Here is a 72,089-nt window from a genome sequence, read left to right on the forward strand (position 1 = left end):
CTAACCCTAACCCTAACCCTAAACCCCTAACCACCCTAATTAACCCTAACCCTACCCTAACCCCCTTCTAACCCTAACCCTAACCCTTACCCTACCCTTAACCTAACTCATAACCCTAACAGCCTACCTAACCAACCTAACCCTAACCCTAACCCTAACCCTAACCCTAACCCTAACCCTAACCCTAACCCTAACCCTAACCCTAACCCCTAACCCTAACCCTAACCCTAACCCTAACCTAACCCTAACCCTAACCCTAACCCTAACCCTAACCCTAACCCTAACCCTAACCCTAACCCTAACCCTAACCCTAACCCTAACCCTAACCCTAACCCTAACCCTAACCCTAACCCTAACCCTAACCCTAACCCTAACCCTAACCCTAACCCTAACCCTAACCCTAACCCTAACCCTAACCCTAACCCTAACCCTAACCCTAACCCTAACCCTAACCCTAACCCTAACCCTAACCCTAACCCTAACCCTAACCCTAACCCTAACCCTAACCCTAACCCTAACCCTAACCCTAACCCTAACCCTAACCCTAACCCTAACCCTAACCCTAACCCTAACCCTAACCCTAACCCTAACCCTAACCCTAACCCTAACCCTAACCCTAACCCTAACCCTAACCCTAACCCTAACCCTAACCCTAACCCTAACCCTAACCCTAACCCTAACCCTAACCCTAACCCTAACCCTAACCCTAACCCTAACCCTAACCCTAACCCTAACCCTAACCCTAACCCTAACCCTAACCCTAACCCTAACCCTAACCCTAACCCTAACCCTAACCCTAACCCTAACCCTAACCCTAACCCTAACCCTAACCCTAACCCTAACCCTAACCCTAACCCTAACCCTAACCCTAACCCTAACCCTAACCCTAACCCTAACCCTAACCCTAACCCTAACCCTAACCCTAACCCTAACCCTAACCCTAACCCTAACCCTAACCCTAACCCTAACCCTAACCCTAACCCTAACCCTAACCCTAACCCTAACCCTAACCCTAACCCTAACCCTAACCCTAACCCTAACCCTAACCCTAACCCTAACCCTAACCCTAACCCTAACCCTAACCCTAACCCTAACCCTAACCCTAACCCTAACCCTAACCCTAACCCTAACCCTAACCCTAACCCTAACCCTAACCCTAACCCTAACCCTAACCCTAACCCTAACCCTAACCCTAACCCTAACCCTAACCCTAACCCTAACCCTAACCCTAACCCTAACCCTAACCCTAACCCTAACCCTAACCCTAACCCTAACCCTAACCCTAACCCTAACCCTAACCCTAACCCTAACCCTAACCCTAACCCTAACCCTAACCCTAACCCTAACCCTAACCCTAACCCTAACCCTAACCCTAACCCTAACCCTAACCCTAACCCTAACCCTAACCCTAACCCTAACCCTAACCCTAACCCTAACCCTAACCCTAACCCTAACCCTAACCCTAACCCTAACCCTAACCCTAACCCTAACCCTAACCCTAACCCTAACCCTAACCCTAACCCTAACCCTAACCCTAACCCTAACCCTAACCCTAACCCTAACCCTAACCCTAACCCTAACCCTAACCCTAACCCTAACCCTAACCCTAACCCTAACCCTAACCCTAACCCTAACCCTAACCCTAACCCTAACCCTAACCCTAACCCTAACCCTAACCCTAACCCTAACCCTAACCCTAACCCTAACCCTAACCCTAACCCTAACCCTAACCCTAACCCTAACCCTAACCCTAACCCTAACCCTAACCCTAACCCTAACCCTAACCCTAACCCTAACCCTAACCCTAACCCTAACCCTAACCCTAACCCTAACCCTAACCCTAACCCTAACCCTAACCCTAACCCTAACCCTAACCCTAACCCTAACCCTAACCCTAACCCTAACCCTAACCCTAACCCTAACCCTAACCCTAACCCTAACCCTAACCCTAACCCTAACCCTAACCCTAACCCTAACCCTAACCCTAACCCTAACCCTAACCCTAACCCTAACCCTAACCCTAACCCTAACCCTAACCCTAACCCTAACCCTAACCCTAACCCTAACCCTAACCCTAACCCTAACCCTAACCCTAACCCTAACCCTAACCCTAACCCTAACCCTAACCCTAACCCTAACCCTAACCCTAACCCTAACCCTAACCCTAACCCTAACCCTAACCCTAACCCTAACCCTAACCCTAACCCTAACCCTAACCCTAACCCTAACCCTAACCCTAACCCTAACCCTAACCCTAACCCTAACCCTAACCCTAACCCTAACCCTAACCCTAACCCTAACCCTAACCCTAACCCTAACCCTAACCCTAACCCTAACCCTAACCCTAACCCTAACCCTAACCCTAACCCTAACCCTAACCCTAACCCTAACCCTAACCCTAACCCTAACCCTAACCCTAACCCTAACCCTAACCCTAACCCTAACCCTAACCCTAACCCTAACCCTAACCCTAACCCTAACCCTAACCCTAACCCTAACCCTAACCCTAACCCTAACCCTAACCCTAACCCTAACCCTAACCCTAACCCTAACCCTAACCCTAACCCTAACCCTAACCCTAACCCTAACCCTAACCCTAACCCTAACCCTAACCCTAACCCTAACCCTAACCCTAACCCTAACCCTAACCCTAACCCTAACCCTAACCCTAACCCTAACCCTAACCCTAACCCTAACCCTAACCCTAACCCTAACCCTAACCCTAACCCTAACCCTAACCCTAACCCTAACCCTAACCCTAACCCTAACCCTAACCCTAACCCTAACCCTAACCCTAACCCTAACCCTAACCCTAACCCTAACCCTAACCCTAACCCTAACCCTAACCCTAACCCTAACCCTAACCCTAACCCTAACCCTAACCCTAACCCTAACCCTAACCCTAACCCTAACCCTAACCCTAACCCTAACCCTAACCCTAACCCTAACCCTAACCCTAACCCTAACCCTAACCCTAACCCTAACCCTAACCCTAACCCTAACCCTAACCCTAACCCTAACCCTAACCCTAACCCTAACCCTAACCCTAACCCTAACCCTAACCCTAACCCTAACCCTAACCCTAACCCTAACCCTAACCCTAACCCTAACCCTAACCCTAACCCTAACCCTAACCCTAACCCTAACCCTAACCCTAACCCTAACCCTAACCCTAACCCTAACCCTAACCCTAACCCTAACCCTAACCCTAACCCTAACCCTAACCCTAACCCTAACCCTAACCCTAACCCTAACCCTAACCCTAACCCTAACCCTAACCCTAACCCTAACCCTAACCCTAACCCTAACCCTAACCCTAACCCTAACCCTAACCCTAACCCTAACCCTAACCCTAACCCTAACCCTAACCCTAACCCTAACCCTAACCCTAACCCTAACCCTAACCCTAACCCTAACCCTAACCCTAACCCTAACCCTAACCCTAACCCTAACCCTAACGAGGGATCAAAGACCTCACACCCAGCCATTGACAATTGTCAGCAAGCTGGGGTCCCTCAGAATGTTTTTGGAGTTCGTTTTAACCAGGAGGATCTACGCGGGGATGAAAAACTCTGACATCGACGTAATTAAAGGCAAAATTGGTGAAATTATCTCGATGCTGAAACCCTTGATTAAGCAAAGGGAAATGGACCTTAAGACTTTTAAAAGATCGAACGTCCTTACTGAAGCAGTCATGCAGAAGTATTTCAACAGTAAGCATGTTAAGGACGTTCGGAAAAAATTGCTTCATCTTGACTACTTGCCGACCAAACTTGATGTCGTCGATGCCAGGGACTACCTGTTGATTATGATTTGCATGTTCAACGCTACAAGAGCATCAAATCTCATAAACATGATGTGTAGCGATGTGGAGTCCATGGTGCAGGATGAAACGTTCCCTGACGCATGGTGCTTCAAGTCTGATCGTTACAAAACCTCCCTGCTCTACGGCACCAAAGTGATTATTGTGGATGAGCCGTTAAAGCACGAGTTGGAAAAATTCGTGATGGACTACGTGCCGGTTCTGAGTCCTTTTTCTGACTCCACCAAACAGCCACTCTTTGGAACGGTGCGGAAGTCTAAGATTTCTCATTCCGCGATTTCAAACGGAATGACGAAATCTTTCTGTAAGGCTCAGGTGTTTACCGCGGCTACCGACTTTGATCGCGTCTGTCCCACACGAATCAGAGTGTCCATCGCTACAGAGATGTGTGGGATTGGCGAGGAAAACTTGGCAGAGTTTGCAACAGTAAGCTTGTATTTCGTAGTTTTCTTACACACTGTTGCTTATGTCTATAAACTAATTTATAATTGTGTTTTTTTTTTTTTACATTTAGACATTTATGAAGAACAAACCATCTACAACCGAAAAGTTCTATGTTGCTCACTTTGCCAATCGAGCTGCTGCTTCCATCAGTTTGAGAGTGGGTGAGAAGTTCAACATCCGCAGAAAAACCGAGAACCCCTCAACAAAAGATCTGAGAGCTTGGATAGCACAAACCTCCAAGCACATTGAAGAAGAGTTCTCGGTTAAGTATGAGGATGATGAACTTACTCAGTATCTTGAGGCAAACGTGAATGCCCCAATTCAACTTCCTGAAGAAGTGGAAGGTATAGTTCATTACTATTCTTTAACTGAACACCATTTAAACGTCAATTTAAAAACGTTAGTATGTTTTAGAAACAGATTTGGTGATGAAGAGAAATGCCATCGTGGAAGAAGAAACTGTTCCAGAGGCTGACCCAACAGGTAACACATTATTTAAACTTTTAATTCAGATGTACAAACTTTTTTATTTAATTAACATTGAAACATTTACCTTCAACTTAATCTGCTTACGATTTAGAAATTGATTTCGTGATAAGTGAAAGTGATAATAACCCGACGGTCCCGTCTGAAGAGTGCGCAGGTAAAGCATTTACAAATCACAATTTTTTGTTTACATTCATTTTTGTTTATTCATTTTTGTTTATTCATTTTTCTTTCGCCCAACTATGTTTATCTAAAACTCTTTTAGTTGTAACAGATAAGTTTGAGAAAGATTCGGGAGAAAGTGAAGTGGGCTCTACGACAAGCAAGTCAACAGGTAATTTTTTTAAGTAAAAAAACATTTGGAAATGTAATGCAATTTTAAGTAATGCATATTAATAACTTAGTCTTTCTGGTTAATAGTTTGTTCAGAAGTGAAACCCCAACCGAAGAGAGCCAGGGTGAGCAACGAAGTTGCCACAGTTGGTAAGTTAAAATGTGGTGTTTTTAAAATGAAAAAACATTTTTTATGAGTTTAAAAGCTTGTTAAACTAAGCATGTTTTTATTGTTTAGATGAGTTAAATGTACCAAACGAAAATGATTGGTACAAACCAAGGGGTTCGAAATACAAAAGGACTACGTTCCTGGCGATAGCTCTTACTGCCCAAAGAATGCTTATATCGGATTCCATAATTAAAAAAGAATGGGAAACTGCCATGACAGAAACTGAGGGACTTCATCAGTTTTATGCAAACATTCCGTGGCAAGAGTTACGCTGCATACTGCGTAACATGGCAGCAAAATATAAGACTGAAGTCTGCCACGAAAGCTTTCGAAAGTACATTGCCTACGGGCAATCTTTATGGAACATATCCAATAGTTCTTGAAAAAATAAAAGACTAAAATTAAATAATGTCGTTTTTAATACATTTGTAATCCCTAAAACCTTTGAAAACTTACAATATTTACACACACAAAAAAAAACCTACCTTAATAACCAAAATAACACTCAAAAGAACCAACAAAAAGTAAAAAATCCACAAAGCAAAACAATATATGTTAGGTTTAGCGTAAGGGTGAAACCGAACCCCTACTTTTTTGTTCAAAACCTCTAAAAAACAACCCTTACACCACGTTAAACCACTTATATTCATTATCACCTACTAAAAAACACCTAAACAATACTCAAAACGTCCAACAAAAAGTTAAAAACCACAAACTAATACAATAAAAGTAAGGTTTAGAACAAGGGTTAAACCGAACCCTAACGTTTTTGTTCAAAACCCCATAAAAACAAACCCTTAGACTTTGTTAAACCACTTATATTCATTATCACCTACTAAAAAACAACTAAGTCAAAATTTGGCATCTTAGGTGATAAAGCGTACCTCCGGTGCACAAAACACCTAGGATGCCAATTTTTGTACCTAGGGTGCCAAGTTTGCAATCACCTACCCTAGGATGCCAAATTCATCACCTACGATGCCAAAAAAAAATCTAGAAATATAACCCTAACCCTAACCCTAACCCTAACCCTAACCCTAACCCTAACCCTAACCCTAACCCTAACCCTAACCCTAACCCTAACCCTAACCCTAACCCTAACCCTAACCCTAACCCTAACCCTAACCCTAACCCTAACCCTAACCCTAACCCTAACCCTAACCCTAACCCTAACCCTAACCCTAACCCTAACCCTAACCCTAACCCTAACCCTAACCCTAACCCTAACCCTAACCCTAACCCTAACCCTAACCCTAACCCTAACCCTAACCCTAACCCTAACCCTAACCCTAACGTTAACATATTAGGCAAAGGAGAAAGTTAGCTTTATTTGTCGTGCAGATTGTCCGCTTTGACGTAAAATGCGACAAATTTGCTGAACGCTCGGTTTGCGCCGCCCAAGAGTCATTCTGTTTCTGCGTTGCCAGCGTCTGTCGGCTAAATACAACTGTAGACTCCGCGCAAGCTTTTTCACCGCAAAAGTTGTACAGAGCCACACCGAAGGCTAAAATCGACTTTAAGGTCGAAGGTTAAAATCGACCCTAGAGGTTTGAAAACGACGTCACGAAATTTTCAAGACATCATCGAAGAAAATTACGGCGGCTAGATGCAACTCTTAGTACTAACTCTACTAATCTTAGTACGTTAAGCATTCCAGTCGAGAGATCAGACGTTTTTTCGTCACCTAAGAGACCGGCCGATGCGTTTGCGACGCTGCGGAAAGAAAGAAGATGGCAAACCACAGGGTTGTTACCGTAACAAACCTCCGTGAGTACCTCCATCTCGAGTGGCTTTTGAAGAAACGTTCGTTTTAAACTCAAAGGGATGGTTGTTAAAGCTCACAAACGCCTGGTTAACGATTTTCTAACGGCAGACACCGTGTTTACAATGGATACAGACCGATTAACTGAGCCCAAAGCGCAAGATCTATCAGAAAACTCCTCTAGGTCGATGCAACGAAACTACTAGACGCGTGCACCTAGCGGCACGTTACAACCGAAGGACGCCCCTCGTGGACACTAAACTCCTGCTTGTTATCCTCGTCCCCAGGTTTCCAAACCGTAACCCCAACCTCCTCTAATCCTAACCCCCTAACCCTCTAACTCTCCCCCCTCAAAAAAACAAAAAACATAAAAAAGCAAACAAAACGAAAAAAAAACTTGCTTCCCTCCTCACTTTTAGCTCTAGGATGCAACACCTTTTTGCCGCCCTCCGCTAGAAGGGAGTAGGGAGTAACGAAAGCTTGACATCAAAGTAGCGTTTCGTATGAGATTTGTTTGCCAAAATTTGAGCGTTTTTAAAAAAGCCAAGACTTCGTCAGAGGGGTTTCTTCTTTTCTCCTAAAGCTTTCGATCGATTAAAAAGCTCAAAGCAAAGAAATTCAAAACAAAATACAAAAACGGGAAGTTTTAGTTTCTGCACCACAAGCCAAGCACTAGTTCAAACTGGAGATAATAAAAGGAAATCGAATGATCTCATTTCTCAAACCACTGAGCTGCCATTGGTCGGCAGTCTCTTGTTTGGAGACCATTGAGCTGCCATTGGTTGGCTGTTTAATCGTTGCGATTGGTCGGCAGTTTTATCTTTGGAGACCATTGAGAGATATAAAAAGAATTTTTTTTTTGAGCACAACATTAAACGTTAAATCGTTAGATGTTGTTATAAAGGCACCATTAGAATGCGATGTCCTCAAATATTTTCCTCGATATTTTAATAAGTAAACAAAAACAAAACTAAGTCTTGCAACTGGCGAAAACTTTCAATAAGCAAACAAAGCAACAACTTTCCTTTCGAGTTTTTTACATTTTAAACAAAAGACAAACAAAGAAAAAAAAACAAACAAAAAACAAAAACAAAAACAAAAAAACAAAACAAAAACAAAACAGAAAAGGGAGAATGAGTGAGTCGACTGATTTCGCTCAACTGTCTTAAACGAGAAGTCATAAACGTTTGCTTGTGCCAGCAAGTTGCAAATTAAGTTGTAAATGAACTGCACCGCAAAAGCTTAACCACAGTTTATTAAGCATATTAAGCCTTTGCTGACATGTTAAGACATTTTAAGCCTTTGCTATTATCATGAGGCTTTTGCTCCACGAGCCAAAAAAGTGCGCTAGAGTTGACAAACTGCATCGCGGTCGAAAAGTGTAATTACGCCAACACTTTTATCCGTTTTAAGCATTTCGTTTTCGCACGAACAACAATTAAAGCAGCTCGTTGAGCTTAACGACGTTCGTATTTTTTTTCGAAGCCAAAACTTCGGCTATAAGTAGAATGAAGAGGCACTTCGAAAAACAACAAAGCTGTTCGCAGTCGATAGCAACGAGCGACAACATCTCTGAGAGTCTGGCATCAAGGTAAACATTTTTTTTTACATTTTCATTTGTTAGTGCCACTTTTGTGTACATTATGTATTCAAAAATTTCTTGCTGACGCTAGATTTTTCGTTTTCAATGAACAACAGTTGCAACCTCTAGCCGTTTGCTAAAACAGCTTGCTAGGACAACCAAATCAATCATATGTTGTGAAAATTTCTTTTTGTTCAACTGACTAAGGAAGATCGAGCGAACGCTTTTTTTTTTTATAACTTGTTTGTTTCATATTGCTATTAAGAAAACAGCGTTGTGTATACTAAACGTGACATAATTGGCAATTATCCGTAACTAAAAATAAGATAGAAATTACAAACTTGATACCATATTTTAATTACTCTAACAAAACTAGACGTCATCGCGTGAGAAAATAAATGTTTATGACACATAACCTATTTTTTTGTTTTTTGTTTTTTTTGTTTTGTTTTCTTCTCTTTTTTCCTTTTAATCTCTTTTCTTTCGTCTAAAGAGCGTTTTGATTTTGCCTCGCCACAAGCGATGAAATCGATAAAAAAACCTGCTCGGACATTCTCAATTCTCAACATCAAAAGCAATCAAAGTTCTAGCTCTAGAACACGTGCGCCAACAGGTTGATGAAACCGTTCAAATATGCTCGATCGCTAGAATTTAAAAAAAGAAATCAACCAAAATAAAAAAAAAACAAAGACAAAAATGGACATCTTTAGAACGCTTAAATTTTATAAAATATTTTCCTCTGCGTTTTTAACCAGCTAAACTGTCGTAAAGTTTTTTCGGTGCAGTTCATTTAAAAAACTTAGTTTTCAACTTTTAAACGTTTTAGACTTCTCGTTTAAGGCAGTCGAAAGAAATGAGTCGACTTGCTCTCTCTCTCTCCCTTTTCGGTTTTGTTTTTGTTTATTTGTTTTTGTTTTTTCTTCGTTTGCCTTCGTTTGAAATGCAAGGGATTCGAAAGGAAGGTCGTTGCTTTGTTTGCTTTTCGAAAAGTTGTCGCCATGCGAGACTTAGTTTTTTTTTTTTTTTGCTCAAATTGAGCACAAGTGAGTTTCTAGTCTTGAAAGTGTGCAAAGTGTGGGCCAATCTGGTGGCTGGAGTGATGACACGTGAATGCTGGAAATTCCAGACTTTGAGCGGATCCAGCTAGCATAGAAAGAAAATGTAGCATTCACGTGGGTCTCTCCTAAGCTTGCCATTGGTCGGTCTGCTGGCGTTAAGTACCCCCACCCCCCCCCACCCCCCTAAACGTCACGCTTGCGCAGCTTTCTCGGTCTTTGGCGCCCAAAGAAAGCTTGAGGAAGGATAAAAAATGGCGAGGTTTCGGTACTGCGTTTTCTGTTTTTCTTATTTGTTTTTGTTTGTTTGCTTGTTTGTTTGTTTGTTAATTTATTTAATTTTTTTTTTTTGTTTGTTTCGTTCGTTTGTTTGTTTGTTTGTTTCGTTTGCTTGGTTTGTTTCGTGATGTTTTGTTTTCCCTTCTTGATGGCACAAAACAGAAGCAAACAAGACTTTCGGTGATGTTCGGTTATATTCGGTTCAATAAAAGTTTGTTGGTTTCTGCACAACAGCAACAACAAAAGTCCCTCTGTCCCTCAAAAGCAGTTTCTCCTCTGTCTTAAAGAAGAGCCTCTTTGTAATCGATCTTGTCTGAATGCAGCTCTCCTTTTGCCTACAGGTTTTTATTCCAACCCTGTTGTTGTTGTTAGTGCCATTGACACTTGTGTCAGCCATGTTGTTGTTATTGTTATACTCTGTAAAAGCAGTTGTTGCTGTTGTACTTGTTTGTTGTTTCTAAAGACACTGTTGTTGCTGCTGTTAGCGCTGTTAGTAATCACCTACTTGGCTTGTATTTTTGTTTTTTGTTTTTGTTTTTTGTTTTATTTATAAACACTCTCTGAGTATGTGATGCTGTTGCTGTTGTTGTTGTTATAGTTGCAATGAGTGTTTGTTAATGTTCCCCCACTTGGCTTGTATTTTTGTTTTCTGTTTTGTTTGTTTTTTTTTTTGTTTTTTTTTTTTTCTCAACACTCTCTGAGTAAGTGATGCTGTTGCTGTAGTCGTTGTTATAGTTGCAATGAGTGTTTGTTAATGTTCACCAACTTGGCATGTTTATAATCTATTTTATTTTATCAACACTCTCTGAGTCAGTGATGGTGTTGCTGTTGCTGTTGTTCTTATTCTTATTATAGCTGCAATGAGTGTTTGTTAATGTTCACCAACTTGGCTTGTTTATAAATTATTTTATTTTATCAACACTCTCTGAGTCAGTGATGCTGATGGTGTTGTTGTTATTATGCTTGCAATAAGTGTTGTTAATGTTCACCCACTTTGCTTGTTTTGTTTGTGCTTTTGTTTTTGTTTATCAACACCCTTTGAGTCACTGATGCTGTTGCTGTTGGTGTTATTATAGTTGCAATGAGTGTTAATGTTCACCCACTTTGCTTGCTTTATTTGTTTGTTGTTGTTTTTTTATCAACACCCTGCGAGTTAGTGATGCTGTTGCTGCTTTTGTTATTTTACTTGTAGTTATAGTTGTTACTGTTTAGCCACTTTGCTTGTTTTTTAATCTGTTTTATTTTATCACCACTCTCTGAGTCAGTGATGATGTTGCTGATGCTGTTGTTGTTATTTTACTTGCAATGATAGCTGTTACTGTTCAGCCACTTTGCTTGTTTTTTTTTTTTGTTTGTTTGTTTGTTTGTTTGTTTGTTTTTTTATATATCCTCTGAGTTAGTGATGCTGTTGCTGATGCTGTTGTTGTTATTATGCTTTCAATGAGAGCTGTTACTGTTCACCCACTTTGTTTGTTTATAGTCTGTTTTATTTTATCAACACTCTCTGAGTCAGTGATGCTGATGCTGTTGTTGTTATTATGCTTGCAGTGAGAGTTGTTACTGTTCACCCACTTTGCTTGTTTACTATCTATTTTATTTTGTCAACACTCTCTGAGTCAGTGATGCTGATGCTGTTGTTGTTATTATGCTTGCAATGAGAGTTGTTACTGTTCACCCAATTTGCTTGTTTTGTTTTTTTATTTGTTTTGTTTTTTTTTGTTTGTTTTTGTTTTGCTTGTTTTTTTTATCAATACCCTCTGAGTCAGTGATGCTGTTGCTGTTGTTGTTGTTGTTGTTGTTGTTGTTGTTATACATGCAATGATTGTTGTTACGGTTCAGCCACATTGCTTGTTTTTTTAATCTGTTTTGTTTTGTCAACACTCTCTGAGTCAGTGATGCTGATGCTGTTGTTATTATGCTTGCAATGAGAGTTGTTACTGTTGTAGTTATGTCTGTCATTTGTCCTTGTTAGCAAGTTCTATTTGCCCTCTCTTGCCTTTTTTTCAACACAGTTTCTTTCTTTGAGTCATATGGTTGCGAGATCCTCTCAAACTCCATCTCTTTATTTATTTGTTTCTTTTTTTTTTTTTTTCTCATTCTCCTTCTCATAATAGCAATCACTGCTGCCACCATGCATGTAATGCTAGTTGCTCTCATTCTTTTTCATTTGCTAGTGGAAACTTTGTTTCTTCTTGTTGCTCTCTTTTCTTTCTTTTTTCTCTTTTGCAGAGGATTCGAAAAAACACAGCTCTTCCCTGCAGTTGTAAACATTCCAGGATTGGATGCAGGCAGAAGAAAAACACTCTCACTAACTGTTTTCTTTTTTTTTAGCATAAACCGTTGCAAACAAACACCTGAACATGTCTTCTTCACAAGAAAACAACACTGTTGTTGCCCCTTCTCCGAACTCTAAAGCGAAAAAAAAGAAAAGAAGGCAGTCACAAGAACAGAGAGACTTAAAGCTCAAAAACAAAGTCAGGGCCGCATTAGTTGCAGCGTGTGGCTCCGTAAACAGGGTTGTACCTTTCTATGGTACCAAGAAGAGGTACGCTGTTAGCTGTCCGATGCCTTTGTGCAAACATTCCTCCACAAGCATTAAAAGACACTTGACTAAAAAAGATCATTCTTGGACTTTGGATGAAGCTTCCATCTTTTACTCTGCAATGGTCAGGAAGTTTCAGCATGCTCGTCTCGAACGCAAGTCCGGCTGTCCAAAACCTTACCCCTGTTTGCAATGTTGGAAATATTACGACCGACTGGACATACACTTGAAAGAGACTCATTTCTACGATTCCAAGGTGATCAAACAAAAGATTGCAGAGGCAAAGCGATACGACAACGAGAAGCTCTATGTCCCTCAATTTATTCGACCTGCCTTCTTTGGTATTAAGCCAGTAGCTGAACAAGCGTCTGCATCAGGCTCTGCATCCTCTGCTCCTGGGCCTTCCTCCTCTTTTTCTTCTCCGGTTCTTTCCTCTGATCCTCTTTTAAGCTTGCCCTCATCAGTTGCTGGTTCGTCCGAGGCTCCTTCTGCAAACCACTGCACCTCTGTAGAAAACAAAGAGCTGAACACCGAATCCGTCCTAGACTCTGATTTTAATTCCTTAAAGCACTTGGTTTCCAACTCCTCCGTCTTGACAGAAGATAAGAGACTCTTGTTTCAGCTGGACAAAGATGCTTTTCACTTTTATTACCAGTCAGCAGATGAGCTCTTCAGAGATTTTGGAAAGTGGCTTGTGGTAGCCAACAACAACACTTTGTCACAAGCAAAGATCTACAAAAATGCAGTTGTTGAAATATTGACATGTTGTGACAGCACGCTGACGCTGCACCCGAAGGTTCTCACCAATTCCAACGTTTTGGAGGATAGATACTTTTCCATGCACTTTAAAAACATTCAGCTCAATTCCAAGCTGAGTGAACTTGACCAAACAAAAGCCATGTCTTGTCACACGTTGTACAACCGCCTTGTCTACCTTTGTCTCCTGTTTCGTTTCAGTGAAGCCAGGAATGTCTATTTCGGACTTTCTCATGAGGCCATCCGACGTTTGCGCTGCAAGGTGGAGGAGTTACAAAAAGTGCTGAGGCCCTTTCGTTCTTTGAGGAGGAGCCTTGTGAAAAGCAAAAAATGCATCAACATCATCAATGTCAGTTTGCTGACCGAATATGGCAAGTCTGCATACGTAAGAGAGTTAGTGGAATCGATTAGAAAGCCGTCTCTTACACCGACTAGAGACAATGCTGTGTCTCTACGAAACCATCTTCTGCTCTCTGTCACTGTAATTAACAGTTTAAGAAAATCTAACATTGCTCTTTTAAACATTAGAGACTACATGGCTGCTGAGAAGAGTGAGTGTGGATATTGCATTGTGCAAGAGCGCTACAAAACAGCATACAAGTACGGAGCCAAAAACATTCTAGTGCCGAACGACTTGAAAGTGTTGATCGATATTTATTTGCTGAGATACAGAGACCTTCTTGTCAACGACTCACTACATGGCTGCAGACACCAAGACTGTTTTGGAGTTGAGCGACTGCTACAGGCCCCTTTTTCCATCGATGAGACCCAACAAAGACGAAGGTATGACACTAGGTGCAACTAGAGTGCCTGTTTACCAGATGGGTTCCTCTGCTATCTCCTCTTGCCTGACGTCCTGCTTCAGAAAAAGCCAAGTAAACATTCCCATGAAGCGTCTTACTCCCACTTGCATTCGCGGTTCGATAGCCACTTACTTTGCCAACAACAGCAAAGAAGATCGCGAGCGGTTTGCTACACTCTACATGAAGCACAGCAGGAACACAATGGATAGCTTTTATGTGTCCCAGTGGAACGCTGCAGAGGAGTTGCGCTTTGCCCTGGGCATCGGACAGTCCTTCGGAGTCATAGAGTCTTTGACTGTTGAAAAGTCTGAGAGACCACCAAAGAAGGAGAAGGATGTGATGGACTGGCTCCAAACTAATGCAGAGGAGTACGGTTTTCATGAGGTTGAGGACATCTTTGAGGAAGATTTAGACTCCGGTTCTGACTCTGAAGAATGTGCTGCTACTTTCAGCTGTACCACAGTGGTTCCGTTTGCTCCAGCTGTAGAAAACAATGTTCCTTTAGAGGACAGCAACGACCATGCTGTAGATTTCTTGTGTGAACCTACCTCAACTCCTGTTTCGTCTGTTCCATCTGAACAAACAATCGCTGGTCCAGTTCTTGAACTATCCCCTGCTCTTGCACAACTAGTTCCTAATGAACAAGCTGTTTGTATGGATGTAGATCAGACTCTAGCTGTTCCTGTTGGCACAGCTTGTTCTCCTCTTGCATTAACATTATTTCCTGATGAACCGGATTTTATTGAACACCATGCAAATCTTTCTCCAGTTTACTTTAGTGAGCAAGTGGTTGCCAAACCTGTTTCTGCTTCTCCTTCTCAGCAAGTCGCTTTCTGTCCTTCAAAAGAGGTCTTTTCTGTTCCTCTGACTCCTAGCCTTATTGCTTTTCAGCAAACATTGGCCAAACCCAGTTTGTTTCTTTCATCTGATCCAGTTTCAGCTGTTCCAGTCCAACAGGCTGGTTCTGTTCTTGCAAAGCAGCTCTCACCTTATGCTGTTCAATCTGTTGGTAGCCTATTTAGCCAAAGTCTTGACTCTACATCCAGAGGTAAATTCTTTTTGATTTTTGATTTTTGATTTTTATGCAAATCTCAACACGCTTTCAAAAAATGAAAATGCCCAAATCAACTCCTTGCCCTATTGTTATTGTTAAAGCTGTAAAAAAAACAAAACAAAACAAAAAAACATCACAGAAGTGTGTATGTATTTGTTGCAGGACTAATTCTGTGATTGCTTAAATGTTTATACAAGTGAATGATACTTAAACTGATTATGTTTTAGAAGTAAAAGATCCAAGAAGAAAAAAAATCAAGTTGGAAATGCCATCTTTCACTCAAGAACTCATCGGTAATGTAAAACCTAATTTATACAAAGATACATAAACACAAACCTCTTCTTGCACAATTTCAGATGGTTAACTGTTAACAAAAACTAGCCATCATTGCTAAGTGCACTTTTAGATTTCTAATGATGAAGTTAGAAACATCACCGTTAGAAATCATGCACAGCTTGTTATCATCTCTAACACTTAGAAACTGTTGATGGTTTTTATGAATTAGAAAAATGAACATGGTTTTATTTTATTTCAGGATCAACTCAGCCAAGAACAAAGGAAAACAAAGCAGAAGTTAGCCAATGCCATTTAGGTAATCTTTCAAAAACCAGTTATTGCTATCAGTGCAAACAATAAGGTCAACAAAAAAAAAATAAATAAAAAAAAAACAGAATAAATCTTGTCTTACTTCAGAACCAAATGAATATTTGATTTAATCACTTTGTGTTATGACTTGAGTTTGTAAAATTTTAGATGAAATAGTTGAAAAGCTGAATGCTTGCCCTGGCCACAACGAATGGTTCAACACCAGAAGTTTTCCACGATGTGCAGCTTTGGTGTTGGCATACATCTTGCAAGACGTGTTTACAGATGTAAGGTCAAGTTGCTCGTACAAAGATTACCTTGGCATCTTGGCAAATCATAGCAGTGACAAGCTCATTCATGTCTTGCAAAAGTACTCCTACCAAAGCCATATTAAAGACAAAATTAAAAACATGAAGCTAAAAATTCAAAAAGAGGGTAGTTTAGAAAAGTTTGTTCAATATGGCAATATCGTGAGACCATTTATGTAGTTTAGATAAGTTTGTTCAGTTTGGCAATAAAGATGGGCCTTTTGTGTAGTTTGTTTTATCTATGCTTTTGCAAATATTTTTATCTGTTTCGCTAAAGACATAATAAACAAGAAGTTCTGTTAAACTGTTCTCACATTTCTTATTTAAAGATAGTTCAAACTTTTTTTTATCTTTAAAAAAAAAAGAAGTCGTTTTGTTATTCTGTGAAAACTTTTAATAGAGTTGCATTTAGAATTACTTCTGATGTTTTTAAGAGTTTGTTAAAAAGCAAAATAATATTTCCTGTGATGTTAAACTGCATAAGTGAAATTTAAAAAAGGAAAACTGTTCCAAACATTTTTCGGGAAAAGAAATCAAAACGTTCCTTATTTTAAAAGATCTAGACATCCATTTCTTCTTCAGCAAAATAGCGAGGCTTTTTTATGAACTCTTACTCTCTATTTTCTCATATATTTACACAAAGGATTTTATTTAGTTCAATGTAAACATACATAGAAGTATATTATGTTTTTTGTTTGTTTGTTTTTTTTTATGCAGTCTAACTTTTGTTTCACTTCTATTTTATTTTACGTTTATCTTGTATTTTATCATGCCTTATTGGTTTTTGCGTTTTGTGATGTCAAGCTGCGTAAGCTAAACTTAAAAGAGGAAAACTACGCTAACTTTTCTTTGAAAAAATATTCAAAAAGTACCTTAAACGAAAGAGAAAGCACACGAATCTTGCCATCCAATTCTTCTTCTGCAAAGTAGCGAGGCTTTTTATGTACTTTTGCTCTCTAATTTATCTCTATTTACGCAAAGGGTTTTATTTCAATGTAAACACGTATAAAAGAACACTTTGTTAAAAATAATGTTAAAAGAGTTGCGTAAAAAAAACGTCTGAATAAAGTTTCTTTACAAAAAAAAAACAACTAAGAAGCAAGCGCGCCTAAGAAAAACCAGATCGCGATTCACTAAGTCAATAGACGAAAGAAACAAACTTTAAAAGGTCTTTCTAGACAACAAATTCTATTTTTGGCAATGCAGTTTTTGTATTTATGCAACCTAACTTTTGTTTGACTTCTATTTTATTTTACGCTTACCTTGTATTTTATCTTGCCTTTTTGTGTTTTGTGATGTCAAGCTACATAATCTAAACTTAAAAGAAGGAAACTAGGCTAACTTTTCTAGTAGAATATTATGTTGTTGGTTTTGTATGCAGCCTAACTTTAGTTTCATCTATATTTTATTTTGCGTTTATCTTATATTTTCTCTTGTCTTTTTGAGTTTTGTATTTTGTGATGTCAAGCTACATAATTTAAACTTAAAAGAAGAAAACTAGGCTAACTTTTCTTTGAAAAATTGTTCAAAAACTACCTTACACCGATAGAGATCGCTCACGAATTTAAAAAGTTGCATCTATTCATCTTCTTCTTCAGCAAAGTAAAGCTTTTTATGCACTTTTACTCTCTAACTTACCTATATTTGCGTAAAGGATTTTACTCAATTCAATTTAAACATAACTAGTAGAATATTATGTTGTTGGTTTTGTATGCAGCCTAACTTTAGTTTCATCTATATTTTATTTTGCGTTTATCTTATATTTTATCTTGTCTTTTTGAGTTTTATATTTTGTGATGTCAAGCTACATAAGCTAAACTTTAAAGAGGAAATTTACGCTAACCTGTCTTTGAAAAACTATTCAAAAACTACCTTTAACAAAGTAGCGAGGCTTTTTATGCGTTTTTACTCTCTAACATACCTATTTTTGCGCAAAGGATTTTATTTAATTCAATTTAAACATGCCTAGTAGATTATTATGTTGTTGGTTTTTTATGCAGCCTAACTTTAGCTACATCTATTTTTCATTTTACGTTTGTCTTATATTTTATTTTATCTTTTTGTGTTCTGTGATGTCAAGCTACATAAGCTAATGTTAAAAGAGGAAAGCTGCGCTAACCTTTCTTTGAAAAACTATTCGAAATCTATTTTTGAGATAATCTAGATTTAAAAGAGGAACACTACGCTAATTTTGCTTTGAAAAATCTCTCGAAAACTAACTTATTCGATAGAGATAGCACACTAATTTAAAAAATTGTATCTACTCATCCACTTCTTCTACAGCAAAGTACTGAGGCTTTTTATGCACTTTTATTCTCTAACATACCTATATTTGCGCAAAGGATTTTATTTAACTCAATGTAAACATACATAGAAGAGTATTATTACCCGTTTATTTTATGCAGCCTAACTTTAGTTTCATCTATGCTTTATATTGCGTTTACCTTATATTTTATCTTGCCTTTGTTAGTTTTGTGTTTTGTTATGTCAAGCTTCATAATCTAATCTTAAAAGGGGAAAACTGCGCTAACTTTTCTTTGAAAAAGTACTCAAAAAGGACCTAAATCGATATAGATAGCTCACAATTTTAAAAAGTTGCATATAGTCATATTCTTCTTCAGCAAAGTATCGAGGCTTTTTATGGATTTTTACTCTAACTTTCCTGCGCAAAGGACCTTATTTAATTCAACTTAAACATGCCTAGTAGATTATTATGTTGTTGGTTTTTTATGCAGTCTAAACTTTGTTTCATCTATATTTTACGATTAACTTATATTTTATCTTGCCTTTTTGAGCTTTGTGTTTTGTGATGTCAAGCTACATAGTCTAAACATAAAAGAGGAAAACTACGCTAAACTTGCTTTGAAAAACTATTCAAAAACTACCTTTAACAAAGTAGCGAGGCTTTTCATGCACTTTTACTCTCTAACATACCTACATTTGCGCAAAGGATTTTATTTAATTCAATTTAAACATGCCTAGTAGATTATTATGTTGTTGGTTTTTTATGCAGCCAAACTTTAGTTTCATCTATATTATGTTTTAGGTTTATCATATATTTTATCTTTTCTTTTTGAGTTTTGAGTTTTGTGATGCCAAGCAACTTAAGCTAAACTTAAAAGTGGAATGCTACGCTAACCTTTCTTTGAAAATCTATTCATAAACTACCCTAGGCAAAAGCTAGATTTAAAAGAGGAAGACTACGCTATTTTTGCTTTGAAAAAACTTTCGAAAACTACCTTAATCGATAGAGATAACACACGATTTTAAAAAATTGCATATAGTCATCCACTTCTTCTGCAGCAAAGTAGCGAGGCTCTTTATGCACTTTTTCTCACTAGTTTGCTTATATTTACGCAAAAGAATTCATTTAATTCAATCCAAACATATATAGAAGATTATTATTTCACCTACATTTTATTTTACGATTAACTTTTATATTACCTTTCCTTTTAGTGTTTTGTGTTTTGTGATGTCAAGCTACATAAGCTAAACTTTAAAGAGGAAAACTACGCTAAGCTTTCTTTGAAAAACTATTCAAAAACTACCTTAAACAAAGTAGCGAGGCTTTTTATGCACTTTTACTCTCTAACATACCTACATTTGCGCATAGGGTTTTATTAGATTCTAGTAGATTATTACGTTGTTGTTTTTTTATGCAGTCTAACTTTAGCTTCATCTATATTTTATTTTACGTTTATCTTATATTTTATTTTGTCTTTTTGAGTTTTGTGTTTTGTGATGTCAAGCTACATAAGCTAAACTTAAAAGAGGAAAGCTATGCTAACCTTTCTTTAAAAAGCTGTTCAAAAACTACCTTAGACATAATCTAGATTTAAAAGAGAAAGACTACGCTATTTTTGCTTTGAAAAAACTTTCGAAAACTACCTTAATCGATAGAGATAGCACAGGATTTTAAAAAGTTGTATCTAGTCATCCACTTCTTTCACAGCAAAGTAGCGAGGCTTTCTATGCACTTTTACTCTCTACATACCTATTTTTGCGCAAAGGATTTTATTTAATTCAATTTAAACATGCCTAGTAGATTATTATGTTGTTGGTTTTTAATGCTGCCTAACTTTAGCTACATCTATTTTTCATTTTACGTTTGTCTTATATTTTATTTTATCTTTTTGTGTTCTGTGATGTCAAGCTACATAAGCTAAACTTTAAAGAGGAAAACTAACGCTAACCTTTCTTTGGAAAACCATTCAAAAACTACCTTAAACAAAGTAGCGAGGCTTTTTATGCGCTTTTACTCTCTAACATACCTATTTTTGCAAAAAGGATTTTATTTAATTCAATTTAAACATGCCTAGTAGATTATTATGTTGTTGGTTTTTTATGCAGCCTAACTTTAGCTACATCTATTTTTCATTTTACGTTTGTCTTATACTTTATTTTATCTTTTTGTGTTCTGTGATGTCAAGCTACATAAGCTAATGTTAAAAGAGGAAAGCTGCGCTAACCTTTCTTTGAAAAACTATTCGAAATCTATTTTTGAGATAATCTAGATTTAAAAGAGGAAACATTACGCTAGTTTTGCTTTGAAAAAACTCTCGAAAAATACCTTAATCCATTGAGATAGTGCACGAATTTACAAAGTTTTATCTAGTCATCCACTTCTTCTATAGCAAAGTAGCGAGGCTTTTTATGCACTTTTGCGTTCTAATTTATCTCTGTTTACGCATATGGTTTTTGTTTATTTCTATGTAATGATATACAAAAGAGTATTTTGTTAAAGATTATGCTGCAGGAGCTGCGTAAAAAAACTCTGGCGACCTTTCCTTCAGAAAAAAGCAACTGAAAGACATGTGCGCCTTAGAAATTTCAAATCGCGATTCACCAAATTAAAAGACGAAAAGAACGAACTTTAAAAGCTCTCACTAGACATTTGTGTTTATGATAGGCAATGCAGTTTTTGATTTTATGCAGCCTAACATTTGTTTCATCTATATCTTATTTTACGTTTATCTTATACTTTATCTTGCCTTTTTGAGTTTAGTATTTTGTGATGTCATGCTAAATAAACTATACTTTGCTAATTTTTATTTGAAAAAATATTCAAAAACTACCTGAATTATAAGCTAGATCTAAAGGAGGAAAACTACGCTAACTTTTCTTTGAAAAAATACTCAAAAACTACCTTAAGCATAAGCTAGATCTAAAAGAGGAAAACTACGCTAACTTTTCTTTGAAAAAATACTCAAAAACTACCTTAAACATAAGCTAGATCTAAAAGAGGAAAACTACGCTAACTTTTCTTTGAAAAAATACTCAAAAACTACCTTAAACATAAGCTAGATCTAAAAGAGGAAAACTACGCTAACATTTCTTTGAAAAAATATTCAAAAAGTACCTTAATCGAAAGAGATTGCACACGAAATTAAAAAGTTGCATCTAGTCATCCGTTTCTTCTTCATCAAAGTAGCGAGGCGTTTATGCACTTTTTATTCTCTAATTTATCTCTATTTACCCAAATGGCTTTTGTTTATTTCAATGTAAAACTTTTCAAAAGAGTATTTTGTTAAAGATTATGCTGCAGGAGCTGTGTTAAGAAAACTCTGGTGATCTTTCTTTAAGAAAAAGCAACTAAAGTAGATGTGCGCCTAAAAAAATCCAAATTGCGATTCACTAAATTAAAAGACATATACAACAAACTTTAAAAGTGAAACTATTCTTACAAGCGTATTTGGTAAAGATGAAATGTTCTTATGACATTTTAACGTTACGAAAAGGATTTTCTTCTGTTCAAATATTTATTACAATTTAAAGTGTTAAATAATGTTACAGAAACGACCTAAAACGCCTGTTGTATTAATTTAAACGAACAAAATAGATAAAAAAAAAAAGAAAAACTATCATTAAAAAAAAAAAAAAGAAAAAAAAGAAAAGAAATAGAAGTTGAGGAAAAATAAAAATAAGAACTTCTAACAAAGAGCTCTTCTTTTTATTTTTCAGATTTTAGATGCTTAATTCCTTGGAATGAAAAGTTCAACTGATGACCCACTACTAAGGTTGTTCCTAGCCTTCCGTTCTCAAACTAGGCCATTCTGAGAGGCTGTTTGATTAAGTACCGTTGATAGTAGTATCGCACGTAAGAGACTTCTAAAACTCTGATTATTAATACCTTGAATGAAGAGATGACTTCATACTCACTAACGAGGTTGTTCTTAGCCATCCGTTCTTAAACTAAGCAAAACAGTGAAGTTGTTTGATTAAGTATCACAGTTTGCTGATTTGCACATGCACCATTGCCGAAACTGTGATGCTTGGTTCCTTGATTGGATTGAAGAAGCTCATCACCATGCTTTTTACAAGCTGTCCGTTGTTATGTTTTGCAATTCAGTGGTTCTGTTTTGCAATTCATTTTCTGTTTGTTTAAGTATCATCGATGGTGGTGTCGTGCATGCAAACTTTCCGAAAAACTCTGATGCTTGTTTTTCTTGAATGGAGAGATGAGCTTATACTTTAGGTGACTTTTAAAACTGCAGTAATTAGTGCCTCGAATGGAAAAACGAACTCATTCATTACAGACCAAGGTTGTTCCTGGCCATCCGTTAACATATTAGGCAACAGTACAGCGAAGCTGTTTGTTTTACAAGCTTTTGTCGTTTCGAGAAATCACTACATTAAGCATTCGATGGTGATACACGACTGATGGCCAGGTTCTGATTTTCGAATGAAAAGAAGAGTCGCATCCGACCACCGGTCGGCTTTCGACGCAAAACAGCTGTACACACTCGTCCAACGTCCAGTGACTAACTGTTGCAACGAGAAAGTTAGCTTTATTTGTCGTGCAGATTGTCCGCTTTGACGTAAAATGCTAGAAATTTGCTGAACGCTCGGTTTGCGCCGCCCAAGAGTCATTCTGTTTCTGCGTTGCCAGCGTCTGTCGGCTAAATACAACTGTAGACTCCGCGCAAGCTTTTTCACCGCAAAAGTTGTACAGAGCCACACCGAAGGCTAAAATCGACTTTAAGGTCGAAGGTTAAAATCGACCCTAGAGGTTTGAAAACGACGTCACGAAATTTTCAAGACATCATCGAAGAAAATTACGGCGGCTAGATGCAACTCTTAGTACTAACTCTACTAATCTTAGTACGTTAAGCATTCCAGTCGAGAGATCAGACGTTTTTTCGTCACCTAAGAGACCGGCCGATGCGTTTGCGACGCTGCGGAAAGAGAGAAGATGGCAAACCACAGGGTTGTTACCGTAACAAACCTCCGTGAGTACCTCCATCTCGAGTGGCTTTTGAAGAAACGTTCGTTTTAAACTCAAAGGGATGGTTGTTAAAGCTCACAAACGCCTGGTTAACGATTTTCTAACGGCAGACACCGTGTTTACAATGGATACAGACCGATTAACTGAGCCCAAAGCGCAAGATCTATCAGAAAACTCCTCTAGGTCGATGCAACGAGACGACTAGACACGTGCGTCTAAAGGCATTTTACAATTGAAGGACGCCCCTCGTGGGCCCTAACCCTAACCCTAACCCTAACCCTAGCCCTAACCCTAACCCTAACCCTAACCCTAACCCTAACCCTAACCCTAACCCTAACCCTTTAACCCTAACCCTAACCCTAACCCTAACTCTCTAACTTATCTCTATTTACGCAAAGGGTTTGCTTTATTTCAATGTAAACATGTATAAAATATAGTTTTTTAAAGATAATGTTAAAGGAGTTGCGTAAAAAAACGTCTGATAAACATTCTTTAAAAAAAAAAAAAAAAAAGCAACTAAGAGACAAGTGCGCCCAAGGAAAACCAGATCGCGATTCACTAAGAAAACGAACTTTAAAAGCGCTTTCTAGACAATAAGTTTTTTGTTTGGCAATGCAGTTTTTGTATTTATTCAGCCTAACTTTTGTTTCACTTATATTTTATTTTACCCTTATCTTGTATTTTGTCTTGCCTTTTTTTTTTTTGTGTTTTGTGATGTCAAGCTACATTATCTAAACATAAAAGAGGAAAACTACGCTAACTTTTCTTTGAAAAAATAGGCTTTTTATGCACTTTTACTCTCTAACTTACCTATATTTGCGCAAACAATTTTGTTTCATTCAATGTAAACAGAAATAATGAAGATAATTATGTTACCTATTTTTTAGTTTATGCAGCCTAACTTTATTTTCATCTATATTTTATTTTGCGTTTACCTTACATTTTACCTCGCCTTTGTTAGTTTTGTGTTATGTGATGTCAAGCTACGTAATCTAAACATAAAAGAGGAAAACTACGACAACTTTTCTTTGAAAAGGTCTTTATATTTATTTTAAGACTAACTTGTAGTTTATGTTCCCCTTTTGAGTTTTATTTTGTCAAGCTACATAATCTAATCTTAAACGATGAAAACTGCGCTGTCTCTTCTTTGAAAAAATATTTGAAAAGTACCTCAACCGATAAAGATAGCCATCCTTTTCTTCTTCAGCAAAGTAGCGAGGCTTTTTATGCACTTTTTCCCACTAGTTTGTTTATATTTACGCAAAGGTATTTATTTAAATTAATAGAAACATATCAAAGAATATTATGCTATAATATTTTTTTCTTTTATGCAGCCTAGCATTTATTTTGTCTATATTTTATTTAACGATTAACTTCTATTTTATGTTGCCTTTTTGAGTTTTGCGTTGTCATGCTACATAATATAATCTTAAAAGAGAAAAACTGCGCTAACTTCACTTTGAAAAGGTCTTCAAAACCTACCTTAAACATAAGCTAGATTTTAAAGAAGAAAGCTACGCTAACTTTTCTTTGAAAAATTATTCAAAAAGTACCTAAATCGATAGAGATAGCTCACGAATTTAAAAAGTTGCATCTAGTCATCTTCTCCTTCAGCAAGGTAGCGAGGCTTTTTTTTGCACTTTTTCTCACTAGTTTGTTTATATTTACGCAAAGATATTCATTTAATTCAATCCAAACATATAGAAGAATATTATGCCATGTTTTTTTTTTTTTTTTTTTTTTTTTTTTATGCAGCCTAGCATTTATTTCGTCTATATTTTATTTTACGATTAACTTATATTTTATTGTTGCCTTTCTGAGTTTTGTGTTGTCATGCTACATAATCTAGTCTTAAATGAGGAAAAGTGCGCTAACTTTTCTTTGAAAAGGTCTTCAAAAACTACCTTAAACATGAGATAGCACACGAATTTAAAAAGTTGTACCTAGCCATCCTTTTCTTCTTCAACAAAGTAGCGAGGCTTTTTATACACTTTTACTCTCTAACTTACCTAAATTTGCGTCTTAAGTTTAGTTTAGATCTAGTTTAGTTCAATGTAAACATACATAGAAGGATATTATACTACCATTTTATTTTATGCAGCCTAACTTTAGTTTTACTCTATATTTTGCGTTTATCTTATATTTGATGTTAGTTTAGTGTTTTGTGATGTCAAGCTATATAATCTAAACATAAAGGAGAAAAACTACGTTAACTTTTCTTTGAAAAGGTCTTCAAAAGCTACCTTAAACAAAAGCTAGATTTTAAAGAGGAAAACTACGCTGAGTATTCTTTGAAAAGCTATTCGAAAAGTACCTAAATCTATAGAGATGTCTCACGTATTTAAAAAGATGCGTCTAATCATCTTCAGCAAAGTAGCGAAGTTTTTTATGCACTTTTTCTCACTAGTTTGTTTATATTTGCGCAAAGGTAACCATTAAATTCAATCCAAATATATAGAAGAATATTATGCTATGTTTTTTTTTTTTTTCGTTTATGCAGTCTAGCATTAATTTCGTCTACATTTTATTTTACGATTAACTTATATTTTATGTTGCCTTTTTGTGTTTTGTGTTGTCAAGCTACATAATCTAATCTTAAATGAGGAAAACTACGCTAACTTTTCTTCGAAAAGGTCTTCAAAAAGTACCTAAATCGATAGAGATAGCTCACGAATTTAAAAAGTTGCATCGAGTCATCTTCTCCTTCAGCAAAGTAGCGAGGCTTTTTATGCACTTTTTCTCACTAGTTTGTTTATATTTGCGCAAAGGTAATCATTTTATTCAATCCAAACTTATAGAAGAATATTATGCTATGTTTTTTTTTTTTTGTTTTTTTTTTTATGCAGCCTTGCATTTATTTCGTCTATATTTTATTTTATTTTACGATTAACTTATATTTTATGTTGCCTTTATGAGTTTTGTGTTGTCATGCTACATAATCTAATCATAAAAGAGGAAAACTGCGCTAACTTTTCTTTGAGAAGATCTAAAAAAACTACCTTAAACAAGCTAGATTTTAAAGAGGAAAACTGCGCTAACTGTTCTTTGAAAAGTTATTCGAAAAGTTCCTTAATCAATAGCACAAGAATTTAAAAAGTTGTATCTAGCCATCCTTGTCTTCTTCAGCAAAGTTGCCAGGCTTTTTATGAACTTTTATCTCATACCTACCTACATTTGCTCAAAGGATTTAACTTAATTCAATGAAAACATACGTAGAAGGATATAATACTACCATTTTATTTTATGCAGCCTAACTTGAGTTACATCTATATTTTACTTTTCGTTTTACTTACGTTTGATGTTAGTCTTGTGTTTTGTAATGTCTAGCTACATAATCTAAACTTAAAAAACGAAATTTACCCTAGTTTTTCTTTGAAAAGGTCTACAAAACTACCTTAAACATAAGCTAGATTTTAAAGAGGAAAACTACGCTAACTATTCTTTGAAAAGCTATTCGAAAAGTACCTAAATCTATAGAGATATCTCACGGTTTTAAAATGATGAATCTTATCGTCTTCTTCAGCAAAGTAGCGTAGTTTTTTATGCACTTTTTCTCACTAGTTTGTTTATATTTGCGCAAAGGTAATCATTTAATTCAATCCAAACTTGTAAAAGAATATTATGGTTTTTTTTGTTTTTTTTTTTTTTGTTTTTTTTTTTTTTTATGCAGCCTAGCATTTATTTCGTCTATATTTTATTTTACGATTAACTTATATTTTATGTTGCCTTTTTGAGTTTTGTGTTGTCATGCTACATAATCTAATCTTAAAAGAGGAAAACTGCGCTAACTTTTCTTTGAAAAGGTCTACAAAAACTACCTTAAACATAAGCTAGGTTTTAAAGAAGAAAGCTACGCTAACTTTTCCCTGAACAAATTCCTCAAAACCGATCTAGATAGCATACGAATTTAAAAAGTTTTATCTTGCCATCCTTTTCTTCTTCAACAAAGTAGCAAGGCTTTTTTTGCACTTTTTCTCACTAGTTTGTTTATATTTACGCAAAAGCATTCATTTAATTCAATCCAAACATATATAGAAGAATATTATGTTATGCATTTTTTTTTCTTTTATTCAGCCTAACCATTATTTCATCTCGATTTTATTTTACGATTAACATATTTTTTATCTTGCCTATTTGAGTTTTGTGTTGTCATGCTACATAATCTAATCTTAAAAGAGGAAAGCTGCGCTAACTATTCTTTGAAAAAATATTCTAAAAGTACCTTAATTGATAGAGATAGCACACGAACTAAAAAAGTTGTATCTTGCCATCCACCTTTTCTTCAACAGTATTGCGAGGCTTTTAATGCACTTTAACTCTCTAATTTGTTTCTATTTACGCAAAGTATTTTTGTTTATTTCTATGTAATGATATTCAAAAGAATATTTTGTTAAAGATTATGCTGCAGGAGCTGCGTAATCACCTCTGGTGACCTTTCCTTAAGAAAAAGCAACAAAGAGACATGTGCGCCTGAGAAAATCCAAATCGCGATTCGCTAAACTAAAAGACATAACGAACGAACTTTAAAAGCTTTTCCTCGACATTAGTTTTTAATTAAGGCAATGCAGTTTTTGTTTTAATGCAGCTTAAAATTTATTTCATCTATATTTTAATATACCTTTATTTTATACTTTATCTTGCCTTTTTGAGTTTTGTGTTGTCAAGCTACATAATCTGAACTTAAAAGAGTAAAGCTACGCTAACTTTTCTTTGAGAAAGTATTCAAAAGCTACCTTAAGCATAAGCTAGATTTAAAAAAGGAAAACTGCGCTAACTCTTCTTTGAAAAAACAATCTAAATGTACTTTAAAAATAAGCTAGGTTTAAAAGGGGAAAACTATGCTATCTTCTCTTTGAAAAAAATTATTCTAAAAGTACTTTAAACATTTTGCTAGATTTAAAAGAGGAAAGCTGCGTTAACTTTTATTTGAAAAAATATTCTAAAAGTACCTTAAACAAAAGCTTGATTTAAAAGAGTAAAACTACGCTAACTTTTCTTTGAGAAAGTACTCAAAAGCTACCTTAAGCATAAGCTAGATTTAAAAAAGGAAATTTACGCTAACTCTTCTTTGAAAAAATAATCAAAAAGTACTTTAAACATAAGCTAGGTTTAAAAGGGGAAAACTATGCTATCTTTTCTTTGAAAAAAATTATTCTAAAAGTACTTTAAACATTTTGCTAGATTTAAAAGAGGAAAATTGCGTTAACATTTATTTGAAAAAACATTCTAAAAGTACATTAAATATTTTGCTAGATTTAAAAGAGGAAAACTATGCTATATCTTCTTTGAATAAGTATTCTAAAAGTACCTTAAGCATAAGCTAGATTTAAAAGAGGAAAACTACGCTAACTCTTCTTTGAAAAAACATTCTAAAAGTACCTTAAACAAAAGTTTGATTTCAAAGAGGAAAACTACGCTAATTCTTCTTTTTAAAAATATTCAAAAAGTACCTGAAACATTTGCTAGATTTAAAAGTGAAAAGCTACGTTAACTTTTTTTTTGAAAAAATATTCAAAAGGTACCTCAATCGATAGAGTTAGCACGCGAATTTAAAAAGTTGCATCTAGTCATCCATTTCTTCTTCATCATAGTAGCGAGGCTTTTTATGCACATTTACTGCCTAGTTTATCTCTATTTACGCAAATGGTTTTTGTTTGTTTCAATATAAACATTTACAAAAGAATATTTTGTTAAAGATTATGCTGCAGGAGCTGCGTAAAAAACTTTTGGTGCCCTTTCCTTAAGAAAAAGCAACAAAGAGGCATGTGCGCCTAAGAAAATCCAAATCGCGATTCACTAAATCAAAAGACAAAAAGAACGAACTTTAAGAGCTCTTTATAGACAACAGTTATTATGTTAGGCAATGCAGTTTTTGTTTTTATGCAGCCTAACTTTCGTTTCATCTATATTTTATTTTAAGTTTCTCTTACATTTTATCTTGCCTTTTTGAGTTTTGCGATGTCAAGCTACATAAGCTGAACTTAAAAATGGAAAACTACGCGAACTTTTCTTTGAAAAGTTATTCCAAAAGTACCTTAAACGAAAGAGATAGCGTACGAACTTAAAATGTTGTCTCTAACCGTGCCTTTTTTTCCTCAGCTAAACAATAACGCTTTTTATTTTGCCTTACTTTCTCATTTTTCTATTTTACGTAAATGTTTCGTTTATTTTAATGTAAAAATATACAACAGGATTTCTTGATGAAGATTAAGCAAAAGGAGCTGTCTAAAAGGCCCTGATTGAAAAAAAAAAACACAGCAACTAAGAAATAATTGCGCCTAAAAAAACCCAGCGTCGATGCACTAAAATAAATGACAAAGAAGTGAACTTAAAATGCTCTCTCTAGACAGGCAGTCAGTACAGTGAAGCTTTTTGTTTAGATTTTGTTTAGCCGGTGTGTTTTCAAGACTTATATTTTAATAGCATAGTCTCAAGAAATTATTTTTAAACGGATTTTCTTCTTTCGAATGTGCACTCTAAGCTTTTATAAGCTTTTGTTGATTCGAGAAATCACAACATTAAGCATTCGATGGTGATATAAGACTGATGGCCAGGTTCGGATTTTCGAGTGAAAAGAAGAATCGCATACGGCCACCGGTCGGCTTTCCACGCAAAACAACTGTACACTCGTCCAACGTCCAGTAACCAACTGTTGGAACGAGAAACTTAGCTTTATTTGTCGTGCAGATCGTCCGCATTGACGTGAAGTGCGACAAATTTGCGGAACGCTCGGTTTGCGCCGCCAAAGAGTCATTCTGTTTCTGCGTTGCCAGCGTCTGTCGGCCAAATACGACTGTAGATTCCGTGCAAGCTTTTTCACCGCAAAAGTGGTACAGAGCCACACCGAAGGCTAAAATCGACTTTTAGGTGGAAGGTTATCATCGACCCTGGAGCTTTTAAAGCCACGTCACGAAATTTGCAAGACGTCATCGAAGAAAATTACGACGGCCAGATGCGCCTCTTTGTACTAACTCTACAAATCTCAGCATGTCAAGCGTTCGAGTCGAGAGATCAGACGTTTTTTCGTAACCTAAGAAACCGGCCGATCCGTTTGCGACGCTGCGGAAAGAAAGAAGACGGCAAACGAAAGGGTTGTTAACGTAACAAACCTCCTGGGGTACCACCTTCTCGAGTGGCTTTTGGGGAAACGTTCGCTTCAAACTCAAAGGGAGGATTGTTAAAGCTCACAAACGCCTGCTTAATGATTTTCTAACGGCAGAGACCGTGTTTTCATTGGATGAAGAGCCCAAAGCGCAAGACCTATCGGAAAACTCCTCTAGGTTGTTGCAACGAGACGACTAGACACGTGCACCTAGCGGCACTTTACAATCGAAGGACGCCCCTCGTGGGCCCCTTAACCCTAACCCTAACCCTAACCCTAACCCTAACCCTAACCCTAACTCTAACGGTGCAATACCATACAGTATCGATATCGAGATCACGCGATACTGGTATCGAAAGTATCGTTTATATTGGTATCGTTTGGTCTCGTTGCGATACCTTACGGTATCGATATCGATACTAGTATCAAAAGTTATCGGTTATGTTGGTATTGTTTGGTACGATAGTATCATTTGCTATTGCAACTCGGGTCATCATGAGAACTTTCATGTTATCTTTATAAACGATTTGTAATTTGAAATAGTAAATTCGTATAATTAATGAGATATATATATGGCTCATTTATTATAAAAAGAACGTTCTCTAAGCGGGTTGAAGGACATCATGTTTATCGTTTAATTTCTCATCTGGTATATTTGTTTTAATTTAAATAATTGTGTGGTACTACTTCTGTATTTTAATTTTTCATCTGTTATCCTTATTAAAATTTTTTCTACCGTGATTAAAGTTAAAGAAAAGATTTTTTCAACGTTTATTTCTATAATAAATTTTTACAAATTATTAAATTATGTTAAACAGTGTGTAAGGGCGGACAAAAAGGTAAGGGAGGGGGAGTAGTATTCGGTGTAATTACCCCCTTCCCCTACCTAAGAAACGTCAAACTTCAAAATATTATTGATGAAATTAAAAAAATAAGAAAAAATAAAAAAAATTTATATAACCATTCAATATATTTATTACTACTAACTATCTTATAACGTTTCTAAAATCATTCTAAATATCAAATGAAACAATTGTTTTATTTTGAAAAAACGCAAAACTTATTTTTTATATTTTTTTGGTCCGACTACCCGCAAAAGAAAATTGACTTGGATTAGCCCCTGCAATGTGTAATTTTCCATGTCGTTATTCCAACTCTATCGAATTTTTATTCCATACAAGCGAAAATTTTCTGTGCGGATATAATCTCCAAGGGAATAGTTTTGCAATCAATAAAGAGTGTTTTTCATATAATTCTCCGTAGAAAATTGCTTGTGATGCAATGGTTAATGGTTATTCTAAACGAGTATTAGAAATGGTCGTTGAAAGGGACTTAGTTTTGTAACTATCATTAATTAGAGTTTTTTTATATAATTCTCCTAAGGCAATTGCTTGTGATGCAATCGTTAATGATTATTCTAAACGCTTATTAGAAATGATTGTTCAAAGGGAATTGATTTCGTAACAGTCACAACAGTTATTTTAATTTAATTAATTGTGTGATATCGCATTCATATTTTAATTTCTCTTCTGGTATCGTTACTTTAATTAAATCACTCGTGGTATCGTAATTCTCCCTTTATTCTGTGTTCAACATTCAACAACTGAACTTTAGTTTAAAACAATTAAACATAAGTATACTTAAGGTGGTAGTATACCATTAAAATAAAATCTTGTATTTCAACTTTTTTTTCAATTTTTAATAGTGCATAACATATATTATATGATTAAAATAAAAGTAAAAATTTTAAAATTCAAAAAAATTAATTATGCGCATAATTATTGATTGACAAAAGCCTAAAAATGAATAACTGGCGACAGGGTTTTTTCAGCAACCGTAAATAAACTTGAACTGAGATTTTGGTTTGTGATCCTTTACTTATGCAATTACAACATACACTAAATGTTTTGGATTTTGACCAAAAAAAGTCAAAATATATGCATTTTAGTCATATTTAAAAGTTTTGCTGTTATTTGAGAACACAAGATCACTCACAAAAGTAGATTGCAATTAGCTGTAAACTTAATTCTAGTAGAGGTTGCAGATACATGTGTTACAAACAAGTATCCCAAATTTCAGATCAAATTGGTTATCGGTTTGAAAAATATCTCCGTCGCCAGGCTATAAAACATGATTTTGAGAAAAACTCAATTTTAAAAAAAAACAAGAAAAAAAGTTGTTCAAAACTCCCCACTTCCATAAACTGCACCTTCTAATGTTTTATTTTGATTACAAAAACCTTTTTGCATAGCTCTTAGTTTCTTGCGTCTTAATTTCACTATGCTTGTGCATTGTTTTTCTGCTTTAGAAATGCGCTTTGAGTCATTTATGAGACAGAGGTTATGTAGATTGCAACCTGCTGTTATTTTAAGCTTATCGAATAACAACTCTAAAAATTGTAGTCCATTATTAAAGTATAGGACAGCTGATGCTACTCCAACACATAAAGCAGTTCTTTCAACAAATATATCTTTGGGACACCGCTTCCAAATCAATTGATTCAAGGATTCATTAGGATTTTGTGTTTTACCGTGCAAACACTTTTCTAAAAGAATATCACTTCCAAGATCTATAAATATTGGTTTTATAAAATCTCGAACAGCAGCAGGAATACAAATATTTTCTTTGTATGTTTTTTTTCCAGTTACTTTATTAGCCTGAAATTTGCACCAAGAATCCTTGGTGGGCAAACAAAATCGATGGCGTGTTTCACTGTCATAACTTTCAGAACAGTGAAAAAGAACAGCTGCTACACTTTTTTTCATTGCATATAAATTACCAATGTTCTGTCTGATTGCTTTGCCATAGTAATTTTGCAATGTGTTAATAACATTTTCTGTCAAACGCCCTGCTCCTCCTAGTTTTTTACCATCACTTAAAACTTCTTTGCTGCTTTTTTTTAAGTTTCTTAAACGCGTACCAACTCATTTTTGAATATGACCAATGCACTCTGCTTTTTTAATTTCTACATTGCGTCCATAAGGTTTAGCAGCAACAACACTGGCATAAGAACTACTATCTCCGTCACCAAGATATGTGGTATACCTTAAATTGTTTTTCTTTTCAGAACGTTGAAAAATTTTTAAAACACCACTTGATTCCATAGCCGATGATGATCCAGTATGACTAATTTTACACTTTTGGTAATGTGATGACTGGAACTTTTCATATTCAACTGGATACATGTATTTTTTTAACTTCCATATTGAACATAATTTACATGTTTTTGTTTCTATTTGAAAGTCAATACATTTACCACTTTCAACTGAAATTGCAGAAACAACTCCGTTATTTGAAGTAAAACCACGCTTTTGCCATGAACCATCAAAGCTACACATAATGTCTCTTAATGTTTCACCGGCAGGGATTAATTCATCAGCAGCATTTTTCATGTTCTGGTCAACTAATTTTTGATAAACATCTAACAGGTTATGTAAAGTTTTATTGTAGCTTTTTTTGTTCATAGGTGGCTTCATATTCATTATTCCACAAAATTTTTCTAATGATGATAACCCTTTACCCATTTCACGAAAAGCTACAATGACACGTGTGTTAACATCAAATAGTTTTTGTCCACAACATTTACTTTTACTAGGCTCTTGTTGTTTGATTAAATTTTTTTTACAAAATGTAGCAGATGAAAAAAACTCAGTTTTCCAATTGCAACTGTTACAACATATTTTTAAACCAATACTTAGCCCGTACTTTTTGGAGGAATCAAACATTAAATAAACATTATCTTCACACGAATTCGGGCATTTAAGTAGCAATATAACGTTTTCCAACAGACTAAATTTCATAACAAAGTTAAAATCTGTACTTTGAAAATCTTGAAAATCTCTATCAGCAATATTTAATTTTTTTGAAGAAGCAGAATGTGTAGCAGATTCAACAAAATATAAAGTTTTCGTTTCTGAAGAAGGAATCTTTGTATATCTGTTTCCACGAAATTTTGCTTTTTTATTATTGTATATTCTGTTTGATAATTGTTTTCTCTTTGATCCACCCATATTATTTTTATTTTAAAAAGATAAAAGATATACTATAGCATAAATAATAAAGTTTGAATGCAGCTTGAAACAAGAAGCGAATTACGTCAATAAAGCCATCATGCTAAACTAATTAGCAAGACGTCATTACAGTCAACAACTTTGCACTTAAAAGAGTTGACAAGGAAAGTATTTTATGGCTTTTTTATTGTTTAACTTGTTTCTGAAGCGCATAACAATGGAATAAACAAAGCGTTGCTAAGGGGGAAAATAAAAAAACATTTTATACCGATACATTATAAACAAGTTTTAACATGTGAAGCTTTCTTTATTTAATTAAATCAACTAAAAATTCGAAATCTGCGATGATTATATTGGTTAAATAATAAAAGTAAAAAAAATATTTTTTTTTCACTTTTATTGGTGTACTGCCACCTTAAGTTATTAAAGGAAACTAATCTTCACTCGTTATGCCTTTTACAACATCTTTAATCTGGGATTATATCAAGAAAAATATAGGTAAGCACTACTTACTAAGTATTTTTTATACTTTATCTCACAGGTAATTGCCGGTGTCGCATGACAAATGTTCCCCCCATATTTTTGTCCCCCCGGAAAGTATGTACCGGGACAAACTTTCCCACCGGAAAGTATATTCTAGTATAAACATTCCGGGGGGATACATTATTTCTTCCCCGCCCGTAATAAGTATTCCCCCGATAAAATTTTTACTAAAACTTTTGTCTTTTTGATAAAACATTAGTAATTGATGTTATGCTATTTTATTTATCAAATAACACACCTGAACGTTAACTATGACCGATACCAAGGAACGTTAATATGCATGGTGGATCTTATGCAGAATTTTCACATGGCCCCCAGTATTTTATTTTTAAAAAAAAGCGATCAAAATAAAGTAAAAACGTAATTTAGCAGTTAAAATACAGTTTAAAAATACTAAATAACATGTTCTAAATGTTGATAATTTACATCGCCTTCTTGCGTTCATGTTTACGCGAGACGGTTTTTGGAAAAGGTGTGATGATTGATGTTTCCAAACAGCAAATGAGATGAGAGCGCATCATTTTGTTTTCAAATGTTTGCGTCATACCATCTTTTCCATAAATTGTCAACTGAAATGCAAAGGCAGCTGCATAAACACCGCAGTCCGATGCATTCGGTTGTAGTGCGCATGGTACTGCTGTTACTGGAAGAAAACCATCGGGATTAACAAGTCTAATATAGAGTTGTTTTATTTGAGCTTTAGCATAGTTTGAAACTGAGCTATTAAGGCTATCTAAATACAAAACTTCTCCTTCAATGCATGCAGTTGTCACCCAATGGTTGACGTCGTTAAGAATGATGATTGACCTACAGGTGATTGCTTCGAACCCAGATTGTGTCTGAACTAGAAGAGTTGATTGATTGTTTTTGTTACCAAGATGTGTTGAAACCATTTTCTTGACTGCAACTATAATTCTGTCATTCAACCATGCGTCTGAAGTCAGGATCTGTTTATCTCCAATTGTTAGATTGTACTTTAAAATCCACAGTTCTGATTTTGAAACCTTTTTTTGATAATCGATTTTTTCGACTGAATTTTTCAATTCTTCTGATGCTATATTTTCATCAATACTCTGACCGGAGGTTGCAGGTTTAACTGACATGGTGTATTCCTGTGGTTCATTCCATCATTTTAGGTTGATAGCGCTAACAACTTGTTTCAATATTCTTTTTTATCTTGCAACCGATAAACTCCTTTGTCTAAAACATCTATTATTGTGTAAGGGCCGTGGAATCTTTGAGCTAACTTATCGCCCATTCGTGTGTCTTGCGTCTATTGCATTTCAAAACTTTTTCGCCAACTGCAAATGATTGAGCTAAATGTTTAATATCGTAACGTTTCTTCTGTATATTTTGTGCCATTGTAATGTTCTTTTTAGCCGCGTTTCTTTTCGCGACAATTTCATCAGCGAACTCTGCCATTCGTAATCCTTATTTGGCTTCGTCAATTTTAGTATCCCACAGAAAAATCTCTCTTGCCCGGTTTTCCAAATCGATTGGAATCTGAGCTTTTACTCCATACATAATCATAAGAGTATTATGAAACTTATTTATTTGTTCGATTTGCAAAAGCCGCCGGGTCCAGATATTCATCCCTGTCGTTAGCTTCGTTGTTAACAAGCTTCATTATATGTGTAATCAATGTTTGGTTGAACCTACTGTGCAAAAGAAATAAGTTATAGTCATTAACTGTTGTATTTAAAACATTTAAATAATGCCCCTTCTTTTACACAAAAAACAAATTTATTATATAAAAAGTTATTATAAAAACTATACAAAAATAAAAAGAGTATAACCATTTATCACCTTTCTGTCAGTCCATTAGTCTGGGGATGATATGCTGACGTTTTTGCGAATTCTATATCTAATTTTAATAAAAGATCTTCCACGAGCTTGTTACAAAATCGCGTCCTTGATCGTGAAGAAGAATGTGGCAAGCCTCAAATTTGAATATCAGACGAAGTATAGAATCCGCATCCTTGTCCTCAATGTAATCAACTTCAGCCCATATAGTCAGGTATTCTGTTGCTACTACAATATATTTCTTTCCGTTCTTAGTTTCTTTTAACGGACCAATTAGATCTATTCCCCAACGGTGAAAATGTCATGAACTGGGATTGGATGGAGCGTCGCAGGTGATGGTTTGTTGTTAGGATTCGCACGTTGACATTCAGGGCAGGATCCGACAAATTCGCGTATATCTTTTGAAATCGACTTCCACCAATACCTCTCAGATGCTTTTTTGATCGTGGCATTTTGCCCAAAGTGAAATCTTTCAACTATGCTGCTATGGAGAGTTCGTATTTCCGATATGAAATAATTCTCCATGTACCAACCGGAAGGATTCTGCTTTCTTTCGAAGTTTCCTCTTATCGTCTTTCGTATACTTCGATGGATATTTTTTTTCCCCGAGATATATAACCAGAATATCGTTTTCTTCTTTTTCCATATTCTTCTTTCAAATAGTTTAATAAAATAAAAACAACTTATATTTGCAAGTTTTGTACTTTTATGTAAGTAGTTGAATAATAAAAGTTCACAAATATTCTTGTTCTTTACTGATAGCAAATAACTATAATAAATAGAAATTGTAAGTTATTTCATAAAAAAGATCCGCAGTTTTATGAAAGTTTTTCACTAAGCATAACAAAATGCTCATACAGATTTGAATAACTAGTTCATAAATAGTCCAAAATCGAAAACTAACGAACCTTGGCTTTTTAAAACATTCGAAAAAACGTTCTAAACTTGCACGAAGTTATTTTGTTAATAATCAAACATAATTTTAGTTATTGTTTTGAATTTGTTTAAAGAAACCGAGTTTAAACTTATCTGACATTCTTTTTTTTTTTATTGATGCGTTTCATCCAATTGAAACTTTGTTTTTTATGTAGTTTAATTTAGCATTTAAAGAGATAGTATATTTATTCAGATTTAGTATTTAATTAGATCATTCTTTAACATTTTATTGCGCAATCATATCAATTTGTATATTTAAGAAAATATTTAGGGGGAACTAATGTCACGGAGGAAATTTTATTTCGCAGATGGGGGAAAAAATTATTCAAGAGGGGAAATATTGTTTCGAAATAAATTTTCCCCACGGAAAGTATATTTCGGCCGGGGGGAAGTTTTATAATGGGGAATATTTATTTCGTGACACCGGCAATGTCGGGAAGTAATTGTAAAATTTATTTTTACTTTCAAAAAACTTAACTTTTTCGCGGCCAAATGGATAAAGTTATGGCGTATAAGCACGGAGTTCTAGGTTCAAGTCTTTCATGAGATTTTTTTTTTTTTAACTAAAGTTGCAGGTTTTTTTTACATTTTTACGTCATAACTATTCTTGTTTTTTAACTATTAAGATTTAAAAAAAAATTGATTTAATTGGTGGAGCAGTAATTCATAAATTGCAAAGCACAAAGTGCTAAATTGATAGTCAGGTTGTATTCCGGCCCACTCTGAATTTGTTTTTGTTTCATACTAATTGTAAAAAAAAAAAAAAAATTAAATTCACGCCTATCAAAGGGTCTTTTTTTGGTAATAATATTTCTGAAATTATTTATCTCTTTTGACATTTTTTAGAGGTAATATCTACTGTAAATGCCCCCAAAACTTACTTTTGCCTCAGTCCTCAAGTGAGTTCGAAGCGTCCCGGCTCTGTTTTTTTTTTATAAAAATAAAATAATAATAAAAAAGTAAAACCATTTTATTCAATATTAAACTGTATTTTACATTTTCAGGAGAATCTGCTCTGTGTAAAACTTGTGGAAATAAGCTTGCAACAAAGCAAGCAAATACTACTGGCTTGCGAAAGCATATTCAAACACAACATAGGAAGTTATTCATCGAACTTCAAAAAAAAGAAGACAAGCGGAGATCACAAGTAGATGAAGAACTAAACGTAATCGAGGCAGGTGCTGCTGGATCCGCAAAAGATGTAGAGTTCAAAATTCTCACTCTCCCGAAGAAGGCGGTTACAAAAAAGTGGCCACTTCAAGATCGGCGTCAATTAGAAGTTGATCATGACATTATTACTTTGATTGCTACTGAGCGCTTGCCGTTTAGTTCTGCTGATTCTGAAAATTTTAAAACGTTTATGAACAAAATATTACCAAATGCCACAATAAAACATTCAACGACATTCTCAAAAAATAAACTCCCTCAGCTTTACCATACACTGAAGGTAGTAATGCATGAAGTTGTGGAAAAAGAGCTCATAGATCTTAATCAGGTTGCCATAACCACCGATCACTGGACATCAATGGCAAATGATTCATACATGTCTGTGACATTACATTATATCTCGCCAGACTTTGCCCTAAAGAAATTTACATTAGAAGTGTGCCTATTCAAAGAGCGACACACTGGTATCAACATTGCAAAAGCACTTGATAACACACTCTCATACCCTGAATCATTAAAAAAAATACCCAATAAACTGTGTGTTATTGATCAGGCATCAAATATGGCATGTCGTCGTGCAAGTACGACTCCCCAACATGATCGTGTCGTCAATGAACGTGACAACAATGATGACGTCATTGATGATGCGATTGGAATGAACAACGTCATGATCACGTGGTGAAATCAACCAATCAGAAGAGGGTGGAAGGATGGTTGTTTACACACTCTGTATACATAAATGTGAATAGAGAATTGCTGAAAAATAAATACATCTGAAACAACATCCATTATAGAAAAATTAAAAAAATATGCGTATAACAAATATATGTATAAAATATATGCGGACGCGTTAGTATTTAATGAAAAAAACACCGTTTAAAAACGTAATCAAATAGCGTTTAAAACGTAATAAAATACCGTGTAAAGTAATGAAAAAACACCGTTTAAAATATAACTAATTCCCAGTCTACAAATATACTAAACCGCGCAGTTTAATAAATAAAGAAAAATAAAATGAACAACAAAGTTACCTTCCTTCGACGCCATTTCGGAAAAAATTTGAGTAGAGCTTCGCCGTCTGATCTCCTTTGGGGCTTTAGCCCAAATGAGAGTTTAACGAATGCACTGGTATTTATAGAGAAAACGACCCTTAAGTAAACAAACGACGGCCCTTAAGTAAACAAACCTTTGCGGGGGTCCTCCAACCGACTAATCAGATTGCAGAGAAAAGTAAACAAAAAAACCAACCGACCAATCAGAATGCAGAGAAAAGTAAACAAAAGAAAAACCGGGGGTAAAAATACAAATAAGACGGGTGTAATGATCAAATTAATATTCAATTGACATACAAAAATTAGTTGATAAAATCCAATTGACAAAATTCAATTGACAAACAAAAATTTCCGTATTCGTTGAATTGGAAACGTTTCCTAAAAAAGGTACAATTTTCAATAATATAGGACTATGAATTATTCAATTGACAAACAAAAATCAGGTGTGATGAATACATATTCTTCCTTTCCGTATTCGTCGATTTGGAAACGTTTTTCCAGAATGTTTTTTTTCAATATCGACAAGAGTTTTATAATCGTCGTATTTTGCAATATAAACGTTTTCGTTTTTTGACAAAGTGATAAATATTAAACGATTTCCACAGCGATCGTATTCGATTTCGGTTAGAGCAGATGAAAACGAAACAGCGTGTTCTAGTTTTAACCAAAAACGATCTAACTCATCATCATTTGGAAGATGATCGACTTGGAGAACGATGGTTTACAGATTGATCGATCTTTTGAAAAATGAATAACACGAACCATTTTTTTATATTTTTTTTAACCTAAAAATGTAAAAGGTGTTAATTATTTTAATATAGTCGAGTGAAATTGATGAAAAACACAGCGTTAAAAAGAGATAAAGTAACGATGCTAAACAACAAATAATGTTATATATAATGTATAAAGTAACAGTTAAAAAAACAATTAAAGAAAATAAAATGAGCGGGAGAAGATATATGCCTCCTTATCCTTATCGTGGAAACGGATTAAATAAGAGAAAGAGATCAACAAAAAGAACAACAAAGAGAAAACGACAGAGAGGAGGAGGTGAATTAACCAACAAGGCTGTTGAAATATTGTCTCCTCTTCCATTGGCGTTTACTGAAAGTGCGAGTAGATATTTGGTGAAGAAAGCTCTTGACAAATTATCACCTAGTAAGAAAAAGTTTGTTGTGTTACCAAGTTCGACAATCGTTTCACCGATCGATTCATATCGATATGACGATTGAAAATCCATTTAGGAGATTAAAAAGATGGTGGAAAAAAAGAAAAGAGAAAAAACGGATTAAGAGAATAAAACCTGTTCATTATGAATATTGGTTTATGAAAGAATAATATTTACAATACAGTTTGATTGTCCATGAAATGTTGTATTCGTTTAAACGATGCCAAATTTGTAATAGAATCAAATCTATTTTCGATTTATTCTGATACACCCCATAGATAAGCGCAACATCTTAATCGATCGATAAAATCAGTAATGTTTGCAGCCGTTTGAAGAAAAACAGCGATGGCGCTTTTGATTTCTCTTTTATCGATGTTCGTGTTTTGATCGTTGTTTGCTTCGTTTAAAAGTTTATTTATTTCATTAAACGGAACTAGATTTTCTTTGTCGAGCGAAAGGAGAAACAAATAATGATGTTTGTATTTCCATACATCTTCCCATTCGTTGGTGTTGTAAGGATTAAATTGAGCATAACAGTGGTTGCATTTTCTTTTACAGTTCATCTAAATATAATAATTAAAACCGTTTAAATACGAATAAAAATAATTATATATATTGGTGTATACGAAATAAATAACAATGAAATGGAGAATACCGAGAAAAAAAGTTGTATTAAACAAATAATTGACGTAATAAAACAAAATAAAATAGCTAGTTTGATTGCGATTTTTATTATTGTTATTTTTGCTTTATATTTTGGAAAAGAAAAACCACAACAGCTTCAATTAGCTATCGATTGGATTGCTACAGTTTCACCTAATTACACCAATAACAACAGTCGTATAAAACCAACACCATTTACAACAAAAAAAGCTGCGTTTTATCAACGTTGTTGTCTTAACAATGAGACGAGTTTAATAAATGCGAATTGAATAACGATAGATCGATCAGGGAATCGTTGACATCATCGTTTTGGTGAACTACTCGATGTTTACGTTCGCAACTCCTGCATAAAGGAATAAGACAACTGTCACAAGTTGACGAGTAAACAGAGCTTTTTTCCATATATATTTCACAAACAAAGCAGATTGTAAAACTTGTTTTTTTGTGTGCGTAATGCTCGTTTAATCTTTTTTTCATTTTCTTCCATTTTTTTAAATAGGACATGGCTATTTTATTGCTCTTACGTAATGATTCCATTTATTAAATAAATTTATTTTTTCAGAACAACGTTAAAAATAATTTTTTCGAAATAATCTTTCCAGTAATTTTTCCAAAATTCGTTGCAACAACATTTGCAACAGCACAACGATTTATCTTCTTCGTTTTTATCGATTTCGTTTTTTAGTTGACCAAACAACATAACTTTTTCAAAGGTTTCTTTTATTTCTTCACTCAAAGTCTTTTCCATTGTATAATATTTTTTTAATCTATAATAAAAAAATACGTATTTTATATTAATAAGTAGTTAAATATACAAACATTAGATCTTTTCGTTCTATTTTGGTAAATATATGATTCCAATAAACGCTTTCTTCATTCGATATTTCATCTTCCATATAGAAACCTTTCATTCTTAACCATCTTCTTAAGGTTTCGTAACATTTTTCGTATGATTTTTCTCGATCGTAATTGTAATCGATTGAGTCCAAATGGTAATGGTAGAGTCCTAACTCTCTTCCCATTTTTTTCCAATCCTTTCCAATGCGTAACGATAGAGCGTTGACAAATTCTTGATATTTCATTTTTTTTATAACTGAAAAAACAAAAAAATAAGTGTTAAATATCATTCTATATAATTTATTAATTTTACTCCATCTTTCATCAAACAGTCGTTCATTTGTTTTCGTTTTTTTTCATCGTTCTTCATTATTTCGCCTAAACGATTTATAATATCCTTATCGATATCGACAGTGTTTCCTTCGTCATCGTTTTGAATAATGTAAATATCTCCTCTGATCGATTTAAGGAGCGGGTAATCTTTAACGTGATATATTCTCGGATAAGGAAAAGGTTTGTTTCCGTATAAAGCGGTATGATGAGGAGATATAACGAGATACTCTTCCATCGTTGGTATTTTTCTCACGTTGGTTAGTCTCGGTTTTCGTAACTCACTTTTTGATAAATGAAGAATGCGTACCATTATTATTAATATGCTAAAACAACAAACAAATATATAAAATCAAGATAAAAATTTACATAAATAAGGATTATCGTCGATAATCATCGTTTGACTTTTTTCGTTTCGAATTATTGTACGAGCGTGATTTTTACAATAAGATAACGATGTTTTGTCAACAACGTAAACGTCGTAATAAAAAAACAAATCGTTAACGAACATTTTTCTTCTGTAAAGATTAGCAAAACATTCGTGATCTTCTAACCAATCGACTAATCTGTCGTGTGCAAGTTGCAAAAGCGATTCTTTTTTTTCTTTTTTCGATTGACTTTCGATTTGACAACATGTACAATTGCAACGAATCGAATCAATCTTTTTGAGTTGCCGAATTTCTTCTTTTTTTTCTCGAATTTGTTGCTTGAAACGAAACGTTTTCCATTCTAACGCTTTTTTTCAAATTGTTTTTTTTCACATCGTTTGCACGAAAAGTTAATCATCTGAAAAAAAAATGACAATGTGTTTTTTTATTAGAATTTTTTTATTTGGTTGTTATAAAAAGACAATCTTTGGATAGGGTTTAAACCCTTTCCTTTTAAACCGTAAGGATCTACGTCGACTTGATGTTGTTGTTGTTGTTGTTGTATAACCAAAGGAGGAGGTTTCATTTTTTCCGTCTAAAATAAAAAATCGTTTTTTGCACAAACATCGTATCGACCGATAAGTTGAATTTTAAGTGACAGTTCTTTTTCGATATCGTTTTCGTTTCTTGTTCTTTGTTCTCGTTTAAACCAACTGTTTATCATTTTAAAGCTTTTTTCTTTTATAAATCTATAATCGATATCGATACAATCCAGTTCGTCTTCGTCTATGTTTAATAGTCTTCCCAATCGTTTCCAATCGCCTGCAAGTTGATAAGCAATTTGTTCAAACTTTAATCTTCTTACCTGTCTTTTTTCTTCGTTATCCGTTTCTGCATTTGTTATTTTTCTTTTTTTATTATTTTCCATCTATAAGAATCAACAATAACGTTAAACAACAACAAAAAAACAATGACATTATATATCGTATTTTTTAATTTTACACAAGTTGCAAATAAAAACGTCCAATTTCTTGTCCCAGTCACCGTATTCGTCTGTATTGCATAGCGAACACGTGTCGTATTCGAATTCGTGCGATTGTATCGTTTCGCTTTCGTAAAACATATCTTCGTACATTTTTTGAATGGTGGCTTCGATTAGCTTCATTTCTGAGGTGAGCTTTTCTTTGCCTTTTCGAATATTTCAGCGTATAAATTGATTTGTTGGTTAAACGACGTTAACACTGCTTTTACGAACATTTTTTTAGGATGTTTATAATCAGATTCGTCCACCTCACGATCTAGTGTAAAGTATAGATTAAGCGGTTCGCTATCAGTAATATAATAGCAAACTTTTATTTTACGAACAAAAGAGACAGCGTTCGAAGTGATAAATTGCGGAGTTGTCGATTTAACGCCAAAAAAGCTTCGATGCGATCGAACAATTTTGTTTTCCAAATCAAGTTGTTATCGTTCAATCCAATATCGATCCAAAAATACGTTACTGAAGAAACTTCGTTTCCATCTTTGTCTAAACATTCATCTTCAAAAGTCAGACGTGTTACAGAATGAGAATCGTTTTTAAAATCAAAATCTCGAAAACGCTGTTCGTTGTTTGCGTTTATCGTACCCGGTATCATCCTGTTACCAAAGTAAAATATGTCAAACATTTCTTCGCGCATATCTTTTAGTCGCGTTTCGATTCTTTCGTAATCGGTTTTAAGTTTTTCGTGTTCATCTTCGAACGTTTGTTCTCGCAAGTCTATTTGCTTGTCAAAAGATGCCATCAAAGCGTTAACCAAAGTAAGACCTGGATGTTTGTAATCAAATTCGTTAAGTTTTCGATCTAAAATAACGAGTTCTTTAGGGTTGTGAATGTAACGAACTTTTATTTTACGAACAATCGAAGGATCGAGTGACGGAGTTAAGTCGTACTGATACAAGTTTTCTCTCCAATCGTTTTCTTTCCAATCAATGTCAATCCAAAACAGCTTTTTGTTGCACTGTTGTTCGTTTTGAAAAAATTCATCGTATACTTCCAAACAAGTAGAAAATGACATTTTTTTTTTATATAATCTGAAAAAAAAAACGCAATTTAATATTTTTTTTTTATTAACAGAAAAAAATAATTTTTTTACAATGTGACATCGACAGCGTTAATTTGTTCTGCCTCAGGATAAAAAGAAGTGAAAAATTTTCTCAATCTTTCGTTGTTATCAATGCAAAATTCCATAGCGGTGATTTCTTGAACGTTAAACTCGTCGTTCATTATTTTTTTAGCCTTCCAAGGATTTTCAAAATGTTCTCGATTCCAAACAGTGTTTTGATAATTGACGCATTCTTTGATGATTTTCATCATGGTTTCAGGGTTAGAAGTATCGACGAGTTGAACGCTAAAGAGATCCATTTCATCGCGGACTTCGTACGATCTTTATTTGTTGTTGTTCAAAATCATGGTTCGTTTGACAGAAGAATCGTCATTGCAAAACTTTTTTTCTGCTCTGTAAAAGAGCAAGTGATGTTCTAGGGTTTTTTTAAATTCGAGCAGAGAATACGAAGGCATACCGTTTTTGATGCTCGTCCAACGTCGATCCGCTTTCAAAGGCAAATTCACTTTGATAGGTTTGCTGTAAAAAGTAGAATCGACAGTCGTATACACTTTGTTCAAAGTGAAAGTGTCCAGTTGAAAAAGAGGAACTACGTGAGCTTGAACATAACCTCCTCCGTTGATGAATCGTTGACTACTTTTTCCACGTTTGAAATCATGTAGCAAGTAGCTTCGGATAAGTTAGGATAACCGAATTTCTTCGACATTTTATTTCTTCTTTTTTGTCTTCTTGATGAGAGTTGTTGCTTCTTGTTCGATTTGGTTTTGAATGATTTTTATCGTAAAAAACGTCGTATTTATACTATAAAATTGTTTAAACAGTTGTTTAAACAAACGGATGCATTTACAATAAAAACAATGTTTATAGTTCAAAGTTTAAACCAATATTAGTTTATCGTCATGACAATTGCGCACTTTAATAGTTACGTCAGATATACGTCACGTATTGGCAAGGTAACGATATATACATAAACGGATGCGTTTACAATAAAAACAATGTTTAAAGTTCAAAGTATAAATCAATATTAATGACAATTGTACACTTTATTAGTTACACTTTATTAGTCTTCGTCATGACAATTGTACACTTTATTAGTTACGTCATACATTGTCAAGACGACGAGATTTTACATCATAGAGCAGCTGAACCAACAATTAAAAACATATAAAAAAAACCTATCGATCTAAAAAAATATATTCGTAAAGAAAAAAAAAAATGACGAATAAAAAACAACAACAGCAAGAAGAAGAAGAAGAAGAAGAACAAGAATGGCGAACGTCGCACGGCGGTGACTTGGTATTACGAAAACACCGAAGAGAGCATGTCTCGTTGCCCGTTGAGCAAACTGCCGGCGGAGATGAATCACCCTTGGTTGAGACTCGAACGACGAGCCGCGTTCGAAGAGTGTCTTTACGAAAAAGGAGGCGACTTTTCCGATTTGAGATGTTTTGACATGCTGACGATCGCCAAGAGCGTGCAGCGATACATGATCGATGTGTTGAAACCGCTTCACACCGAGCTGAGAATTTCCGCAGAAGAACGAAGATCGTTGTAGAACGACGAAAAGCTCAACAAACGTTGTACTGTGTGCAGACAAGAACTGGATTTGGGCGTTCGTCGAAAGAAATTGCCGCTGTTTGCCGATGCTGCTGCTGCTGTTGCTGCTCCTGGCTTTGGATCGGGGGCGGCGGCGGCGGCATGGGGCAGGCAGGCCCCACCTCCGAGTCGCTTCGCGACTCTGAGGTGGACGAGGACGAACGACGACAACATTGTTCTTCATCATCATCATCATCATCATAATCATCATCATCATCATCATCATCATCATCATCATCATCATCATCATCATCATCATCATCATCATCATCATCGATCAAAAGAGAAAACGTCAAACGGTGGTTGTTTAAAGGCGTCACACGCATGGACTTGACAAACGATCTGCTGATAAGCACTCAAAAATGGTTGGTGGGTAAAGATTACGAGACGACGAAACAGTTTTTGTTCGAACCGGCGCGATTTTATCGTTGTTTGTGCGTGTTGGAAGAATGTTTTGACGAAAAAGCCGACGCTACGGACAGAGAGGTGTTTGATCTCGAACTGTTTAGCGAACCGTCTAGCGAACCCGAAAAAACGTGGAACCTTTTGATTCCGTTTTACGAACGGATAACCAACGAGCTTGCCGCCATGCTCCTATGATGATGTCAACTGCCGCTTGTTGAAGACGATTTACGAAAGTTTAAAAAAAAGACGACATCCGTGGATCGACATGGTAAAAGCGTACGGAGCATCGCATCCCGAATACGACGTTTTTATTAACGTGGTGTTGAGCAAAGCTTATCAACTGTGCGGGGACGATAGAAAACCAGGAACGAGATATATATTATACGGCGGTAACGAAACATTGGCCAAAGCGTATGCGACGCAGCACGACAAGCTGATGAGGTTGTTTGAAGATCACGTGGTGGTAGATCACTGTCATTGGACGGGAAAAACGATCGGTTTGGCTCACAACAGTTGCAACATGAGTTATGGCGCTCGAATCGAACTGGATCCTGTCATAAACGTGTACGCGCACAATTTGTGGTTCAACAATCAAGTTTTGAATTTGAGCTGTTCGTTTTCCAATTGTTTTAGCTATTTTAAAACGGCCGTTCCTCGCGAAGAAGAAGAAGCTGCGGCAGCGACGTACGGAAAAGGAGAAAAAGAAAAAGAAGAAGAAAAATACAAAGAGACGTGTCGTCACGTTTTGTTGGAAGATAAACTGTTTGCGATTGCCAAGAGCTCTTCGAAAATTGCGCTTTACACGTTCGACAATACGGTACGCGTGTTGGACAGCTTGAAAATATTGAAACAATCTTTGGACTCTGCCACTTCCATGCTCGGCGAAAAACTGCAAGCCGAAGTGCGAGAAAACATGATGGAGTTTTTGAAAGAAGAAAACCTTCTTCCGACGACTTTGAACGAATGCGAAACGATAGAACTGAACTCTTTGTTGAACAAAAAAACCGTGTTTCCCTATCAACACATTAACGACGAACGTTTGGATCTCGAATACGAGCGTTGTCCGTCGTTAGAACTGTTTGCAGAAAACTATTTGAGCAAAAGCAAAACAAAAGAAGAAGAGATGAAAAGAATAGAACCCGCGTATGTCAACGCGAAACGGATGTGGGAGCTTTTAAAGTTGAAAACGTTGAGACCGCTGTTGAGATTGTACGCCGCGATGGACACCACGAGCTTGGGAGCCGTGTTGATCGATTTTAACAACAAGATGTTCGAAAACACGGGTTATCACATGATGAAGGTGGTTTCCGTTTTTAAATTTGCCAGCTTGTTCAATTCCGTCAACAGCGGAATTTCCATTCGTTTTCCTCAATCGTCCGAACATCACGAAATGATCGAAAAAATGCTCAAAGGCGGAATGGCGACCAACGGAATATGCAAATTTGCAGCCGATACGGACGATTTTCCAGTCGCCGAACTGCCGTCGTATCGACAATGCATAAAAATGTACGACGAAAACGGGCAATACACTCGAGCGCAGTTGCAACCTCTCGTTTTTCAAGCGGGGGAAATGGACTATTCGTGCGAGACGTTAGAACAAATAAAAGAAAAATACGGCGATTTTTCTCAAAACGGATTCGGCAAAACGTGTTTGGTGTACGCCAACGTGGAGATGAAAAAAGAATACCAAGACGCGATGGGAGGCTATTCGCCCATGATCGAAAAACGCGAAACCGCTCCCGAAGAATTGAGTCTTTACGAAATCGAAAGAACGAGAAAAAAGTTAAAAAACGGCACGTACACGTTGCCTTTGAACAAAACGCCCAAGTTGGTTTTTCGTTTGTCAGCGCACGACACAGTGGAATATTTTCCGTGTTTGTTGGACCTGAAAGAACGTTGGGGTTGTCGGTTGAAAAAAATTTATTGCGTGGTGCCGTGTTGGACTTTTCAGTTGGCAAGGGACATGGTCAAAAACAACATTGTTCGCAGACAAGAGGCGCTTTTGCGAGGAGACAAGATCACGGCTGAAAATTGCAAGCTTTGCACCAACGGACATTACGGTTGGCTTTGTCAAGACGCCGCTAAACACAACAGCAGCGTGCACGTGAACCATCAAGAAAAAACGTTACAACGAACGGTAGCTCGTACGCGAAGAGTGCTCGAAATGTTGTGCGACGAAGAAGAATTTACGACGAAAGAAGCGATGGAAATGATTGACCCGCGATTTTTGTATTTGTTCGTAGACGACAACGAGAATTTGATTCGCGAACCTGTCGAAGGATACAAATTGGACACTTTTGCACATCGCGCGCGTTTAGACGGAACGTACGTCACTCCCGATTATACTTATGACGATTATTACAAAGAGTTTTTGAAAGAATGCATCGTTCGTGACAGCAAATCGATCGTTTGTCTAGCACCGCCTTATCGTTGTCGTCGTGAAGAAGAAGAAAAACACGTGTTGGAATGGGTGTTTGAAGAAAACAACGATTTAAACGAATGCGTTTTTTTGGTCGTTCGCGAAAAGAGAAAGCAAAAAATGAAATCTTTGAGATTGACGGCCGCTACCGTTTTTTTGCTAGCCAAAAATCAAATCAATCGATTCCGTTGAAGTTTTCAACAAGCGTTGCCCGAATGCGACGTTCAATTGTTGTTGGCCGACACGGATTCGTACGGAGTGGCTGTTAACCATTATTCGTACGATAATAACAATGGCGAACGATTTAGAGATTATATAGACAGACGTCTTTACGAAAATTCCGATACTAGACGTTAGTTAGATTACAGCAACTTGGACAAGAACGATTATCGTTATGACAACAGTCATGCCAAAGAAGCCGATTATTTTCAAGAAGAAGTACCTTCGCCGTGGTACATACAAGAAGCTGTAGCTTTGCTCCCAAGTGTTATTCTTTGAAAAAAATCAATTTTAAAACTCGAGACAAAAGCGAAAAAATTACGGTCAAAGGCATGAACAAAACAGCGCTTTGTTTCGAAGATTACGTTTGCAAAATTGACGACGACGACGAAAATAACAAGAAAAAGGTGTTGCAAAATCGTATGCAAAGCAACGTAAACGGAATTCGCATTATAGAAAACACGCTCGACTTTGCGAAAAACATCAACAGCAAACTTTACGTTTTTAACGACGGAGTAATGGGAGAAATACGCGATCATTATCGTTTAGAACCCGTTCGAGCTTTGAACAAGAGTTGCAAAGGCAATTTTCAAAAAATGTGTAGCGACGAACATATTTCAGCGTTAAAAGCATGCGAAGAAAAGATCGTAAACGAATGGTCTGTTCATCGAAACAGACGTAGCATAATCAAACATCACACCCTTTCTCATTTTAAAAGAAACAAACGTTTGTAAAATAAAAAAACAAATGCATTATTGTTAAATGTAAATATTTATATAACAAATATAATTGTAAGAAGAAAAAAAAAAAAAATGATGAATGAAATCACTCAGGAAATGATTCGAAGAATAAAAGAAAGAGAAAAATTATTTGAAAATGAAAAAGAAGAAGAAGAAGAAAAAGATCAAGAAGAAGATCAAGAAGAAGAAGAAGAAGAAGAAGAAGAAATCGATAAAAAGAGAGATTTTTTGTTTCGTTTGTTAAAAGAAAAAGGTTTCGAACCGTGTTATACCGAACGGGGAGATGGAACGTTGGAAAAAAAACAAAAAGCAAAACATCACATATTTGAACCTCTTTTGGACGCTTATCCTGAAAACGCTATTCTGTTGGGTCCTACCAATTGCGGTAAAACGTCTTTGGCTTTGAACCTGATCAAATCCGGAAAATATCCTCACGCAGAAATGCTTTTTGTTTTGCTAAGTAGACAAACTTCGCCGTCACAACTCGAAGCTTGGCGTTCCATCGCGAGTTCTGATTACAATCGTATTTGAGCGGTATATTTGACCATCGTAGACAGCGTGGAACGATTGGATCAAGAAATATTGCGAATTTCTTCTTTGAGTTTGGAAGCGTTCGGAGTTCAAAACAACAAAAAAAGACGCATCAAAACGTTAATACTTTTTGACGATATAAGTCCTTTATGTGTAAAAAGCGAACAATATTTAACGTTATGTTCTAGCGGTTCACATCACGGTTTGGGCACCATGACTATTTTTCACAGCGTTCCCAATCATTCGACTCACTGGCAAAATTTGCAAGTCCATTATAAATTGTTGATTGCGTTTAACGCGTGTTTGGCTATTCACACCATGTTTCGAAACGAGTTTCCGTCTGGCGGAAGCAGATTGAAACATCCCACAGTCGATTTGTTAGACGATAAAACGAAAGAGGGAAAGCATTTGGCTTTTTTTCGAAAAAATAGCAGCGTGGCCCGATTAAGAAGTTCGTTGGACAATCCTGTACGACAAGAAGTTTTTGTACCCGTAGACGGTAAAGGCGAATGCGATTTTGATTATTCGAGCATGAGCGTCGCTAAAAAACTAGTTTCTTTTCAAGCCTTTCCGTACGTCAAAGTTAAAGATCGTAATCAGCATTTTTATTTAAAATTGTGTCATAACGACCCCCCCAAATTAAAACTTACACCCCCCGCCTGACGATGAAAAAAAAGATATAAAATCGCACAATGTCGATGAAACGATTCTTTGCCAAAAACAACAACAACAACACGAAAGAAAGAAAAAAGAGAAAGAAAAAGAAGAAAAATAATCAAACGTGCTGACGCTTTGCTCAAACGAATAAAGAAAACGAAACAAGACGACGATGATGAATGTTAAACAAGATTTCGATAACGAAGAAAAAGTAAAATGGTTGACGGAAATTTTGCAAGAAAAAGAAAAAACAAACATTTTCGAGCAAACGTACGACGATTTGTGGTTTGACGAATTAAACGTTTATTTGTCGTCAAAAGAAAAAGAAGAAGACGAACAACAACAACAACAAATCGAACGATGTTGCGAACGAAACGAAACGGAATTTGGAAAAATCGACAAAAAAAAATTAAAAAGGCAAAACACAAGAATCAAACTCAAACTAAGAGCTTGTTTTTTTATACCAAACATGAAACAACGCAAAGATTTTGATCGAAACGAAATTGAAATTTTGCTGTTGCACATGATAAATCATTACAATCCTGTTCAATTTGAAAGATAATATCGATCTGATTAAAGATAATGTCGAAAATCGCGATAACGAAGATCAAGATCGCAATCAAGAGGAAAATCGAATTGCGTTTGAAAATTTGCTTTCCAAACTTTTGTTTCAAAATTTAAACGAAGATCCTTACACTCATCGCATGAGAAACGAACAAGAATACAATCGCATGGCATTGTCAGACATGAAATTGCAAAAGGTAATGCAAAACGAAACCGCAGCCGTAAGCGATAACGCTTTATGGGAAACGTGGGAACAAACGGGAAGAAACGGAAGTTTGTTTGGACAACTTTTAAAGCGTAATTACACCAACGCCTTCTCGGATCGTATGAAACAAATGGAATTATCTCGTTTGCTTCGTTCGCAAAGAGGTGCGAATTATCGTTTATCGAGTTCGAGCTTGAGCGGTATAAGCAACACTGTGTCGAGTTATTCCCCTTCTGTAAAAAAAATACGTGTAGAAGAAAAAGAAGAAGAAGAAGAAGAAAAAACGAAATTTATCGATGAAATGCACAAAGACGAATATTTGTTACGTTTTCGCACGTTAAAAGACGATTTGCTATTTCCCGACACGCGTTACGAACACGAATGCGTGCGTTTGTTTTTAAAACGAATGTGTCAAACTCCCGTTACTATCGGATGGGACAATTTATACAATTTCACCATGGTAGTACGACATCGTGTGGAAATAATTCAACCTCAATTGAACGATTTGAATGTTTACGTCGTATACGGTAACAACGTACGAAAGACGAACGAAAATTTAAAAAAGTTATATGAACATCTTACAAACAAAGACAAACCAAGCGAAACTAAACTCGAAGACAGAGATAAAACTTTGTTTTATCAAAACGTGATTCGTTCGGTTACGGCAGGAATTTCCCTTGTTGACGATTCGTTTACGTTTTCGAAAATTTGGAAGTTGGAAATCAAAGCTGACAACGTTAATTTTAAAAAAAGTAACGTCGAACTGGAAAGAAAAAAAACCCTAACTGTGCAAAGAGACTTGAAAGTCGATCCTTATTATCCTAGCATGCGTGGTTTGCTCGACAAATCGTGGCTTGACAAATCGCCTACTCAAACGGGGAAAATAGCCAAACGTTTTTTTAAAAACTTAGAAAAAGACTTGAGAAAATGGGAACGCTCGTTATTATCTCGTTATGCTAAATTTGACTATCAATCAAAAAATTTAAAAACGATAATGAGCGACTTTGTAAAAACGCATCAGTCGTACATTGTAAAAGAACACGTGGCGCTGATAAACGCTATTGAAAATTTTTCAACATTTGCAAAGGAAAACTAATGGGACGAATTTTTGCCGTTGCTTTATCAGTGTTTTGCATTTGAAAAAGTCTTACCGTTTAGAAGCGAACAAGACGTTGTCGAATTGTATCAAACGTGTCAAACGAACGTGTCGAGCAATCTACTTGTCCATAAGTTTTTGTTCGATTTCAACGCTTCTATATGCGAAACAACACACGGAATATTTGCTGTATTTGCTTGTTTCATCATGTTTTTGGTAATGGGTTGCGTTTTAAATTCCAAAACAAAAGAGTTGCATATTTATTTGACAGATTTTTTTAATTTGTTCGAAATCGATTTAGAAGAACAAGAAGCAAAATATATAAAAAATATTTAAAAAAAATTAACAATCAAAAACGTAGACTTGATTACTCAACCTAAAATATACAACACTCGATCATGACACTGTCTCGCGTACACGAACTTATCGAACAATGGAAAACAAACATTAAAAGCAAGCTGTTTATTCTAGGTCGACGAGATAAAATTTATCGTTACTTAACCGAAGCAAAACAAAATAAAAACGAAATAGACGAAAAATTGCTTGTCTTGTTGAACGATGTTCTAAAAACGCAACACGAGTTTGTTTCGATCAAAGAAATGTTAAAAGCTTGGTCTACAACGAAAAAAATAAAAACTAAAACCGATTTTGATAAAATGGAAGCTCCGAGAAAACCGTATTCTCACGAAACAGACATGGACAGGTATAACGAACCTAGAACTTATTTTCATGCCGATTTGGCCGATATGAGAACGTTTAACGTCGACAGAAGACTATTTAGACCTAAATATTGTTTGATAATGATCGATGGCGTTTCGAGAAAAATATATTTGCGAAGTTGTCTAAACAAAAAACCGTCTACAATTACAAAAGCTTTTGAAAGCATGTTTGAAGTGGTGAAAAGAGTGTTTGACAAACGCGTTCGTTTACAAACGGACAAAGGAGGAGAATTTTTCAATTCCCTATTTAAAAACTGGTGCAAAAAAAATGACGTTGTTCATTTTTCAAGCAAGACGGGTGATGCGTACCGCGCGGAAAGAGCTATTTATACTTTAAAAAGTCTAGTAAGACGATTGAAAATGAGCGAACAGCTTAGCGTGAAAAAAAATTGGGACGCATATATTGAAGAATTACAAGACATCATCAATTCTACTTCTTGTTCGTATAGCGGTTTCTCCCCTATCCAATTAGATGCAAACACTGGCGAAAGTAAAATTATGCGAATAAAGGACCGTTTATCCACTCAAAAAAAAAGAAAAGCGCAATGGAAATACAACAATGCGAGTAGAGTAGAAAAAGAAAAGAAACCGATTTTAAAACCGTTATCTGTGGGAACGTTGTGTTATCGAAGACAAACAAAGGTTCTCGATCAAGACACGTTTAGTAACCTTCGACGAGAACCGAATCGTATTGGAATTAGGGATCGCTAGTATACGGTATACTAAAAATTTAGTGTACAGTTTACCGTATAGTATACCGTAAAGTATACCGTAAAGTATACTGTAAACTATGACGTTAACTAAACTTTTTACTTTTTGATTTTTTGGCGAAATCGTAATACAAATTTGTAAAGAGGTGTTAAAGATTTGAATTTTTACCACGTTTAAAACATATTTGTTTGATTTTTATTCAATGTTTTTGTTTTTGCATTTTATTGTGATACTTAATATAAGTTATATTATATAACTAATTGTTTATAAATGTTTTTTTTATAAACAATTGGTGCAGTTATGTTGATCGGGAAAGCATAAGCATCTATTGGCCGGTGACCCTGGTTCAATTCTTCCAGGTGCTTTTGTTTTTTGTTTTTTTTGCTTTTAACATAAATTTAAAATAATTTTTCGGCAAGGAGAATTGGCACAAACGGACAATATTACTTTTATCTCTGGATTTTAGAAGCCGACGATGGAACCAGACAAACTTGGTTTATTTCCGAACCCAGCCCCCAGCTAAAATAGTCAAATTAGCGCAGGGTTAAAATGCTTTTTTTTGTTGTTGCATTTCACATTTAACTACTTTAAAAGTGAAAACAAAAAAAATTGAGAAAAACTTTGACAAACTTTTTATGTTTACTAATATTAGGAATAAGCACTACTAAAAATTAATATATATAATATCAATACTGTCGGTCCAGACTGTCGTACTACCCCAAAATTTGCTTTTAATTTTTGATGGGCCAGATAACCCCTTGAAAATAGTAATTATTAAATTTGCACTACATCCTCACTAGATAAAGAAAAAAGATGAAGGTGTTGATCAAAATCAGCAATCACACATTACTGGATTGTTATCTTACTGCTTCATTTTTAAAGCAAACATGTTTTTTTTTTTTGAACATAGCTTTTTAAAAAAAGTTCTTGTGTTTTCAAATAATTTTGAATAAAAGCAGTAAAATAATTATATTCAAATATAAACAGAAATAAAAAAATAGTAAACAGAAACAGTTATATTAATCTTTTGAACAAAATTCCAATAATATTTCTCTATGAAAATATTTATAGATTTTTTAAACTTACTATTAGTAATTTAATAAAGTTTTTAATTAATCATTTGAGATGACAAATCACTTGAATCAACTGAAGTCTCTAGAGTGAAATCAATAGAAACATCGTCTTCATCATTATCATGATCACTAGTATTACCAAGCATTATATCAGCAATATTTGCTTCTTTTTCATGGAGTGTGGCATTTGCATACATGAGCACTAAGCCAATTGCTTTTTCTTTTGCAAGTCGGTTTCTACGCTTTGAATGTATAAAATCGTACAAACTCCATATTCGTTCACTTGCAGCTTGAGAAGTTGGAATAGTAAAGACTATTCGTGCAACCTTTGCTAAATTTGGAAATTTACTTGCACCTTCGACTCCCCACCAGATACCAGGATCCATTAATTCAATTTGAGCTAAAAAATCTGATGTTGGATTTGCACATAGTCTCTGAAAAGATTTTATTTCTTTTTTTGAAGTTTGATAATTGCAAAATCCTCTTGTTTCAACTATGTACTTTGGAAGTAATTCAAGGACCATAACAAGATCACTTTTACTGGATGGAGGAGGCTCATTATACATATTTCTACCACCATGATTTCGTGGATCAAGAAAATATGCAAATCCCATAGATGGTGTGTGAATAAATTCCCATCGATGTAAAACAAGACTTTTCAATATTGAGTCCTCACACCATATTTGCATTAAGTTAATAAATCCTATATAAACTTCAGAAAGTAGACAACTATCTGATTCCAGTTTACCTACTAGTTTTGATAATGGTTTCATAACATTAATAAAACATTGACAGTTTTCCCAAAAAAATTCATCTTGTACAATGTTTATGTATTCTGATTTTTTTGTGGATGGAGATATACGTGAGAAAGCACCTGAGTTGACTAAATTCAAATGAACTAATTTGTTTTCAAGATTACGGGCAACTGATGTATGATGGCTATACCACCGTGTTAAAACTGCATGTGATAATGTTTGCATTTCCTTCAGATTATTTTCTTGTTTAACACGATTTTGAATTATACGAAATTGATCAACAAGAGATGTTCTTTGTTTAACAAATGCTGTCAGTTTTTCAGACTTTTCTAAAATATCCACAAATTCAGGAAGAAGGCAAATATCTTTTACTAAAAGATTAATTGTATGGGCAGCACAACCATTACAAAAAATATTTGGATATTTTCTTTCAATAATATCCCATGCAGCTCTCATATTTGATGCATTATCAGTTACAATGCTTGTAACTTTATCAACACCAACCTCAAGAATTACATTTTCTATCCGTTTTGCAATATTAACACCAGTTTGTTGCTCTTGACCAGTAGGCTCAATTTTGTAAGCAATTGGTTTCATGGTCCTATTTTCAACGTGAATTGGATAATTAATGAGATGATTTGCATTAATGTTTGAAAATCCATCTGTCACTATACTTACATATTCAGAACTATCAACATATTCTTTTATTCTACATTTTTCATTATTTAATGCATCTTTATAAAGGCGCCCACTAATGCATTTACTAGATGGGGGTTTATATGCAGGTCTAAGATTAGCATGATGTTGCTTCCAAGCAGAAGAATCAGCTAATGCAAAAGGTACTCCTGTATGAAAAAATATCCTTGCATATGATTTATCTATCTTTTTGATGTCATCTTTGTTTATAGTGTCAAAGTACGAATTTAGCATAGTTCTTTTAGCAGGCTGCCCAGATTCTTTAAAAACTGAATGTTCAGAGATTTGTGAGTTCATATTATCATTTCCTTTAGTTTCAACTAAAACACTCTGAACTTCTCTTTTTTTATTTTTGAAGCACAACTTAACCTCTTCAGACACTTTTTCACATCCCCTTAAATGCTGTACCCATCTCAATTTTGAGCGTGCTGTTATTTGTTTATCGCAATATTTGCAATAAATTTTTCTTGTTGAACCTTTTCCAAAAAAAGAGACATGCTTGTAAACTTGATCAGACATTAAATAATTTACTTAAATACAAGAGTATGATACAAACATATGTATTACTATTATCATTAATTTATTTCAGATCAGAGAAATCCATTGAATAAACAAAAAACAGTGAAAAAACAACCAAAATACTATCTTAAACGGTGAAGAGCAGCACAAACAGCGTGGTATAAAAGTATAACAACTTAACAAATTAAAGTTTTTCCTAAGTAAATCTAAAAAACAAAAATTGAATTAAAAAAAAAACACTTTAATTATGATAAGTTAAATAATAGACATGGCCCAGTAATTTAATTAAGATAATATAATTATCAGATTATCTAGTCAGTCCGAAAATACTTCACAAATAAAAGTAAACAGGTATACTAATGTGTATACAAACTTTTAGTATACCAAGTATACGGTAAAGTATACCGTAAAATAAGTATACCGTATACTGTAACCGGCGATCCCTAATTGGAATAAAAACGACGTTTACAAAATAATCAAAGTCGCATCGAGCAAAAATCAATTGGACAAGTTTTATGCTCCTACACATCGTTATTTTATCGAACATACGATTGAAAAAAGAAAATATATCGTTCGCAGAGAAGATTTATACCCTATTACGTTAAATGATGAAGACCGTTATTTTGACAATTTTGAAGATTATAAAAAGAATTATCTTAATCGCATACAACTTTAGAAAAAAAAAAGTCAACTTATACTACGTTTCGCACCTATAGTGGAGGTAACAACGAAAGAAAATACATGAAAGAATATCGAGGACCTGGTTTAAAAAAAAAACAAATGAAAATTCGACAAATCGTTCATCGCGCTATCAATAACGAAATGAAAAAAAACGAAAAAAGAAAACAACGCGGTGGACTACCTGTTTTACCATTGTTCGGTGGAGCCTTGTTAGGAAGATACATTTATAAAAAAATCAAATCCAAAATGTAAATATAATAAATGAATAAATTGTTTCATCATATTATCATCGTTTTTTATTTTAATCAATCAATTTCCATAGGTTCTTCTTTCCATAGGATTTCTTTTCGATAAATTTTCGTTTTCTGTTCCATCGATTTCTGTTTAATCGGTTTATCAATTTCCATCGGTTCCTCCTCGTTATTTTTTTCTAAAACTCATTATAAAAAAAACTCATTTAATAAATTATTGCATTATATTTCTTAATTTAGATTATTCTTCCATACAAAATTGACATAAATAATAATTAAGTCATAATTTCTATAGATGGGCAATGAACAATTTCACCATTATCAATATGCCCTCCGCAATGACCATATTTGTAAGGTGATATGATGAGCTCTATTTTAGGTACGCCTAACAATTCGATATTATAGGACAATATAAGATTTCTTTCACAAAATCGTCTCTCATGAATCCCACCTTTGTACAGCACCACATCGTTTTTACCAATATGCTTCATTAAATATTCGTCTTCATTAAATATATCTTTACATGTTATTACTTTAGTCGATGAAAACAATGACTTGTTTTCATTTAATAAACTAACTTTGGGATAAAATGGTAATTTATGTATAAATTTGCAGCAATATTCGAACGCATTTCGATATTTCGATGAAATATAATCGTAGTCAATACAAGGAACTGCATGAATATTTATCATGTAACCAAAAGGATCAAACATTCTTGTTAAAGAAATCTCTCTCGTACAAACATGACTTTTTGTGATTTGAATTGCTTCCATGTCCATTAACCACCATCTTCTTTGCTGTTCTACTTTGAAAAAAAATATGTATTATTTTCGTTGTGTCAAAACCCACTTAACGATTCTCTTTCCGACCCTATTTAATTTGTTATTAATCGCATTGTTGGTATATCTCGAGTTATAATTCGTCTTGGTTTATATTTTATAATAGCCATTTTAATGTCATTTTCATATTACTTTCAATATATACTGTTAAAAAAACTTAAATATATTAATATTATAGTGTCAAAATAAAAAAAATAAACGCTTACCTTTATTCATTTGTTCTATTCTATTCTCGTTATTGACACGCATCATTTTTTTTTACAATTATATTATTTATACTAAAAAACAAAAAAAATATGATAACAATATGGTAACAAACAAATCTTTGCACGATTATTTTACTTCGGAACCAATATTTAATGATTATTATTTGGGTGTATATTCGTTAGACGAAATACAAAAAGCATTTGATTACTCGCATTTGAGTAAAAGATTTAACAGAAAAGGTTGTTTTATTATATATAACAGCGATCCGTCATATAAAAAAGGCGAATATTGGCGAATGTTAATGAGAATAGATAAAGATCATCTATTTTGTTTTGATAGCTTCGGCAAACAGAGTTTCGATCAACAAATTCCTCTATCTATTTTAACTTGCAACGTGCTTTTTGAAAATGCGAGTTTGATAAATACAAACTCCTATATTGATAGTTTATCTGTTAATTACAACGAAATCGACACGACTTTGCAAGATTCTAAAAAAGATTTAAAATCAAACACTTAATTTTATTATTTTTCGCAATTTATCAAATGTTATTCTTTGGAAAACAACATACAAAATCTTACCATTTCATACAACCGTTTGATTTATCAAAGATACGATACTGTTTTATGCGGCGGTTGGTGTGCTTACTTCGCTTCTCTTTTCTTTCAACATTTTGAAAAAATCAAATAAAATATCGACTTATCCTATTTCAAACAAATATTGGCATCGAATTTTCAAGAAAGCAACGTTTTTGATCAGCGTTTAATTTTTGAATTCAGAAACTTTATTAGAAATGTATTTTTAAAATATTGTGACGTAATAGCTAAACGCGCTTTCTTGCACGATATAGAAGATAAAGAAGAACTATACTTACACGATTTTAATTCACCATCTTTTGAATTTAACCCTATTCGCATCTTTTAAAACGAAGTTAACATTTTACAACACAACGAAAACAAAGCTTTACTTAAACAATTCGATTGGTTAAGAACAGAACAAAACACTCACAACTCAACGTTTCTACATGAAAACGATTTAAAAAAATTACCATACTATTGGTTAAACGATTCCATCAACACTTTGAAAGAAAACGAAAAAATGATTTCATTACAAAAAAGATTAACGGATATAGCAAGAGAAAATAACATTTCAGAAGAAGATCGACAATTATTAACATTATTATAATATTTACATTTTTTTATTATTTCTTCATTGTCTTCATGCGTCTATTTTCTTTTTTCAAAACGAAACAATTCTTTTTCAATTTGGCTAAACTGATTTTGTATTGTTCGTTTTTGTCAATAAGATCTTCGTTTTCACAAAGCATACCTGTAACTTCTTTATTGAGTAAATACCTTTCGTATTTCAAAGACTTTATTTTTTTCTTCAAACGTTTTATTTTTTTGACCATTTCGTGTCCGCTTAATAACGTATTCATTTTTTTATTGTAGCTAAAAAAAAATACATTACATAAAAAAATATCATATATCATCAAACTCGATTTGTCGCCAATCAAAATCCTTTCTCCATTGATGTTCTTCTTGACATATTTCACTATTACATATATTTAATTTACAACACTCGCATTTATATACAATATTGTCTTTATTTAACCATATTTCTTCGCATATTTCACATTGCGAAATGACTTTCAACATTTTCATAATTATTTTTCGATAACGCTCTACAGTTTTAGATCTTTCATCGATAAGCGATTTATGTAACGAACATAAACATTGCGGAACAACGTTATTATTTTGCATCTAAAAAAAATTTATTTTTTACATTTTATATTAACATCACAAAAACAAAATATATTAACACATTGACAATACTTTAGCATTACATCGCATTGCTTTGTTTCGTTTTGTTTTTGATTTACATTCGTTTTCTTTACAATGATTATTTCATCTTTAAATACATCATCATGATCAACATCTTGAATATTTTTTCGTTTTCGTGTTTTGAGTATTTCCATGTTGTTTAACAAATGTTATCTATTTTATCGAATGTTATCAACTAAACTTATCATCGACTTATATACGTTTCTCTTATTAATTCACCTGTTATTTGTTATTTGTTCCTAATCAATATCGCTATACTAACGTCACTTTTATTTTGCATACATTATATTTGTTCCTAATCAATATTATTCAATGTCGTCATTAGCAACACCATTTATTAATTCACCTGTTTATTATTAATAATGACGTCACTTTTATTTTGCGCTCTTTTAGTTTGTTCCTAACCAATAACATCTATTTTATTTATTCACCTGCTTTAATTTTGTACATTTTCTATTTGTTCCTAATCAATATTATTCAATGTAGTCATTAGCAACACTGATTTATTGATTCACCAGTTAATTGTTATTAAAAATATAAGTTAACTGTTTTTTTCGTTTTATTTTAATCTATCGACATGATTCTCGTATGTTATACATCGTTTTTCGAAAAATTTATGTGTGATATAAACGAATCGCATTTATTAAATAATAATATCACTATAAAATTAAATTCTGAAATGAAAGTTGAAAAAATAATATTTTTAAACCAATATTAGTTAAACTTGTAACTTGCGCATTAGTAATAGGAAAAATATGTTCTAACAATTTTTCATATTTATTTTCAAAATATAATTCCAATGCAAATTTCTTTCTTCCAACATATTCTTCTATTTCAAATATTTCATTCAACAGCTTTAAAGGTATAAGAAAATATAAACCGTTACCACAAGCTTTCTTATTATATCTATCACACAAAATTGTTTGATAATTAGGAGCATTACCATTAAGCGCACGAATATTAGCACTTGTAGCTTTGCTTTCTGTTACTGTTGGATGTTTAGCAAAAAAATCTTTAGCTGATTTATCACCATAACAAACACTACCCATTTGCTGATCTAAATTCTTTTCGCGATACGTTTTTTTATAATTTTTCTTATAAGTTAATGCTTTCATACGAGACAAAAATTCAGACGGAACAAAATTATTACTGCAATGTTCTTGATTTTTCGCTAAATTTGTAAACAATTTAATTCCTTTTATCCAATAAAATATAAAATCTACTCGTACGCAAAACTTTTTCATTAATGCGTCATCAGCATGGCCATCTGTCATATTAAAATAAGAATTATCATTCATATTTTTTAATATTCGCAATTTAAAAGCGAGACATATTTCACTTAATTTTATATGATCAACAGCTTCCCATTCAAAACGAAGTTTTATATCTCGAGTAGTATTATTATTAGGATATACTACTTGCGTAGTAGACTTTATTATCTCTTCTTGAACTCCTGTTGTATTAAAACCAGACTATTTTTCACTCAATCTTTCTTGCCATTCTTTAGATAATTTTCCCGAAAGAGCTTGTTTCAATAAATCTCATTCTTCTTTCTTATTAATTAAACTCTCTTCAAGAGTAGCAGCATTATCGTTAGGACTATATCGATCTTCCAAATTCTTTTTACGTAACTTACTTTCTGTGGACATTTTTTTCTAATAATTAATACAACATTATAAAACTCTTTATATATATTATTAATTAAGAATATACATCAATTAGAATCGCTTTCAGATTCACTTTTAAACACGTCTTTTTTTTGTTTTTTAACGTCTTTCAATGCTTTCTTATCAACTTTTTGTAACCATTCTTTTTTTCGATTTTTCTCAGGTCTTTTACATACAACGGTTCTTAAAGCGCACGTTCGACACATACCTTCGACATTTACAGCTTCGACATTTTCTAAACACACATTACACAATATATTTTTTCGACATCTTTTTTTATCTTTTCGCACTTCAACATCACTTTCTTCTTCATTCTCATCTTCACTTATAACATCATTATTTCGTTTTTCGTTTCGTGACTTTATTTTTCTTTTTCTTTGTTTATCTTATTCATTTGTATAGCTCTCTTTCTCTTTCTTTATCAATTCAAGTTTATCATTCATTTCTTTTATTCTTTCATTCATATCTTTTTTATTTTCTTCTTTAATTTGTTGTAAATAACCGTTTATTTGTTTCATTTTATGATTATTTATCTCATTGTGTATATGTCGAATCTGATCATGAGATTTTTTCGATTTTATATTAAATCTATTAGCATACGCTTTAATATGACTCATTTTTTTATTATTAACGTTTAACTTGAACTTCAACAATAAATAGCGGATTAAATTTATCATCTTCAAAAATTAACGGTTCCTTATTCGAATTTAAAAACGTGCATTTCATTTTCTGAAACAGCGTTACTCGATTTAAAATAAACGTTCTCATTACACCATCAAGTTGAGGTTTTATATTATTATTCAATGTCACATGAATATAACCATCTCTTCCATTTTCATAATATTCATTCATGTCAAAAGAACAAACAATATTTTCAACATGCTTATTATTTAAAAATACCATTTAAGATAACGCATTTTCAAACTGAACATGTACCATTTTATCATCTTCGTGAGGAAAATTCAAAACATTACTCGGCATAAAAAATATTTGTTTAACAAAGCATTTTACTTTATTCTCACCATATCTTTGCAAACATTCATCTATAGATTCCATCACCACTTCCAATAAGAGAGGATTAATTTCATTACTTTCATTATTTTCTTTCCATTTCCAATTTTTATGTAAAATAAAAACATCTTTCAAAACACCGGTATCCATTGTAAAACAAATATTGGATCATTGACGTAATTATATACTAATTTTTCATTTCTTGAATTCAATAACGTACAACTAAATGAAGAAAAATCAACCGTATCTTTTACTTGAAAGTAAGCCATTTGCCCTTCTAAAAGAGGTTTATAATTATTTAATAATGAAATGTTTGTTCTTTTATCTCCTTTAACTAAATATTGATTTAAATCAAACGACGCCACTACATGTTCTACCTTTATATTGTTTAAATATACATCGCATTTCTCCACCATATTAAACGTAATATGAACCCATCGATCTTCTTCAGAAGGAAAATTAAGAGCTTCTGTTGGAAAAAAATAAATGTAAGTTAATACACAACGATAATATTTTTTATTTATATTTCTTTGTTGAATTTCATTAACTACTGAATTCGATATTCGATTACTTTCATGTTGTAAACTATTATCATCACGATGAATAATCATAGTTTCAAACACATTTGTCAATTTTTTATTTTTATTTCTATCATCTCTAGGTTGATACACTATTAAATGAACACCTCTAATAGGATAACTTTCTTTCCAATTATCAATAATAGTACCGTCATATCTTCTTTGAACAAGCGGTTGTTGATATATATCAGTACAATAAAATGTAAGCTGTTGAATAGCCTCATCCGTTAATATATTCTTTTGTCCTTGACACCAACGATAATAATTCATTTTATTTTTAGTAGGAAATTCTTTTCTCCACAAACCTAAACATACCAAAGGTAATTTTACTGAAGAAGAATAACTTTCTTTTACTTGTTCACAATATAACCACACTTCCAAATTATTCTTTTTATCATTCATGTACGGTTTAAATTTAACTGATTTAAAATCACCATTTAATAATGAAACATAATCATCATTATACTTTAATGAACATTTAAAATTTCCCACAGGATTATTAAGAAATTCAATCACATTATACACAACACTTTTATCAATTACTTCTAAAGAAATATCATCATATAACGGCGGACACCATTTTAAATTATCTTTGTCACTCCATTTCGGGGTCCATAGTTCTTTACACATTACTTTCAAATATATATTATTCTTATAATCTTCAAAACTTAATCCATTTAACACCATATTCGTGTTTCCATCCATTAACCCTTGTTTAAAATAATCTAATATTTGAGGAGATCGAATAGGAAATATATTCTGTTCTGTTGTTTGAAACCATGGAATAGTCAAATGAGATACAATAGTATCCTTATTCGCCGACACTTCTAAATACGAATAATCTACGTTGTTCACAACTCTATTATTCTTCAATCTTATACACAACATTCCAAATAAAAAATCTTGAATACGAGGAGGAAAACAAGGCATATATTTACAATACATCTTATCCGGATACAACAAATATTGCCACTCTTGTAATATTGTCTCTATTTCTACTTGCTTGTCTTTAATTCGATCGTTATCTTCACCGTATAAATATTCATACATCGTTTCAATCAACAAACATTCGTTAGGTGTTTCACTGTTATGTCCTTCTTGAATAATATTGTTTCCAAACCAATACCTCATATCGGTTAAATGTTTATTTTTATTAAACTTATAATAATATTTTACACCAGTCGGATATGTAGATCTTTCAATGTTCTCTTCAAAAAATCTTGCAAACGGTGTTGGCACAAATATAGGATACGAATAACCAGTTTTAGGATCTTCACCAAACACATGACCAATATTAGAAACACGAACAGTAATTTTAATTTCTTTTACATCACCGCTTTTTTTATATTTATCGGAATCTCGAGGTAAATTTCCTTCGATCAGGATCAATCATATCTAAAACGTTACTGTCTTTTGGATTATTATCATGTTCCACAAAAAACAAAAATGGTAAATTATGATATTCAGACGGATCTCTTAAAACATATTTTCCATTCTCAAACTTTTCATATCCTTGTCGAGCAAAATTATGAAGATTATCATACATACTTAGTTTTTCGTCATATTGAAAACTAATATATTGATGAAACGGAAATACTTTATAAATAGCAGCCTGAGAATGAGTGGGAATAAAACCAAAATCCATCACACTTTTTACAACTACAGGTGTCATAGTGGGTAAAGGAGTTGGAAGAGGAATATAATATTGATTATGAATAAATGTCTGCTTCACATCGTATTTATCACTTTCCGGTTCGTTTACTCTTCGTATATCTTTCGCCTTCGGCATTACATCATACAAAAAAAAATTTTGCGGTCTTAACCCTCGCATTTTAAAATTAATCTCTGCTCGGTTTTTATCCGTCACCATCTCGCAAAAATTTCTTTCTCTTGAAATGTAACTTTCATTTCTCAACGGACTAGCAAATATTCCATTACAAAACGAACCATTCCAAAACTTAAACGGTAAATAAGAATTCGGAATCAACGGAAAATTCATGTTCCACCAATTTTTATCAATATCACTTCGTAAATCATCCCACTTAAGCCACTTTGTACCATCATTCATAAATGTTCTTTTCGTAAATACATTATCACCATCATTCCTTTTCAAATATTCGTCATTTACTAATTGTACAATACTATGATATATATTAGGTTTTCTCCGCACATCTTCTCGAAAATCGATAACTTTTACATCCCAACCATGTACAATACACACCTTTTCTGTAATCCAATCTAATATAACCGGTTCTTCATTCAATCCAATCCGAGAATAAAATTCATAATTATTATTATTATAATACTCTTTCACCTTTTGAATCCACGGATCATTTGTTCTATCTTCTTCTTTTTCCATTAAAGATAAATTAGTGGGAATTGACATAGATTGTAAATGGATTATAGAATCTCTCTTCAACATATTTCGACTTACACTTTTTCTAAAATCGACAAAAGGTAAAGTAAATTCATTCGTCACATTGAAAAGATTTTTCGTTGATGAAGAATCACCACGAATTTCGGAATAATAATAATGCGTGGCTTCATATAACGAATCATCTAACACTTCTTCCCACAACATAATAATTTCAAAAAAAATCGATGACAATAATCAATTACTGTCCACACCTATATTTATATTTTATTATTTCTTTAACAGATACTATTTCAAATGCTATAATAACCGGTATTTTTCTACGTTTTAAAACGCTGTTTTTTCATTATTTTACTAACACGTCCGCATATATATTTATTACTCTGCATTCTGATTGGTCAATTTACTTTTTGTTTACTTTTCTCTGCAATCTGATTGGTCAGTTGGTTTTTTTTATTTACTTTTCTCTGCAATCTGATTGGTCTGTTAGTTTTTTTGTTTACTTTTCTCTGCAATCTGATTGGTCGTTTGGAGGACCCCCGCAAAGGTTTGTTTACTTAAGGGCCGTCGTTTGTTTACTTAAGGGTCGTTTTCTCTATATATACCAGTGCATTCGTTAAACTCTCATTTGGGCGAAAGCCCCAAAGGAGATTAGACGGCGAAGCTCTACTCAAATTTTTTCCAAAATGGCGTCGAAGGAAAGTAACTTTGTTGTTCATTTTTTTTATTTTTTTATTCTTTTAAAAAAATCTAGGAATTTCCCAGGGAATTTCCCATGAAAAAATGCTATATATACCAGTGCATTCGTTAAACTCTCATTTGGGCGAAAGCCCCAAAGGAGATCAGACGGCGAAGCTCTACTCAAATTTTTTCCAAAATGGCGTCGAAGGAAGGTAACTTTGTTGTTCATTTTATTTTTCTTTATTTATAAAACAGCGCGGTTTAGTATATTTGTAGACTGGGAACTAGTTATATTTTAAACGGTGTTTTTTTCATTATTTTACACGGTATTTTATTACGTTTTTAACGCTATTTTATTACGTTTTTTAAACGGTGTTTTTTTCATTATTTTACTAACGCGTCCGCATATATTTTATACATATAATTGTTAGACGCATATTTTTTTATTTTCTATAATGGATGTTGTTTCAGATGTATTTATTTTTCAGCAATTCTCTATTCACATTTATCCATACAGAGTGTGTAAACGCACATCCTTCCACCCTCTTCTGATTGGTTGATTTCATCACGTGATCATGACGTTGATCGTTCCAATCGCTTCATCAATGACGTTATCATTGTCGTCACGTTCTTTGACATCACAATCATGTTGGAGAGTCGTGCTTGCACGACGACACAACGTGATTGATAACCTTACCAGCCAAGCAATGTATTTGTAGCAGAGTTGTGACTTGGCAGCTTTTAGTGCCAGGCGGAGTTTTGCTTGATGATGGCTCACCAAATACTTCATTATCATTACCAGACTCCTGTTCGCTTTCGGAATTCTGAAGAATAGCTTTCTCCTCTCTGGCCACTCTACCCTGTTCTTCTCTCTCTTTTCTTCTCTTGAAGTTTTCTTCTCTACTGTGAACATCTCTTTCTCTTTTGGCCATGACTTTGTCAACACTTTCCATCTTACCACGTCGTCCCGCCTCACGCTGAGCTAACAGGAACTCCCTGTCCTCCTGCATGCTAATCATCTTCATGGCGTCCGCATGAGCAATGTCAAAAAGACTCTCTAAGCCATCCTTCCATTCTTCTTCCTTCTTCAGTAGACTTTCAGAACGCTTTGCTTTATTTTCCTTATTTTTCTTCAGTTTGTCATATTCATGGAACAGCCATTCAACTTTTTCAACAACGTGTTTCGTCAACCGTGTCGGGATGCGGGCTTTAGCCCACACTTCAAGAACGTCATTAGTTGTTGAATGTGATGCTTCACGAACGGTCTGTTTGGTGGCCTCTCTGTAATAGAAGAAAAGTGCCACGACTTCCTTCTTTGACAGTAACTTTGTAGAGCTGAGAATTCCAGACATTTGGCCTATCAGCCACAACTCAGTTTCTCGTCTTGTAGTTGGTTTCGAAGTCCTACAGCAAGCATTGGCCATCTCCCTTAAAATAATAAATTTTATTTATTACCATCCAATTTAATTATTCAAATTGTATGTAATTTCTAACAAAAACTTACAGAGCTCAGAAAACTAACTCACAAAATTTATGTTATGCAATATAAATAAACAACATTGACATATGAAAACTCTGACAAGGTCTAAAACCAATAAATAAAATACACAATTATGTGCATAAATGAAAAGTCATGTTCGATACTATGGCACTCAGGCAATTGATATTATTTAACAATTTAAAATGGATTTAGCACAGCGGATCGGTCATTCTGTCTGTTTTATAATAACTCATTGTTAAATCAATATAATTTGGCAAATTAATATTTAAGCAAAAATAAACAAAGAAAACACTCACTTTTGATCCAGTATCCACTAGGTCAGTTGTTACGGAAGTTTCCCTAAGAGAGTCAGTAGTCACTAATTCAGATTCATCAAATATTATTGTTATAGTGTCAGTGTCAGTGTCTGATCACAAATGTCAGTGTCTGATCACAAATGGCTGACAGCTGGTGAAATGCATTCTGGATAATTTAACAACAAATAAGTAACACCATATTGATAAATTATGCAGGCGGTATAGTGTGCAGTGAAAGAGTTCACCAGCATAACAACTAGTGACATGCAGCCACGGAACCCCACATGATACTTAACTATTATATATGTGGTAGGGACCTCTAAATGTTTTCAGATTTACCTAATTTTTTTTGTGAACTTTTTATGCATGCATATAAACAAAATTCAAGGGTGCCCTGTACAAAAATCAAACTTTGAAAATTAAGGACAACCCTAATGCTTATAAAACGCCTGGAATATTTAGTACCCATTGCTTAAAACATTTTAATGATAAAATGTAAATGAAACCTTATTCAAGTGCATCATACTAGTTAACTAGATGAAACTTAATAAAAAAACGTAGTTTATTTTTACAAGACTTTTTTTGAAATTATTGTTAATAAACTGATTTGTTAAACGTGATTTTTATACCGATCTTATAAAAATCAGAATATATTTGTTTCTTTTGTTACAACTGTCTTTTTGATGATGTTATTGTCTTAATATTCAAAGATTTTGTACTGGTCACACCGTGACGTCACGGTGTGACTTAAACTCCGTTGAAATATTTATGTGGTGTCTCCATTTAAATTTATAAAACATTTTAAAAATGTTATGAAACGATTATAACACTTTTTAAGTATCCAAGGCATAACAAAAAAGTATTTCAAAATATCCACAAGAGCTGAACTACTGTCATTTCTTCTAAAGACGGAAAATGCTAGACAATTTTTGTGACGTCGTGACGCAACATTTTAATGCATATACCTAAAAGTCTATAAAATACTAAAACTAAATGATTTTGTTTTTAGAAACTGTAACGTATATGAAAATTTTTTAGTATCTTTAAATTTTAAATTTTTAGTTTTAAATGCGCTAAAATCTGATGTTTTTCCCAAAAAAAGAGTGAAATGTTACGCCATGACAACGTGGAATTGCCCAGCTTCGTTTTCTTTTCAAGTTTTGTTTAAAGCAGCAACAAAGTGACTATGTAAAAATTCGCGAATCAAAAGAGTTTTTTTGGTAGAAACTTCGTAATTTACTGGCTGAAAGGGTTTTTTATTATAAGAAAATAGTTTTAAAGAACTTTAGGGACTAGTTTTTAAAACTAACTTTTAATGAAGTTTAGAGAATTACGAACTTTGTCTGGTTAAAGTTGTGTCTACCTCTAAAAATCGATTTGTACGAAAAAACTAGTTTTTGAAAAATAGTCAGTTTTGGGGTTTCTGAAAGAGTTGATTCATGCTTTTTAACTTTTTTTTAACTTAAAGTTTCAAAAAACAATCGAAACTTAAGGTAGTTTTGGAATATTCCAACATTTTTTTTCGAAATCTTTTTCCTTTTGAAGCGTTAGGTGTTGCACAGAAGTTGTACGACTAAAACTTATTTTTTAGCACAACTTTTATTTTTCACATCTCTCTGAGATAAAGTTTCTGAATGAATCGCTTTTTATTAACTTTACTAATTGAACTTTTCCGTTCAAAATATTTATAATTTTTAACGAAGGTTTTCTCATATCTTTTCTAAAGATGAATTTTGTTTCAAAATCAAGGATTTTTTTTTTTTTTACATTCCAATTAGAACTTCAACAGAACACCTTATTAAAACTTCATTTAATCACTCATACTTCAGTAAACTTCATCATACTTCAATGAACGAGTAGATTTCCTTAAAAAAAAACCATGAGGAGAGGACCCAGCTAGCCTATACAGACATGTCTCGTACGCTATTGAACCGGGGATCTGGTGTGGTTATCATTCGGGTTATGG

At 34.2% G+C, this 72,089-nt stretch overlaps 3 protein-coding genes and 2 pseudogenes across 3 annotated transcripts; 2 read left to right on the forward strand and 3 right to left on the reverse strand.

Moving 5' to 3' along the window:
* The first annotated feature begins 3,463 nt into the window (after nt 1-3,463).
* LOC149889256 (uncharacterized) lies at nt 3,464-5,645 on the forward strand. Its single transcript, XM_090085674.1, has 7 exons — nt 3,464-4,249; nt 4,338-4,611; nt 4,682-4,750; nt 4,848-4,910; nt 5,019-5,087; nt 5,174-5,236; nt 5,325-5,645. Exons 1-7 carry the CDS (start codon nt 3,521-3,523, stop codon nt 5,636-5,638), a joined length of 1,581 nt encoding a protein of 526 aa, XP_089941800.1. The 5' UTR covers nt 3,464-3,520; the 3' UTR covers nt 5,639-5,645.
* An 8,156-nt stretch (nt 5,646-13,801) lies between these two features.
* On the forward strand, nt 13,802-16,279 carry LOC149889257 (uncharacterized). The gene is made up of 4 exons (XM_090085920.1): nt 13,802-15,082; nt 15,316-15,381; nt 15,624-15,680; nt 15,842-16,279. Exons 1-4 carry the CDS (start codon nt 13,930-13,932, stop codon nt 16,159-16,161), a joined length of 1,596 nt encoding a protein of 531 aa, XP_089942046.1. The 5' UTR covers nt 13,802-13,929; the 3' UTR covers nt 16,162-16,279.
* Nucleotides 16,280-32,488: 16,209 nt separating this feature from the next.
* Nucleotides 32,489-34,334, reverse strand: LOC149889258 (uncharacterized; annotated as a pseudogene).
* Nucleotides 34,335-35,268: 934 nt separating this feature from the next.
* On the reverse strand, nt 35,269-37,116 carry LOC149889259 (uncharacterized; annotated as a pseudogene).
* A 19,144-nt stretch (nt 37,117-56,260) lies between these two features.
* Nucleotides 56,261-58,195, reverse strand: LOC149889260 (uncharacterized). Its single transcript, XM_090084058.1, has one exon. The coding sequence runs from the start codon at nt 58,193-58,195 to the stop codon at nt 56,261-56,263; it is 1,935 nt and encodes a 644-aa protein (XP_089940184.1).
* Nucleotides 58,196-72,089: the final 13,894 nt, after the last annotated feature.

The sequence above is a fragment of the Hydra viridissima genome, unplaced genomic scaffold, assembly GCF_058129835.1.
Source record: "Hydra viridissima isolate aposymbiotic clone 2 unplaced genomic scaffold, HvirCarnegie_v1 scaffold_4, whole genome shotgun sequence".
NCBI classification, from domain to species: domain Eukaryota; kingdom Metazoa; phylum Cnidaria; class Hydrozoa; order Anthoathecata; family Hydridae; genus Hydra; species Hydra viridissima.

Bases quoted from the DNA above. Each gene is read 5' to 3' on its own strand.
- LOC149889256 (XM_090085674.1), top strand. From the start codon at position 3,521: ATGTTTTTGGAGTTCGTTTTAACCAGGAGGATCTACGCGGGGATGAAA. The intron at 4,911-5,018 runs GTAAAGCATTTA...AAACTCTTTTAG, and splicing joins CCCGTCTGAAGAGTGCGCAG to TTGTAACAGATAAGTTTGAG. The intron at 5,237-5,324 runs GTAAGTTAAAAT...TTTATTGTTTAG, and splicing joins CAACGAAGTTGCCACAGTTG to ATGAGTTAAATGTACCAAAC.
- LOC149889257 (XM_090085920.1), top strand. From the start codon at position 13,930: ATGGCTGCAGACACCAAGACTGTTTTGGAGTTGAGCGACTGCTACAGG. The intron at 15,083-15,315 runs GTAAATTCTTTT...ATTATGTTTTAG, and splicing joins TCTTGACTCTACATCCAGAG to AAGTAAAAGATCCAAGAAGA. The intron at 15,382-15,623 runs GTAATGTAAAAC...ATTTTATTTCAG, and splicing joins TTTCACTCAAGAACTCATCG to GATCAACTCAGCCAAGAACA.
- LOC149889260 (XM_090084058.1), bottom strand. From the start codon at position 58,195: ATGTCTGATCAAGTTTACAAGCATGTCTCTTTTTTTGGAAAAGGTTCA.